Below are 72,089 nucleotides of genomic sequence, written 5' to 3'. Positions count from 1 at the left end.
CTCCGACCTGCTCCTCAAAGTGCGTGCACTTTGCTCACATATCCGACGTTCGCCTGTACACGCCAGCCGTATGCAGACCTATCAGCGGTCTTTGAACCTTCCCCAGCATCGCCTAATCATAGACGTTGCAACAAGGTGGAACTCAACACTGCACATGCTTCAGAGACTGTGCGAACAGAGGCGTGCTGTTATTTATTTGTGGGAGGATACACGGGCAGGCAGTAGGATGGCAGACATGGAGTTGTCAGGTGTGCAGTGGTCGAAGATACAAGACATGTGTCAAGTCCTTCAGTGTTTTGAGGAATGCACACGGCTGGTTAGTGCAGACAACGCCGTAATAAGCATGAGCATCCCCCTAATGCGTCTGCTGATGCAAAGTTTGACGCACATAAAGGAGCAGGCGTCTGCACCAGAGGAAGAGGGAAGCCTTGATGACAGTCAGCCATTGTCTGGTCAGGGCAGTGTACAGGACGAGGTAGCGGGCGAAGAGGAGGTGGAGGACGAGGAGGATGATGGGGATGAGTATATTTTTAATGCGGAAACTTTCACGGGGGCACAGGAAATTGGTTGCGTGTCACGGCCGGGTTCTGGTTTTTTGAGGGACACAAGTGACGTAGATTTGCCTGCAACTGCCCCTCAACCAATCACAACCGGAGATTTGACAACTGGAACTTTGGCCCACATGGCGGATTATGCCTTACGTATCCTAAAAAGGGACACACGCATTACGAAAATGATGAACGATGACGATTACTGGTTGGCCTGCCTCCTTGATCCACGCTATAAAGGCAAATTGCAAAATATTATGCCACATGAGAACTTGGAACTAATATTAGCAACCAAACAATCAACTCTTGTTGACCGTTTGCTTCAGGCATTCCCAGCACACAGCGCACGTGATCGTTCTCACACAAGCTCCAGGGGGCAGCAGACTAGGAGTGTTAGGGGTGCACACATCAGAAGTGGCGTTGGACAGAGGGGTTTTCTGACCAGGTTGTGGAGTGATTTTGCTATGACCGCAGACAGGACAGGTACTGCTGCATCAATTGAAAGTGACAGGAGACAACATTTGTCCAGTATGGTTACTAACTATTTTTCATCCCTTATCGATGTTCTCCCTCAACCGTCATTCCCATTTGATTACTGGGCCTCCAAATTAGACACCTGGCCAGAATTGGCAGAATATGCATTGCAGGAGCTTGCTTGCCCGGCAGCAAGTGTCCTATCAGAAAGAGTATTCAGTGCTGCAGGTTCAATATTAACCGAAAAAAGGACTCGTCTGGCTACCCAAAATGTTGACGATCTAACATTCATTAAAATGAACCACAACTGGATTTCGAAATCTTTTGCCCCACCTTGCCCGGCCGACACCTAGCTTTCCTATGAAAAGCTCTTGCCTGTGAATTACTTTTCTAATGTCTAATTTGCTGCAGCTGATTGTACAGCATACGACATGTTTACACCTCCCTAAATGGCAAAACTCCCCACACGGGGCCGTGGTATCGCGACTTGGCGCAAGCACCCGTGAGACTGCTGTTTGTCTGAAGAGGTGGGTGTGCTCGCTTTTGGTTGACGGCATTGCTACTGGGTCCCTCATAGTACAATGTAGTGTCTCTGGCGGTGGTGGTGCGCACCCAACGTCAGACACACCGTTGTAACATGAGGGGCCCTGGGGCGGTCCCGCCGGCCTCAAGAGAGTTCCCCCCTACCCCAGCTCAAAATGTGCTCTACCACGTGCAAAATTATGTCGCACAGCTCCACCAATCTTTAGTCTATTCGCTGACATCATTCAATGTCTGGCACTGACAATACAAATTTGTAGACATCTATGATGCAACTTAAAGTAGTCTGTGTCTGTGTCCTATATTGGCACCATTAAATAGTTACTGCCAAATTACAATGTCAGAAACTCAGTAGATGAGCCCACCCCTGTACCTAAGTATGCCACCTTTTTTTTTGTTTTGGTTGTTTTGCGAGACATTAACATCTATTTATATTTTGGGAGTACTGGGACAGACACTCCTTGCACTACTCCTCCACTCACCACCAAGCTGCCTGTGTATCCATGTAACCGCTGTAAAACTGCCATGAGCCTATTGTTTGTTATTTTAGGCCTTTGATAGCCTGTGTGCGGTCCCTACTTTAAATACTCCTCCACTCACCACCAAGCTGCCTGCCCGTGTATCCATGTAACCGCTGTGAAACTGCCATGAGCCTATTGTTTGTTATTTTAGGCCTTTGATAGCCTGTCTGCGGTCCCTACTTTAAATACTCCTCCACTCACCACCAAGCTGCCTGCCCGTGTATCCATGTAACCGCTGTGAAACTGCCATCATGAGCCTATTGTTTGTTATGTTAGGCCTTTGATAGCCTGTCTGCGGTCCCTACTTTAAATACTCCTCCACTGACCAGACCACTGCTGCCCGTGTACCCCTGGAACCAATTATAAAGTGCCTACAGCCAGCCCATTTTCTTATGTTAGGCCTTTGAAGCCTGTCTGCGGTCCCTACTTTAAATACTCCTCCACTGACCAGACCACTGCTGCCCGTGTACCCCTGGAACCAATTATAAAGTGCCTACAGCCAGCCCATTTTCTTATGTTAGGCCTTTGAAGCCTGTCTGCGGTCCCTACTTTAAATACTCCTCCACTCACCACCACCAAGCTGCCTGCCCGTCTATCCATGTAACCGCTGTAAAACTGCAATGAGCCTATTGTTTGTTATTTTAGGCCTTTGATAGCCTGTCTGCGGCCCCTACTTGCAATACTCCTCCACTGACCACAATGCTGCCTGGAGTGCCTGCCTGTGTATCCATGTAACCGATGTAAAACTGCCATGACTGCCTACTGTTTGTTATTTTAGGCCTTTGATAGCCTGTCTGCAGCCCCTACTTGCAATACTCCTCCACTGACCACACCAATGCTGCCCGTGTACCCCTGGAACCTATTTAAAAGTTCATAGAGCCTAGTTATATATTTTATTTACTATTAATAAGGCCATGATGGACTACGCTGTACCACGCTACAAGCTAACCAGTCGACACTTCTTTTGCGAGAAAAGCCATCCCAACCCTCCACCAGCATGTAGAAGACCGCATTGTCCATGCACTCTGGCAATCTGTGAGTACAAAGGTGCACCTGACAACAGACGCATGGACCTGTAGGCATGGCCACGGAAGATTACGTGTCCATTACGGCGCAATGGGTTAATGTGGTGGATGCATGGTCCACAGGGGACAGCCTACTAAGTCTGTCTGCAGTCCCTAATTCAAATTGTGCTCCACTGTCTAAATCGGAACTTCCACCTTCTGGCTTTCGGCCTATAGTATCAGAAATTAAACTGCATTTGGCCTTCAACTTTGGTTAGGGCCTACTAACGGCTTCTGCCCCTCCCTGGTGTTGCCCTCAACTAAATAAAGCTGAGCTTCAACCTTCTGCTCCAAATTACCATTTTGAAAAATGCAATAGGCTTTTCAGGCCTACTAAAGGAGTCTGTCTGTGTGCCCCTCCCTGGTGTTGTCCTCAACTAAATAAAGCTGAGCTTCAACCTTCCGGCTCTCATTATGTGGTTTTAAAAAAAAAAAAGGTGGTTAGGGCCTACTAACGGCTTCTGCCCCTCCCTGGTGTTGTCCTCAACTAAATAAAGCTGAGCTTCAACCTTCCGGCTCTCATTATGTGGTTTTAAAAAAAAAAAAGGTGGTTAGGGCCTACTAACGGCTTCTGCCCCTCCCTGGTGTTGTCCTCAACTAAATAAAGCTGAGCTTCAACCTTCCGGCTCTCATTATGTGGTTTTAAAAAAAAAAATGGTGGTTAGGGCCTACTAACGGCTTCTGCCCCTCCCTGGTGTTGTCCTCAACTAAATAAAGCTGAGCTTCAACCTTCCGGCTCTCATTATGTGGTTTTAAAAAAAAAAAAGGTGGTTAGGGCCTACTAACGGCTTCTGCCCCTCCCTGGTGTTGTCCTCAACTAAATAAAGCTGAGCTTCAACCTTCCGGCTCTCATTATGTGGTTTTAAAAAAAAAAAGGTGGTTAGGGCCTACTAACGGCTTCTGCCCCTCCCTGGTGTTGTCCTCAACTAAATAAAGCTGAGCTTCAACCTTCCAGCTCTCATTATGTGGTTTTAAAAAAAAAAAATGGTGGTTAGGGCCTACTAACGGCTTCTGCCCCTCCCTGGTGTTGTCCTCAACTAAATAAAGCTGAGCTTCAACCTTCCGGCTCTCATTATGTGGTTTTAAAAAAAAAAAAGGTGGTTAGGGCCTACTAACGGCTTCTGCCCCTCCCTGGTGTTGTCCTCAACTAAATAAAGCTGAGCTTCAACCTTCCGGCTCTCATTATGTGGTTTTAAAAAAAAAAAAGGTGGTTAGGGCCTACTAACGGCTTCTGCCCCTCCCTGGTGTTGTCCTCAACTAAATAAAGCTGAGCTTCAACCTTCCGGCTCTCATTATGTGGTTTTAAAAAAAAAAATGGTGGTTAGGGCCTACTAACGGCTTCTGCCCCTCCCTGGTGTTGTCCTCAACTAAATAAAGCTGAGCTTCAACCTTCCGGCTCTCATTATGTGGTTTTAAAAAAAAAAAAGGTGGTTAGGGCCTACTAACGGCTTCTGCCCCTCCCTGGTGTTGTCCTCAACTAAATAAAGCTGAGCTTCAACCTTCCGGCTCTCATTATGTGGTTTTAAAAAAAAAAAGGTGGTTAGGGCCTACTAACGGCTTCTGCCCCTCCCTGGTGTTGTCCTCAACTAAATAAAGCTGAGCTTCAACCTTCCGGCTCTCATTATGTGGTTTTAAAAAAAAAAAATGGTGGTTAGGGCCTACTAACGGCTTCTGCCCCTCCCTGGTGTTGTCCTCAACTAAATAAAGCTGAGCTTCAACCTTCCGGCTCTCATTAAGTGGTTTTAAAAAAAAAATGGTGGTTAGGGCCTACTAACGGCTTCTGCCCCTCCCTGGTGTTGCCCTCAACTAAATAAAGCTGAGCTTCAACCTTCTGCTCCAAATTACCATTTTAAAAAATGCAATAGGCTTTTCCGGCCTACTAAAGGTGTCTGCCCCTCCCTGGTGTTGTCCTCAACTGAACAAAGCTGAGCTTCCACATTCTGGCTTTCGCCCTATACTATCAGATATTAAACTGCATTTGGCCTACTAGTGTGGTTAGGCCCTTGAAACAGTGTCTGCTGCTCTTGGGTTTGCTACTCCACTGAACAAAGCAATGCCGCCTGTTTAGTCCTGTTACCAATTTTGAACTGCATGTAGCCTACTTTATTCTTTGGCCCTATATCTGTTTCCTCCTCATCCTGCCCATTGCCCAGCCACTGCTAAATGAGTCTGCTGGTACATTGACCGAGACCACTACATTCCCCTTGTACTCTACACAGCCAGAATCTGTCCCTGCTGAAAGTAAGGTTCCCCTTCCCGCATGTTATACCACCTTACACAGGGACAAAGAGGAAGGTGCAGATGAAAGTGCAGGTTCCTTCATCAGGTGGGGGGGCATACTCGTTGGCGACGTCACTGGCACAGGGCCCCTCAGAGTACGCAAAAGTGTCGCTGCTGGTGGGAGGCGCCCCCGCCATGCAAACACACCGCCGTACTTTGAGGGGCCCTGTGCCAGTGGCAATGCGAACGAGTGGGCCCCCCCCCTGCTTGCTCAGGATCACAGCACTTGCAACTTTTAAATAATTACCTTTCCCTGCAACACCGCCGTGACGTAGTCCGCATTTCCTGGGCCCACGAAAAACTTGAGCCGGCCCTACTCCCCCCACAACTTTTGCCAAATGACCCCCAATTCCCTATGCCCAACTATTATTATAAAGTTAATTAAGATTGACAAGCTTCAGAAACAAGAATGGATGTTTTTGGCATTAAAATGGGCACTGTAGGTGTTTTCCTGGCCTCCACTCACTGCCGACTATGCTTCCCCATTGACTTGCATTGGGTTTCGTGTTTCGGTCGATCCCCGACTTTTAGCGATAATCGGCCGACTGCACTCGACTCGACTCTGGACAAAATCGGGTTTCCCAAAACCCTACTCGATCTTAAAAAAATGAAAGTCGCTCAACCCTAATGGCAACCATGACAACACCAGACTCAGGAAAATTACAGGTAATAGTCATGTTTGTGTATCTGAGCAGGCTTTGTGACAGTCGTACAACTAGTAGATAAAGATACGCTATTTATTTAACCAACAGAAAATTCTAGGATTTTTTAGATCGCCTTTACGCCACCAACAAGAGCGGATTAAGGAAAATTATTGCCGCTTGTAAATTATGATGTTTGCGTATCTCTGCAGGATTTGCACCAGTCATACAACTGCTAGATAAAGATATGCTATTTATTTAACCAATAGAAAATTAGTACTTTTTATATCGCCTTAACGACAAACGCTTACAGCAGATTATGGAAAATTATTGCCACTGTTAAATCATGACATTTGCGTATCTCTGCATGGTTTGCGCCAGTCGGACAACTACACTATTTATTTAACCAATAGAAATGTTTTTATATTTTATGTTGTAATTTATGAGAGACACCAATAGCAGACTCAGGGAAATTACTGGTAAATAGTCATGTTTTTGTAGCTCAGCAGGCTTTGCCCCAGTCGCACAACTGCTAGAAAAATATCAGCTTTTTCAGCAATAGGCGAGGAATATTATTTAGCAATTAGCTTTTGAAAAGGATGTCACTATATGCTAGCACTGATGAATATTATTTAGCTGTAAAAAAATATTTTTTGGGTAGACACTTGTATGCTGGAATATTATGCAGTTCGAAAAAAATTGGTTTAGTATATACTGGTACTAACTAATATTATTTGGCTCTAAAAAGAGCTGCTTTGTATATTATGACAGTAAATGAATCCCAGCCTATCTCTCCCTAATCCCACAGTCTGTTCCTAAACTATACAACACAATGCAAACTAGCAGAGATCTCCAGCATGTATTTGCAATGATGATAACACCCAGGTACCTGCCTTTTACTCGCCCTCGTTTTAAATCTCTCCCTAACAAATAACTAATCTTCACCCTCAGCATCTCTTAAAAGAGCTTTTTGGAATCACAAACTCTCCCTGTCAGTTGCTTTCCCTCATCCTACACTCACACTAAGCTCTCACTATGCTTTTTCTGGCTGCAATGTGTGCAAGATGGCTCTGGCAGGGATTAAATATCCCCATGACGCTGTAAGGCCAGCCAATCACAGTAATGCCACACCACAGATGGCGCCGTCATTACTGTCCAAAAATGGAGAGCAATAGTACAGGGACAGTGTGGGTCTCACTCTTCTGGATGGCATCCTCCCCAATGGGCGTTTTGGCACACTGCCTTCATCAGGGAGTGAGACCCACACTGTCAATGTAAGTACTATTGCTCTTCCATTTTTGGACTGCTCTCATACAATTACACAGGGTCTCTCCTCTCCATTCAATAAATAGCTTATGTTGTTCTAGTGTGCCTTTACATCATCTAAATGATTATGTATATTCACACCATGGATTTATGTTGACACTCTCTGGAGCTGTTTTACACTAAGCACTTTATTACTTGACATACCGTATGTACCCGAGTATAAGCTGACCCGAGTATAAGCCGAGGCACCTAATTTTGCCATGGAAAACTGGGTAAGCTTATTGACTGCATTGTCCCCTCTTCCCCATCCTGGTAAACATGGCTCCCCCGTCCTGTCCTAGTATGCATGGCTCCCCTCTCCTTTCCTGGTATGCATGGCTTCCCCGTTTTGTTCTGGTATGCATTGCTCCCCCCATCATGTCCTGGTATGCATGACTCTCCCATCCTGTCCTGGTATGCATGACTCCCCCACCCTGTCCTGGTATGCATGGCTCCCCCATCGCTGTCCTGGTATGCATAGCTCCTTATCCCATATCTTTGTATGAATGGTTCCTATTTAAAAAAAATCACCTTCCACATGCCCTCGCAGCATCTTGTTGGTCCTCTTGCTGGGCCAAGCAATCACATGGTCCCGCTCATTAAGATAATGAATATTCCCTCCACACCTATGGGAGTGGAGAGGAATGCATATTCATTACCTTAATGAGCGGGGCCACATGATTACTCAGCACAGGAAGAGCTTCTGGCACCGGGATTAATGAGATGCTGCGATGGCACAGGGACCATCGAGTTGCTGCAAAGGCACACAAGAGGGTGAGTAGGATGTCTTCTGGAAGCCGGTGGCTGTGGGTGTCACTGTGCACATGTAAGAAGAGGGACCGGATCGGGGTACCATTCTTGTGCTTGGTCCAGAACTGTCGGGACTGCCACCTTTGTTGTCTGGGGGAAAGCTTAGAAACCCATACTGACCTTTGCACTATACAGCAGGGGGCGTAGCTAGGCTAAAAAGGGCAGAGCGTGCAAAAAGAAAGTCAGTAGGGGAAGTTTGGTGCTCCGTCCTCTGAGCACCGTGATGGCACAGGTCCACGCTATTGTATCCCTGTGGCAACTTACAGAGACTGTGATCAGAGAACTGCCTATTACCCATTGGCTCCCACCACTCAAGACACCCCATGCTGTGGGTCAGTAAATATCGCATGCGTGCCACCTAAGTAATACTGGGTGACTCACCGAGAACTATTGCATCTCTCACTCGCATTCTTCTGCGGAGCTTCATCAAGCTCCAACAGTATTAGAGACTGTTCTCCACTCTGCAACCAGAATCCTGGACCCAGGACCCGAGCAAGACATCGATAACTCATCAACACCTGCAGGATGACACCGGATTCATCACATATTAACCGCGTTGGCACCACCATTTGATCCTAAGACTGTGCAGTCAGGAAGCCGTTAAACTGATGTTGTTATGCTAATTGCCCTTGTTACCTCCCTCAGTATAACTATTGTGCTCATATCACCTGCCATACTCTTGCCTCTCCTTCACCTTCTCTGCATGGAGTATTCTCTGTTCAAGTAAAAATTAACGTTAACCCTTGCTCTGCCTCCTGTCTGTTACTGCATCCTGCAACCTGTTCACACGTGCTATAAGATAAATAAATATTAATTTCTCTTTAGCAGCAGCAAAGGTTTTAGCCACAGCCAACGGCTCCTGCCTCTGTCACCCACCACACACCCTCCCCCTCTGGCTTTTTGGGAAAATTGACTCTTGTATAAGCCAAGGACGATGTTTTTAGCACAAATAAATGTGCTGAAAAACTCGGCTTATACACGAGTATATACGGTATATTCTGTACCACTCCTTATATGCACTTTACTATTCTGTGGTTGTTCCTCATTTATTTATTCACTATTAGTGTTGAGCGATACCGTCCGATACTTGAAAGTATCGGTATCGGAAAGTATCGGCCGATACCGGCAAAGTATCGGATCTGATCCGATACCGATACCCGATACCAATACAAGTCAATGGGACTCAAGTATCGGAAGGTATCCCTGATGGTTCCCAGGGTCTGAAGGAGAGGAAACTCTCCTTCAGGCCCTGGGATCCATATTAATGTTTAAAATAAAGAATTAAAATAAAAAATATTGATATACTCACCTCTCCGACGCAGCCTGGACCTTACCGCTGTGAACCGGCAGCCTTCTTTGCTTAAAATGAGCGCGTTTAGCACCTTCCATGACGTCACGGCTTCTGATTGGTCGCGTGCCGCTCATGTGACCGCCACGCGACCAATCAGAAGCCGTGACGTCATCCCTCAGGTCCTAAATTCCTAGAAGGGAATTTAGGACCTGAGGGATGACGTCGCGGCTTGTGATTGGTCACGTGGCGGTCTCATGAGCGGCACGCGACCAATCAGAAGCCGTGACGTCATGGAAGGTGCTGAACGCGCTCATTTTAAACAAAGAAGGCTGCCGGTTACCAGCGGTGATGTCCAGGGGCCTCCGGACAGGTGAGTATATCAATATTTTTTATTTTAATTCTTTATTTTACACATTCATATGGATCCCAGGGCCTGAAGGAGAGTTTCCTCTCCTTCAGACCCTGGGAACCATACACTGGAAACTTCCGATTCCGATTACCGATACCACAAAAGTATCGGCTCTCGGTATCGGAATTCCGATACCGCAAGTATCGGCCGATACCCGATACTTGCGGTATCGGAATGCTCAACACTATTCACTATCATTAATTATAAATAATTTTGTACATATATCTATAGTCTCATAGAGATTGGCACTCTACATTTAGTCTCATTCCATCCCATTGTTCATGGTCATTTTCATATCTGGGTGTGCGCCCTTGCTTTTAAATTTTAAGTATACATTGATTTGCTGTTTCTGTCATTAATACCATTTCATTATGTAAATTAATAAACACTATCGATTATTCACTGTACTACGTTTGGACTTTATGGTCGTCTGTTCCTCCTCGTTTTCCTTCCTTTCAGAGACCATACTGAGGACCAGGGGGCACTCATTATGGGTGGAAGAAAGGTGATTCCGGCAGCTAAACAGGAGTGGGTTCTTTACAGTTAGAGCAGTCAGACTGTGGAATGCCCTACCACAAGAGGTATTAATTGCAGTCACTATAACAGCTTTTTAAAAAGGGTAGACATTTTCCTTGGTGCACATAACATAGTGGGTTTTCGTTAAATTAGTGATGAAATGTACAATAGGTAGAGAATGGTTGAACTTGATTGATCTAGGTCTTTTTTCAACCTACATAACTATGTAACATAGAGTGACTGCAGACCTGTACCTTAAGGCCGGACAATCTCTTCAACTATGTTGTTTAAATGTCATCTATATAGCATTATATCCCATACTATGTGCCATATTTTACTATGGTGTGCCTTGTGGTATATTGTATCATTGATCATTGTGTTATTAGATATGTACGGTGATTAGTGTTGAGCGATACCTTCCGATATCGGGAAATATTGGATCGGATTGGATCGGACCGATACCCAAAAAATATCGGATATCGCTGATTCCGATACCGGAAACCAATGCAAGTCAATGGGACACAAATATCGGAATGAAAATAAACCCTTTCTTTCCTTGTAGGTTAATTCTACATGAAGGAAAACAACTAAGAATAATGTAGAATGTATTGGGGGAGGTGGAGGAGACATTAAAGGCATAGAGGTTTAGCCCAATCAAATGGAATAGCAGGAATTAAATTTTTTTTAAGACGTTCGGAGTTACAAAGATATTGACTTTGTTAAGCTTTTTTATATTTTGTCAGAAATGTATGTTTCACTACTTCCATGCTCTTCACCTTCTTTTTTACTTCTCCCACACTTTCTCCTTCATCATCCTCAGCAGCATCTTTTTCATCAACTTCTTCTTCTCCTTATTCATCTTCTTCTTCTTCACCTTCCTATTATTCTTTTTTTTGCATTCTTCTTATTCAACTATTATTCTTCTTCATATTCTACTTCTTTATCTTCTTCATATTCTTCTTCATCATATTCTTATTTGTGACAGGCATTTCTGTAGTTGTTATCTATAAAAATTTGAAGATTACACCTTCCGTTCTGCCTGTCACAAAAGATTTACAACAGGATTTGTCCGCATTCAGTTTGGCCTGAAGCAGCAGGTATTTTCCAGGGGCATCACGAGGAGGAACGGACTCACCCCCATACACTGCTTAGTCTTCTTCTGCTTATAATTTAGATAATATCTTTTGCTCTGATTTTTAGTCTTATGCTTAATGTTCTTTGCTGTTTGTTCGGCAGCTTCTTGTTCTTCTGCTTCTTGGTCTTCTGTCTCTTGTTCTTCTGTATCTTGGTGGTTGTCTTTTTGTTCTTTGTCCTCTTGGTCATCATCTTCAGGGTTATCTTCTTGGTCTTCTTTGGGGTGGTCTTCAGGGTCATCGTCTTCAGGGTCATCGTCTTCGGGGTCGTCGTCTTCTTCAGGGTGGTCTTCAGGGTCGTTGTCTTTGGGGTCGTTGTCTTCTATGGTGTGGTCTTCAGGGTTGTCTTCAGGGTTGTCGTCTTTGGGGTTGTCGTCTTCTTCGGGGTGGTCTTCAGTGTCGTCGTCTTTAGGGTCGTCGTCAAAAAGCTTGAACTTGGAAATGTAGCAGAAGGTACAAGAAGACCGAGGAACTGCCGAGAACCAGCTGATGGTACTGGATCCCGAATGGGTAGCAGAAGGAAAAAGAGCCAATGGAACTACCGAGGACCAGCTGATGGTACTGGAACCTGGTTACTAAGCAGGAGGTACCTGTGCCAGAAAGCACTACCAAGGACTAGCAGACGTTGGTGGAACTCGGATACCGAGATGGAGGCACCTAATCCAAAGGCAATGCCTGGAACCAGCTGATGTTACAGAAACCCAGGGGGACATATCCAAGATTGACTTCCAAAGAACCAGCTAATGGTACTGGAACACATATAGGCAGCAGAAGGTACACATGAAAAGAAAAGTTGCCAGGACGCGAGTCAGCCGGAGTTACCGAAACCCACAGTCCTACAGGGGTGCTTGTCCTATTGGCACTACGGAACCAGCCTTCATTGCCAGATCCCACAGCCCACATAGGAAGCACCTAAACTGCAAGCACCATAGAGTTGGCTAACCCGACCGCAACATGACAGGACAACGTATTGGAGGCAAAGTGACGTTGACACTACCCGGAAACAGCTGGCGTGCTGTAACTAGTCTGGGCAGGAGGGAGTACCCGTGCCAAAGACACTGCCAGGAAACAGCTGACGGTGCTGGAGCCCAGGGTAAATACTAGAAAAGAGTGGAGGCAGAGGCCTAATTGGAGCAAGTTTAAAATCAGTAGTAGTGTGAATGTGGACAGAGCAGGAGAAATTGCCGGACACACAGCAGGGGATCAGCTGACGTTACTGAACCCCAATAACACTGGAGCATGTGTTGACTGTGCAGATGGCACTTCTGAGCAGCAACTGGTGGTGTTGGAGCCCAGGTTAAATACTAGAAACAGAGTAGAGGCAGAGACCTAATTGGAGCAAGTTTAAAATCAGTAGTAATGTGAATGTGGACAGAGCAGGAGAAATTGCCGGACACACAGCAGGGGATCAGCTGACACTACTGAACCCCAATAACACAGGAGCAAGTGTTGACAGTGCAGATGGCACTTCTGAACAGCAACTGGCGGTGTTGGAGCACAGGGAAAAATACTAGAAACAGAGTGGAGCCAGAGGCCTAATTGGAGCAAGTTTAAAATCAGTAGTAGTGTGAATGTGGATAGATCAGGAGAAATTGCTGGACACACAGCAGGGGATCAGCTTATGTTACTGAACCCCAATAACATTGGAGCATGTGTTGACTGTGCACTTCTGAACAGCATCTGGTGGTTTTGGAGCCCAGGGATTACAGTTCAGGTGGTAGAAACATGAACACAACAGGAGACTTGGATACTGTTGCCAACCAATTATTTAATCTGGAAGAGGACTGGCAAATTCCTGGAAGATCCAGGCCTTGTTCATTTTCAGAAAAGTAAGCCGGTCAACGTTATCGGAGGATAGTCGCATGCGACGGTCTGTTAGTACACCACCTGCGGCACTAAAGACGAGTTCCGATAATACACTAGCAGCAGGGCAAGCCTACACCTCCAATGCATACTGGCTAAGCTCTGGCCATGTATCCAGCTTAGAGAACCAAAATTTGAAGGGGGAAGAGTAGTCTGGGAGTACACTGAGAGGGCAAGACATGTAGTCTATCACCATATGATGGAAGCGTTGCCTCCTGCTGATTGTAGCCGTCTGTGATGGTGTAGAAATTTGTGGTGGGGACACAAAACTTTGACACATTTGGGCCATACTGGTCTTGCCTTGTGCTGAGGTGCTGCTTCTGCTCCCTCTTTGTGCAGAGATTCCTCCACTGCCTCGACGCTCTGAGCTGCTTTGTGAAGCACTAGCAGCACTGCTCTCGGGTGGAATGGAGAACATGATGGAATGCACCAGTGCATCTTGGTACTCCAGCATTTTACGCTCCCGGTTAAACGGTGTTATGAGGCTTTGTAAGTTATTTGTAAGCGAGGATCTAGGAGGGTGGACACCCAATAATCAACCGTATTGAGAATGTGGGAGATGCGGCAGTCGTTCCTCAGGCACTGCAGCATGAGCTCAACCATGTGTTGCAGACTGCCAACTGGCCAAGAAATACTGTCCCCTGCTTGAGGCATAATCTTTGCCTGCTCTGCATCACCCCACCCTCGTTCTACATACTGACTACTAGAGCATTGTGTGCCTCCCTCCTCTGGACACATGTCTTCCTCCTCCATTGACTCCTCCTCATCCTCCTCACAAAGTGTCCCCTGCCTAGGCCTTTGTGAGGAACCACGTTGCGCAGACTGTCCAGAAGCAGGTGGCGTTTGTGACTCCTCATCCTCCACCTCTTCCAAAACCTCCTCCCTTGCAGTGTTTTCTCAAGCAGGAAGATAAGGGGGATAGTCATGCTGACTAGTGCATCATCTGCACTCGCTATCCGTGTGGAATCATCGAAGGCACACAAAACATCGCGAATGTCATTCATAGAGGCCCACTCAGTGGTGGTGAAGTGTGAACGGCGCGCAGTGCGACTTGTTTGCGCTTGATGCAGCTGGTACTCCATTACTGCTGCCTGCTGCTCACACAACCTCTCCAACATATGTAACATAGAATTCCACCTGGTGGGTAGGTCACATATGATGCGATGCTCCGGAAGGCGGAATCGGTGCTTGCAGAGCTGCAATGCGTGATCTTGCATGCTGGAACGACGCAAGTGAGCACACTCTAGGTGGACCTTGTGGAGCAGTGTATCAAGATCCGGATAGTCCTTCAAAAAACTTTGCACGACCAAGTTGAGCACATGTGTCAGACATGGGATGTGAGTGAGTTTCCCTAGGCCCAGAGCTGCCACCAGACTTCGGCCATTGTCACACACTACCATGCCTGGCTGGAGATTCGCTGGCACAAACCACACATCGCTCTGCTGCTTGATGGCATTCCAGAGCTCCTGCGCTGTGTGGCTTAGATTCCCCAAAGAAATTAATTTTAATACAGCCTGTTGACGTTTGGCCACGACTGTGCTCATATCGGTCGTAACAGGTAAGCGTTCACGGGTCCATGTGGAAGTAGACCGTGACGGCTCCTGCAACACTGATTCAGAGGAGCTGGAGTATGAGGAGGAGTCAATGTGTACAGACTGGATTCCTTCAATCCTTGGAGCTGGCAGAACACGTACAGCGCCACTCTCAAGGTCTGTACTCAGCTCCACAACATTTACCCAATTGGCAGTGAGGGAAAGGTATCATCCCTGTCCATGCTTACTGGTCCACACATCAGTGGTCAGGTGGACCTTGCTACTGACGGCTTTAAGTAGCGCATGTTTAATTTTCCCTCCACATGCTTTTGCAGGGCAGGGATGGCTTGCCTGCTGAAATAAAAGCGGCTGGATATGTTGTATTGTGGGACTGCCAATGCCATGAAGTTATGGAAGGTGTCTGTCTCCTCCAGCCTGAATGATAGCATTTCAAGGAACAGTAGTTTTGCAATGCCAGCATTCAGAGCCTGTGCTTGGGGGTGGTTTGCCGAGTATGGGCACCTTTTCTCCTATGCCTGTGCTACCGATGGCTGTAGATTGGCCTGGGAGTGTGAGGATGACAGGGAACGTGGTGCTGTGGGTGGAATGACACTATGTATTTGTACAACAGTGCCAGAGGTTCTTCCGTGGCGATCCTGTGAGGAAGCCGAACCAGCTGTGCGTGAGCTGGAGGAGGAGGCTACAACACAAGCTGAAGAGGTGGTAGGTGGCGCTTGAGGTTGGCCTAGGTCTTCAGTGTGTCTTTGTAACTCCATCACGTGCTTGGTCCGCTCATGTTTCAATATATTAGTGGTATTGAGGTTGCTGACACGTTTCCCTCTTTTCACTTTCTGATAGCAAAGCAAATGTCATCTGCAACTGTGTCAAAAAGGACCAGGCACTGCAAGTCTTGGGAGCACCCGTTTTGGGTTTTGGAAGATGCATGCTCTTAATGGGTGCCGAAGTGGAGGCTACAGGCAACTGAGTCTGCCCCCTCTCTCTCCCTTCTTTTTTGGCCATTCGGGGAATCTCAAGAGATTCATAGAACAGAAGTAGAGCTGGCTCCTGTCCAGGGCTGACTGACTGCCTGGGTAATTTGGCAGGTGGTGAAGAGACAGATGGGTACTCTTCAGTGCTCAGGACCTGAGAGGATCTGGAACTAAGTCGATGCGTTAGCTGCCATCCATCCGACAACGGCTTCAATGTGGTCCTCCCGCAGCAGTGGGGTACGGCAAGCTCCTACAAAGCTGCACAAGGACTGTTCCCTAATAAAAATGGGGGATAGTGAGTCACTGGTGCCCGCAGCAGGCACAGAATCCCCACGTCCTCTCCCTGCAGAAACTCCACGCCCACGACCATGTGCCTTATTCTCTGCCTTCTTCATCTTGGTAGACTGATAAAGATAGGCAGAAAAGTACTAAGGGCTTAGTGTGCTTATTCCTGAACAGCTGCTAACAGGTATAAGAAACACTAATTTTATAAAGTGTGGACTAGACATTAATATGAGCTAATGTGGCCTACACAACTGTAAAGTGGAGTGTTTGGTGAACTTTATTTCCTTTTTTTTTTTACAAAAAGACACTGGATGTGCCCAAAGATGTAAAACCGATAGTATCACAAACGTTTTGTAGCTATTACAATGCAGGAAGGTAACCTACAATGCAGGAAGGTAACCTACAATGCAATAGATGAGGCTCCAAAAAATAGGCTAATATAAATCTGGCTGGGGCTGCAGGGCACAAGCAAGCAGAAAGGCTCCTTTACCTACTCCTATATAGTGTTTGCAAGCAATCTAGCTGAATACGGATGGAACCACACTAGTAGGAGAAATCAGGAAAAATTAGCAGCACTAATGCAAAAAAGAACAATGTATGAGGCAGTGACGCATGCTGAGCAAACTACAACCGGAGGTGGTTGCAGAACACACTACAGCGTGAGCTGCACTCACACACAGAGACCTCGCAGACAGCCGTGAACAGTGTAGAGAACTGTGCACTAGCGCTGCAAAGATGCAGAAAGGCTCCTCTATCTACTCCTATATAGAGTTTGCAAGCAATCTATCTGGATATGGATGGAACCACACTAATAGGAGAAATCAGGAAAAATGAGCAGCACTAATGCAAAAAAGGACAATGTATGAGGCACTGACGCATGCTGAGCGGACTACAACTGGAGGTCGCTGCAGAACACACTACTGCATGAGCTGCACTCACACACAGAGACCTCGCAGACAGCCGTGAACAGTGCAGAGAACTGTGCACTAGCGCTGCAAGGCTGCAGAAAGGCTCCTCTATCTACTCCTACATAGTGTTTGCAACCAATCTAGCTGGATACGGATGGAACCACACTAAGAGGAGAAATCAGGAAAAATGAGCAGCACTAATGCAAAAAAAGACAATGTATGAGGCACTGACGCATGCTGAGTAGTGTTGAGCATTCCGATACCGCAAGTATCGGGTATCAGCCGATATTTGCGGTATCGGAATTCCGATACTGAGTTCCGATACTTTCAGTATATCGGATACCGGAATCGGAAGTTCCCAAAATTCAAAGAGCCAGAATTCAGCCAATGAGGAATAATTAGAAGTGTGGGCACATCCTGTTCTGCATGGTAGGCATGTAACTACTGGCATGGCTGTGATTGGCTGCTGAAATGATGTCATGATGCAGTATAAAAGTCGCCGCCGCCATTTTGGTTCACTCTTCTGTGAATTCAGTTAGGGACAGGACGCTGTGTTCTGACTGAGGGCCAGTATAGAGACAGCGATTTGCTTCATTGTGCTTTACCCAGACTAATATAGCAACCGCTGTGTGAGAACCATTTTTTTGCCTTGCAGAGCTGTTCACGGCTGTCTGCAAGGTGTCTGTGCGAGTGCAGCTCACTCTGTAGTCTGGTCTGCAGCCACCGCTGGTTGTAGTGAGCACAGGGTGCGTCACTGCCTCATACCGTTCCATGGTCCGTTTTTCAAATAGTGCAGCCTGCTGCACATTTTTTCAAATTTATCCTATTAGTGGCTTTCCATCCGTATCCTGCTGGATTGTGGAAAAACACTGTATAGGATTACATAGAGGAGGTTTTTTTGGCCTTGCAGCGCTGTTCATGGCTGTCTGTACGGTCTCCATGTGAGTGCAGCTCACTCTGTAGTCTGGTCTGCAGCCACCGCTGGTTGTAGTCAGCTCAGGGTGCATCACTGCCTCATACCGTTCCATTGTCCGTTTTTCAAATAGTGCAGCCGGCTGCACATTTTTTCAAATTTATTCTATTAGTGGCTTTCCATCCATATCCTGCTAGATTGTGGAAAAACACTATATAGGATTACACAGAGGAGCTTTTTTTGGCCTTGCAGTGCCATTCACGGCTGTTTGCACGGTCTCTGTGTGAGTGCAGCTCACTCTGTAGTCTGTTCTGCGGAAAAAACAAAAAGTTTATAAAGTTCACCAAACACTCCACTTTACAGTTGTGTAGGCCACATTAGCTCATATTAAAGTCTAGTCTACACTTGATAAAATTAGTGTTTCTTATACCTGTTAGCATCTGTTCAGGAATAATCACACTAAGCCCTTAGTACTTTTCTGCCTATCTTTATCAGTCTACCAAGATGAAGAAGACAGGGAGTAAGGCACATGGGCGTGGTCGTGGGCGTGGAGTTTCTGCAGGGAGAGGACGTGGGGATTCTGTGCCTGCTGCGGGCACCGGTGACTCATCATCCCCCAGTTTTAGCAGGGAAAAGTCCTTCATGCGCAGCTTTGTTGGAGCTCGCCGTACCCCGCTGCTGTTGGACGAACAAATTGAAGCCATTGTCAGATGGATGGCAGCTAATGCATCTTTAATTAGTGCCACATCCTCTCAGGCACAGAGCACTGGAGAGCACCAATCTGTCTCTTCACCAACTGCCAAATTGCCCAGGCAGTCAGAGAGCCCAGGACAGGAGCCATCTCTACTTCTGTTCTCTTAATCTCTTGGCTTGGAAAGAGGGGGCCAGCCAAGCAGCATTGGAGAAATGGAAGAAGAGGTAGTATGCAGTGATGCCCAAAAGCTTTGTCTCTCTGACTGACTGAAGAGATGGGTGGGCCAGTGCCTCCAGTCAGCACACCTCAGTAAGCATCTGATGATGAGACTCAGGTGCCACTTTCAGGTGCGTACTGTGCTGCCGAGACTACCCAGGAGAAGCAGTTGGTGGAAGAGGGTAGTGTAGATGATGAGGTCCTTGACCCATCATGGCGTGTGGTGAAGGTGGTGGGAGCAGCTCTGAGGAAGAGATTCCCCGAATGGCCCAAAGAGGTAGAGGGAGGGGGAAGACTGCGTTGCCTGTAGCCTCCACTTTGGCACCCGTTAGGAGCATGCCTCTTCCAAAAGCCAAAATGGGCGCTCCCAAGACTTGCAGTGCCTGGTACTTTTTTGACACAGTTGCAGATGACATTTGCTTAGTCAAATGCAAGGTATGTCATCAGAAAGTCAAAAGAGGGAAAAGTGTCAGCAACCTCAATATCACAAATATGTGGAAACATATGCGGACCAAGCACGCGGTGGAGTTACAAAAACACACTGAAGATCTAGGCCAACCTCCAGTGGCATCTACCACCTCTTCAGCTCGTGTTATAGCCTCTTCCTCCAGCTCACGCACAGCTGGTTCGGCTTCCTCACAGGATCACCATGGAAGAACCTCTGGCACTGTTGTCGAGAGACCCAGTGTAATTCCGCCCACAGCACCACGTTCCCAGTCATCCTCACACTCCCAGCCCAGTCTACAGCCATTGGCAGCACAGGCATGGGAGAAAAGGCAGCTATTCTCGGCAAACCACCCCCGAGCACAGGCTCTGAATGCTGGCATTGCAAAACTACTGTCCCTTGAAATTCTCTCATTCAGGCTGGTGGAGACTGACACCTTCCTTAACTTAATGGCATTGGCAGTCCTACAATACAAAGTGCCCAGCCACTTTTATTTCAGCAGGCAAGCCATCCCTGCCCTGCAAAAGCATGTGGAGGGAAACATAAAACACGCGCTACTGAACACCATCAGTAGCAAGGTCCACCTCACCACCGATGCGTGAAACAGTCACCATGGACAGGGATGATAACTTTCCCTCACTGCCCAATGGGTAAATGTTGTGGAGCTGGGTACAGATCATGCGAGTGGCGCTGTATGTGTTCTGCCAACTCCAACGATTGCAGGAATCCAGTCTGTACACATTGACTCCTCCTCATACTCAAGTTCCTCAGAATCATCGCTGCAGGAGCAGACACAGTCCACCTCCACATAGACCTGTTACGACCGATATGAACACAGCTGTGGCCAAACATCAACAGGCCATATTGAAATTAATTTATTTGGGGAATCGAAGCCACACAGCGCAGGAGCTCTGGAATGCTATCAAGCAGGAGAGCGACGTGTGGTTTGTGCCAGCGAATCTCCAGCCAGGCACGGTAGTGTCTGACAATGGCCGAAATCTGGTGGCAGCTCTGGCCCTAGGCAAACTCACTCACATCCCATGTCTGGCACATGTGCTCAACTTGGTCGTTCAGAGTTTTTTGAGGGACTATCCGGATCTTGATGCACTGCTGCACAAGGTCCGCCTAGAGTGTGCTCAATTGCGTCGTTCCAGCATGGCAAAATCGCGCATTGCAGCTCTCCAGCGCTGATTCCGCCTTCCGGAACATCGCATCATATGTGACCTACCCACCAGGTGGATTTCCACGTTACATATGTTGGAGCGGTTGTGTGAGCAGCAGACAGCAGTAATGGAGTACCAGCTGCATCAGGCGCAAAGAAGTCGCACTCCGCGCCGTTCAGACTTCACAACCACTGAGTGGGCCACTATGAAGGACATCTGCCAGGTTTTGCATGCCTTTGATGATTCCACGCGGATTGCGAGTGCAGATGATGCACTAGTCAGCATGACTATCCCCCTTATCTGCCTGCTTGAAAGAACACTGCAAGCGCTAAAGGAGGAGGTTTTGGAAGAGGTGGATGATGAGGAGTCACAAATGCCATCTGCTTTTGAACAGTCTGCGCAACATGTTTCCTTACAAAGCCCTAGGCAGGGGACACTTTGTGAGGAGGATGAGGAGGAGTCAATGGAGGAGGAAGACATCTGTACAGAGAAGGGACTTACACAAATCTCCGTAGTCAGTATGTAGAGCGAGGGTGGGGTGATGTAGAGCAGGCAGAGATCACGCCTCAAGCAGGGAACAGCGTTTCTTGGCCAGCTGGCAGTCTGCAGCACATGGTTGATTTCATGCTGCAGTGCCTGAGAAACGACTGCTGCATCACCCACATTCTCAACACGGCTGATTATTGGGTGTACACCATCCTAGATCCTCGCTACCGGGACAACTGTCAAAGCCTCATAACACCATTGAACCGGGAGCGTAAAATGCGGGAGTACCAAGACCCACTGGTGCAGTCCATCATTTTCGCCAGTCCAACCGAGAGCAGTGCTGCTAGTGCTTTACAAAGCAGCTCAGTGCGTCGAGGCAGTGGAGGAAGCTCTGCACAAAGAGAGAGCAGAAGCTGTGCCTCAGCACAAGGCAAGATCAGTATGGCCCAACAGTGGCAAAGTTTTGCGTGCCCGCCACAAATGTCTACACCATCACAGATGGCTCCAGTCAGCAGGAGGCAACGTTTCCGCCAGATAGTGACAGACTACATGTCTTGCCCTCTCAGTGTACTCCCAGATGGCTCTTCCCCTTCAAGTTTTGGGTCTCTAAACTGGATACATGGCCAGAGCTTAGCCAGTATGCATTGGAGGTGCTGGCTTCCCTGCTGCTAGTGTATTATCGGAATGCGTCTTTAGTGCCGCAGGTGGTGCACTAAGAGATCGTCGCATGCGACTATCCTCCAATAACGTTGACCGACTTACTTTTCTGAAAATGAACAAGGCCTGGATCTCGCTGGAATTTGCCACTCCTCTTTCAGATTAAATAATTGGTTTGCAACAGTATCCAGGTCTCCTGTTGTGTTCATGTTTCTACCACCTGAACTGCAATCCCTTGGCTCCAACACCGCCAGTTGCTGCTCAGAAGTGCCGTCTGCATAGTCAACACATGACCCAGTGTTATAGGGTTTCAGTAACATCAGCTGATCCCCTGCTCTGGATCCGGCAATGTGTCCTGCTACCTCCACGCTGACACTACAACAGATATTAAAGGGAACCTGTCCCCCCAGGCATGTGTAACTGAAAGAGCCATCTTGTGCAGCAGTAATGCTTCACAAGGAAAAGGTGGCTTTTTTACTTATGCTCCTTGCACACGCTGAACTTAACATTTATAAAATGTGTCTTATACCGTTAAACCGTCCCGGAGGTGGGACTTTCCTTGGTAATGAGATGCAACACAGCCGTCATTGCTCCCCCCGTGGTGCCGGGCACCGCCTCCTCAGCGTTGTTGGAATCTGTCCCGGAGCCTGCTCTGGTATGTTAAACCTTGGGCATGCGCACTGAGCGCTGCCCATCTTCCAATATCATTTGGTGTAAGGCTTACTGCACCTGTGTAGCCGCACTGACCAAGATCCCACCTCGCAGTGTCTTCTGATTTATTGACACTGCGGGGCTGGGATTCCGGGTCATGCGCAGTGCATATCTGCACCTCAGGCTCTCACTCATCTCCCTCCACCTTCTGCAAACTGTATGCCATCAGCTGATCCTTAATCGCATGTCACGGCCGTGATGCCACACAGTCTGAAGAAGGTGGAAGGAGAAGAGTGAGAGGCGAAGAGATGCACTGCGTATGCCCAGGAAACCCAGCCCCGCAGTGTGAATAAATCAGAAGACACTGCGAGGCGGGATCTCGGTCAGTGCGGCCGCATAGGCACAGTCAGCCTGACACCAAATGATGTCAGCAGACGGGCAGCGCTCAGTGCGCATGCCCAAAGTTTAACATAACAGCGCAGGCTCCAGGACAGATTCCAACAACGCTTAGGAAATAGTTGCTGCCCGGAATTGCCGTTTGCACAGTCAACACTTGGTGCCGTGTAATTGGATTTCAGTAACGTCAGCTGATCCCCAGCTGTGTATCCAGCAATGTGGCCTGCTACCTCCACGCTGACACTACAGCAGATATGAAACTGCCTCGAGTGCAGGCCTCGGCCTATGCTATGCTCCTTCTGCATTCCCTGGGCTCCAACACCGCCAGTTGCTGCCCAGAAGTGCTGTCTGCACAGTCAACAGTTGCTCCTCTGTTATTGGGGTTCAGTAACACCAGCTGCTCCCCTGCTGTGTGCGCGGCAATTACTCTAGTCTGCTCCTCCTGCTGTCCCTGGGCTCCAACCCCCCAGTTGCTGCTCAGAAGTGCCTTCTGCACAGAGAAAAACACTCGCTCCTGTGTTAGTGGGGTTCAGTAATGTCAGCTGATCCCCTGCTGTGTGTGCGGCAATCACTCAAGTCTGCTCCTCCTGCTGTTCCTGGGCTCCAACACCGCCAGTTGCTGCTCGGAAGTGCTGTCTGCACAGTCAACAGTTGCTCCTCTGTTATTGGGGTTCAGTGACACAAGCCGCTCCCCTGCTATTTGTGCGGCAATAACTCAAGTCTGCTCCTCCTGCTGTCAATGGGCTCCAACACCGCCAGTTGCTGCTCAGAAGTGCTGTCTGAACAGTCAGCACTTGCTCCTCTGTTATTGGGGTTCAGTAACGCCAGCTGCTCCCCTGCTGTGTGTGCGGCAATATCTCTAGTCTGCTCCTCCTGCTGTCCCTGGGCTCCAACGTCGCCAGTTGCTGCTTGGAAGTGCTGTCTGCACAGTCAACAGTTGCTCCTCTGTTATTGGGGTTCTGTAACGTCAGCTGATCCCCTGCTATGTGTGCGGCAATAACTGTAGTCTGCCCCTCCTGCTGTCCCAGGGCTCCAACACTGCCAGTTGCTACTCGGAATAGCTGTCTACACAGTCAACATTTGCTCCTCTGTTATTGGGGTTCAGTAACGCCAGCTGCTCCCCTGCTGTGTGTGCGGCAATCACTCTAGTCTGCTCCTCCTGCTGTCAATGGGCTCCAACACCGCCAGACGCTGCTCGGAAGAGCTGTCTGCACAGTCAACAGTTGCTCCTCTGTTATTGGGGTTCAGTAACTTCAGCTGATCCCCTGCTATGTGCGCGGCAATAACTCTAGTCTGCTCCTCCTGCTGTCCCTGGGATCCAACACCGCCAGTTACTGCTCCGAAGTGCTGTCTGCACAGTCAACAGTTGCTCCTCTGTCATTGGGGTTCAGTAATGCCAGCTGCTCCCCTGCTGTGTGTGTGGCAATCACTCTAGTCTGCTCCTCTTGCTGTCCCTGGGCTCCAACCCTACCAGTTGATACTCAGAAGTGCCATCTGCACAGAAAAAAACACTCGCTCCTGTGTTATTGGGGTTCAGTAACGTCAGCTGATCCCCTGCTGTGTTTGTGGCAATCACTCAAGTCTGCTCCTCCTGCTGTCCCTGGGCTCCAACACCAACAGTTGCTGCTCGGAAGTGCTGTCTGCACAGTCAACAGTTGCTCCTCTCTTATTGGGGTTCAGTAACGTCAGCTGTTCCCCTTCTGTGTGTGGCAATAACTCTAGTCTGCTCCTCCTGCTGTCCCTGGGCTCCAACACCAACAGTTGCTGCTCGGAAGTGCTGTCTGCACAGTCAACAGTTGCTCCTCTGTTATTGGGGTTCAGTAGCACCAGCTGCTCACCTGCTGTGCATGCGGCAATCACTATAGTCTGCTCCTACTGCAGTCCCTGGGCTCCAACACCGCCAGTTGCTGCTCGGAAGTGCTGTCCGCACAGTGAACTGTTGCTCCTCTGTCATTGGGATTCAGTAACACCAGCTGCTCCCCTGCTGTGTGTGCGGCAATCACTCTAGTCTGCTCCTGCTGCTGTGTCTGGGCTCCAACACCGCCAGTTGCTGCTCAGAAGTGCTGTCTGCACAGTTAACAGATGCTCCTCTGGTATTGGGGTTCAATAACACCAGCTGCTCCATGGCTGTGTGTGCGGCAATCACTCTAGTCTGCTCCTCCTGCTGTCCCTGGGCTCCAACCCCACCAGTTGCTGCTTGGAAGTGCCATCTGCACAGAGAAAAACACTCGCTCCTGTGTTATTGGGGTTCAGTAACGTCAGCTGATCCCCTTCTGTGTGTGCTGCAATAACTCTAGTCTGCTCCCCCTGCTGTCCAGGGCTCCAACACAGCCAGTTGCTGCTCGGAAGTGCTGTCTGCACAGCAGACTGTTGCTCCTCTGTTATTGGGTTTCAGTAACGCCAGCTGCTCCCCTGCTGTGTGCGGCAATCACTCTAGTCTGCTCCTCCTGCTGTCCCTGGGCTCCAACACTGCCAGTTGCTGTTCGGAAGTGCTGTCTGCACAGTCAACAGTTGCTCCTCTGTTATTGAGGTTTAGTAACGCCAGCTGCTCCCCTGCTGTGTGTGCGGCAATCATTCTAGTCTGCTTCTCCTGCTGTCCCTGGGCTCCAGCACCACCAGTTGCTGCTCGGAAGTGCTGTCTGCGCAGTCAACAGTTGCTCCTCTTTTACTGGGGTTCAGTAACACCAGCTTCTCCCCTGCTGTGTGTGTGGCAATAACTCTAGTCTGCTCCTCCTGCTGTCCTTGGGCTCCAACTCTGCCAGTTGCTGCTCGGAAGTGCTGTCTGCACAGTCAACAGATGCTCCTCTGTTATTGGGGTTCAGTAACGCCAGCTGCTCCCCTGCTGTGTGTGAGGGAATAATTCTATTCTGCTCCACCTGCTGTCCCTGGGCTCCAACACCACCAGTTGCTGCTCGGAAGTGCTGTCTGCACAGTCAACAGTTGCTCTTCTGTTATTGGGGTTCAGTAATGCCAGCTGCTCCCCTGCTGTGTGTGTGGCAATCACTCAAGTCTGCTCCTCCTGCTGTCCCGGGGCTCCAACAAAGCCAGTTGCTGCTCGGATGTGCTGTCTGCACAGTCAACAGTTGCTCCTCTCTTATTGGGGTTCAGTAATGCCAGCTGCTCCCCTGCTGTGTGTGCGGCAATAACTCTACTCCGCTCCTCCTGCTGTCCCTGGGCTCCAACACCACCAGTTGCTGCAGGGAAGTATTGTTTGCACAGTCAACAGTTGCTCCTCTGTTATTGGGGTTCATTAACGCCAGCTGCTCCCCTGCTGTGTGTGCGGCAATAACTGAAGTCTTCTCCTCCTGTTGTTCCTGGGCTCCAACTCTGCCAGTTGCTGCCCAGAAGTGCCGTTTGCAAAGTCAACACTTGCTGCCATGTTATTGGATTTCAGTAACGTCAGCTGATCCCCAGCTGTGTATCCGGCAATGTGTCCTGTGACCTCCACACCGACACAACAGAAATTAAAGGGAACCTGTCCCCCCTGGGCATTTGTAACTAGAAGAGCCACCTTGTGCAGCACTAATGCTGCATTTGGACAAGGTGGCTCTTTTAGTTATTCTGTTTGCACACGCTAAAGTTAACACTTCAGAAATGCAAACGCAGAACTAAACACTTATAAAATTTGTCCCCTCGTACCTTCCAACCGTCCCAGAGGTGGGACTTTCCTTCTTAATGAGACACAGCACAGCCGTCATTCCTACCCCCTTGGTGCCGGGCGCTGCCTCCTCAGCGTTGTTTGAATCTGTCCCGGAGCCTGCGCTGTTATGTAGGGTTGAGCGACTTTCATTTTTTTAAGATCGAGTAGGGTTTTGGGAAACCCGATTTTGTCCAGAGTCGAGTCGAGTGCAGTCGGCCGATTATCGCTAAAAGTCGGGGATCGACCGAAACACGAAACCCAATGCAAGTCAATGGGGAAGCATAGTCGGCAGTGAGTGGAGGCCAGGAAAACACCTACAGTGCCCATTTTAATGCCAAAAACATCCATTCTTGTTTCTGAAGCTTGCCAATCTTAATTAACTGTATAATAATAGTTGGGCATAGGGAATTGGGGGAAAGTTGTGGGGGGAGTAGGGCTGGCTCAAGTTTTTCGTGGGCCCAGGAAATGCGGACTACGTCACGGCGGTGTTGCAGGGAAAGGTAAGTATTTAAACGTTGCAAGTGCTGTGATCCTGAGCAAGCAGGGGGGGGCCCACTCATTCGCATTGGCACTGGCACAGGGCCCCTCAAAGTACGGCGGTGTGTTTGCATGGCGGGGGCGCCTCCCACCAGCAGCGACACTTTTGCGTACTCTGAGGGGCCCTGTGCCAGTGACGTCGCCAACGAGTATGCCCCCCCACCTGATGAAGGAACCTGCACTTTCATCTGCACCTTCCTCTTTGTCCCTGTGTAAGGTGGTATAACATGCGGGAAGGGGAACCTTACTTTCAGCAGGGTCAGATTCTGGCTGTGTAGAGTACAAGGGGAATGTAGTGGTCTAGGTCAATGTACCAGCAGACTCATTTAGCAGTGGCTGGGCAATGGGCAGGATGAGGAGGAAACAGATATAGGGCCAAAGAATAAAGTAGGCTAAATGCAGTTCAAAATTGGTAACAGGACTAAACAGGCGGCATTGCTTTGTTCAGTGGAGTAGCAAACCCAAGAGCAGCAGACACTGTTTCAAGGGCCTAACCACACTAGTAGGCCAAATGCAGTTTAATATCTGATAGTATAGGGCGAAAGCCAGAATGTGGAAGCTCAGCTTTGTTCAGTTGAGGACAACACCAGGGAGGGGCAGACACCTTTAGTAGGCCGGAAAAGCCTATTGCATTTTTTAAAATGGTAATTTGGAGCAGAAGGTTGAAGCTCAGCTTTATTTAGTTGAGGACAACACCAGGCAGGGGCACACAGACAGACACCTTTAGTAGGCCGGAAAAGCCTATTGCATTTTTTAAAATGGTAATTTGGAGCAGAAGGTTGCAGCTCAGCTTTATTTAGTTGAGGGCAACACCAGGGAGGGGCAGAAGCCGTTAGTAGGCCCTAACCACCATTTTGTTTTTTAAAAACCACTTAATGAGAGCCGGAAGGTTGAAGCTCAGCTTTATTCAGTTGAGGACAACACCAGGCAGGGGCACACAGACAGACACCTTTAGTAGGCCGGAAAAGCCTATTGCATTTTTTAAAATGGTAATTTGGAGCAGAAGGTTGAAGCTCAGCTTTATTTAGTTGAGGGCAACACCAGGGAGGGGCAGAAGCCGTTAGTAGGCCCTAACCACCATTTTGTTTTTTAAAAACCACTTAATGAGAGCCGGAAGGTTGAAGCTCAGCTTTATTCAGTTGAGGACAACACCAGGCAGGGGCACACAGACAGACACCTTTAGTAGGCCGGAAAAGCCTATTGCATTTTTTAAAATGGTAATTTGGAGCAGAAGGTTGAAGCTCAGCTTTATTTAGTTGAGGGCAACACCAGGGAGGGGCAGAAGCCGTTAGTAGGCCCTAACCACCATTTTGTTTTTTAAAAACCACTTAATGAGAGCCGGAAGGTTGAAGCTCAGCTTTATTCAGTTGAGGACAACACCAGGCAGGGGCACACAGACAGACACCTTTAGTAGGCCGGAAAAGCCTATTGCATTTTTTAAAATGGTAATTTGGAGCAGAAGGTTGAAGCTCAGCTTTATTCAGTTGAGGACAACACCAGGGAGGGGCAGAAGCCGTTAGTAGGCCCTAACCACCATTTTGTTTTTTAAAAACCACTTAATGAGAGCCGGAAGGTTGAAGCTCAGCTTTATTCAGTTGAGGACAACACCAGGCAGGGGCACACAGACAGACACCTTTAGTAGGCCGGAAAAGCCTATTGCATTTTTTAAAATGGTAATTTGGAGCAGAAGGTTGAAGCTCAGCTTTATTTAGTTGAGGACAACACCAGGCAGGGGCACACAGACAGACACCTTTAGTAGGCCGGAAAAGCCTATTGCATTTTTTAAAATGGTACTTTGGAGCAGAAGGTTGAAGCTCAGCTTTATTTAGTTGAGGACAACACCAGGCAGGGGCACACAGACAGACACCTTTAGTAGGCCGGAAAAGCCTATTGCATTTTTTAAAATGGTAATTTGGAGCAGAAGGTTGAAGCTCAGCTTTATTTAGTTGAGGGCAACACCAGGGAGGGGCAGAAGCCGTTAGTAGGCCCTAACCAAAGTTGAAGGCCAAATGCAGTTTAATTTCTGATACTATAGGCCGAAAGCCAGAAGGTGGAAGCTCCGATTTAGACAGTGGAGGACAATTTGAATTAGGGACTGCAGACAGACTTAGTAGGCTGTCCCCTGTGGACCATACATCCAACACATTAACCCATTGCGCCGTAATGGACACGTAATCTTCCGTGGCCATGCCTACAGGTCCATGCGTCTGTTGTCAGGTGCACCTTTGTACTCACAGATTGCCAGAGTGCATGGACAATGCGGTCTTCTACATGCTGGTGGAGGGTTGGGATGGCTTTTCTCGCAAAAGAAGTGTCGACTGGTTAGCTTGTAGCGTGGTACAGCGTAGTCCATCATGGCCTTATTAATAGTAAATAAAATATATAACTAGGCTCTATGAACTTTTAAATAGGTTCCAGGGGTACACGGGCAGCATTGGTGTGGTCAGTGGAGGAGTATTGCAAGTAGGGGCTGCAGACAGGCTATCAAAGGCCTAAAATACCAAACAGTAGGCACTCATGGCAGTTTTACATCGGTTACATGGATACACAGGCAGGCACTCCAGGCAGCATTGTGGTCAGTGGAGGAGTATTGCAAGTAGGGGCCGCAGACAGGCTATCAAAGGCCTAAAATAACAAACAGTAGGCAGTCATGGCAGTTTTACATCGGTTACATGGATACACAGGCAGGCAATCCAGGCAGCATTGTGGTCAGTGGAGGAGTATTGCAAGTAGGGGCCGCAGACAGGCTATCAAAGGCCTAAAATAACAAACAGTAGGCAGTCATGGCAGTTTTACATCGGTTACATGGATACACAGGCAGGCACTCCAGGCAGCATTGTGGTCAGTGGAGGAGTATTGCAAGTAGGGGCCGCAGACAGGCTATCAAAGGCCTAAAATAACAAACAATAGGCTCATTGCAGTTTTACAGCGGTTACATGGATAGACGGGCAGGCAGCTTGGTGGTGAGTGGAGGAGTATTTAAAGTAGGGACCGCAGACAGGCTTCAAAGGCCTAACATAAGAAAATGGGCTGGCTGTAGGCACTTTATAATTGGTTCCAGGGGTACACGGGCAGCAGTGGTCTGGCCAGTGGAGGACTAGTGGAAGGAGGGACCGCAGACAGGCTTCAAAGGCCTAACATAAAAAAATGGGCTGGCTGTAGGCACTTTATAATTGGTTCCAGGGGTACACGGGCAGCAGTGGTCTGGCCAGTGGAGGACTAGTGGAAGGAGGGACCGCAGACAGGCTTCAAAGGCCTAACATAAAAAAATGGGCTGGCTGTAGGCACTTTATAATTGGTTCCAGGGGTACACGGGCAGCAGTGGTCTGGCCAGTGGAGGACTAGTGGAAGGAGGGACCGCAGACAGGCTTCAAAGGCCTAACATAAAAAAATGGGCTGGCTGTAGGCACTTTATAATTGGTTCCAGGGGTACACGGGCAGCAGTGGTCTGGCCAGTGGAGGACTAGTGGAAGGAGGGACAGCAGACAGGCTTCAAAGGCCTAACATAAAAAAATGGGCTGGCTGTAGGCACTTTATAATTGGTTCCAGGGGTACACGGGCAGCAGTGGTCTGGCCAGTGGAGGACTAGTGGAAGGAGGGACCGCAGACAGGCTTCAAAGGCCTAACATAAAAAAATGGGCTGGCTGTAGGCACTTTATAATTGGTTCCAGGGGTACACGGGCAGCAGTGGTCTGGCCAGTGGAGGACTAGTGGAAGGAGGGACCGCAGACAGGCTTCAAAGGCCTAACATAAAAAAATGGGCTGGCTGTAGGCACTTTATAATTGGTTCCAGGGGTACACGGGCAGCAGTGGTCTGGCCAGTGGAGGACTAGTGGAAGGAGGGACCGCAGACAGGCTTCAAAGGCCTAACATAAAAAAATGGGCTGGCTGTAGGCACTTTATAATTGGTTCCAGGGGTACACGGGCAGCAGTGGTCTGGCCAGTGGAGGACTAGTGGAAGGAGGGACCGCAGACAGGCTTCAAAGGCCTAACATAAAAAAATGGGCTGGCTGTAGGCACTCTATAATTGGTTCCAGGGGTACACGGGCAGCAGTGGTCTGGCCAGTGGAGGACTAGTGGAAGGAGGGACCGCAGACAGGCTTCAAAGGCCTAACATAAAAAAATGGGCTGGCTGTAGGCACATTATAATTGGTTCCAGGGGTACACGGGCAGCAGTGGTCTGGTCAGTGGAGGACTAGTGGAAGGAGGGACCGCAGACAGGCTTCAAAGGCCTAACATAAAAAAATGGGCTGGCTGTAGGCACTTTATAATTGGTTCCAGGGGTACACGGGCAGCAGTGGTCTGGCCAGTGGAGGACTAGTGGAAGGAGGGACCGCAGACAGGCTTCAAAGGCCTAACATAAAAAAATGGGCTGGCTGTAGGCACTTTATAATTGGTTCCAGGGGTACACGGGCAGCAGTGGTCTGGCCAGTGGAGGACTAGTGGAAGGAGGGACCGCAGACAGGCTTCAAAGGCCTAACATAAAAAAATGGGCTGGCTGTAGGCACTTTATAATTGGTTCCAGGGGTACACGGGCAGCAGTGGTCTGGCCAGTGGAGGACTAGTGGAAGGAGGGACCGCAGACAGGCTTCAAAGGCCTAACATAAAAAAATGGGCTGGCTGTAGGCACTTTATAATTGGTTCCAGGGGTACACGGGCAGCAGTGGTCTGGTCAGTGGAGGACTAGTGGAAGGAGGGACCGCAGACAGGCTTCAAAGGCCTAACATAAAAAAATGGGCTGGCTGTAGGCACTTTATAATTGGTTCCAGGGGTACACGGGCAGCAGTGGTCTGGTCAGTGGAGGACTAGTGGAAGGAGGGACCGCAGACAGGCTTCAAAGGCCTAAAATAACAAACAATAGGCTCATGGCAGTTTTACAGCGGTTACATGGATACACGGGCAGCTTGGTGGTGAGTGGAGGAGTAGTGCAAGGAGTGTCTGTCCCAGTACTCCCAAAATATAAATAGATGTTAATGTCTCGCAAAACAACCAAAACAAAAAAAAAGGTGGCATACTTAGGTACAGGGGTGGGCTCATCTGCTGAGTTTCTGACATAGTAATTTGGCAGTAACTATTTAATGGTGCCAATATAGGACACAGACACAGACTACTTTAAGTTGCATCATAGATGTCTACAAATTTGTATTGTCAGTGCCAGACATTGAATGATGTCAGCGAATAGACTAAAGATTGGTGGAGCTGTGCGACATAATTTTGCATGTGGTAGAGCACATTTTGAGCTGGGGTAGGGGGGAACTCTCTAGAGGCCGGCGGGACCGCCCCAGGGCCCCTCATGTTACAACGGTGTGTCTGACGTTGGGTGCGCACCACCACCGCCAGAGACACTACATTGTACTATGAGGGACCCAGTAGCAATGCCGTCAACCAAAAGCGAGCACACCCACCTCTTCAGACAAACAGCAGTCTCACGGGTGCTTGCGCCAAGTCGCGATACCACGGCCCCGTGTGGGGAGTTTGGCCATTTAGGGAGGTGTAAACATGTCGTATGCTGTAAAATCAGCTGCAGCAAATTAGACATTAGAAAAGTAATTCACAGGCAAGAGCCTTTCATAGGAAAGCTAGGTGTCGGCCGGGCAAGGTGGGGCAAAAGATTTCGAAATCCAGTTGTGGTTCATTTTAATGAATGTTAGATCGTCAACATTTTGGGTAGCCAGACGAGTCCTTTTTTCGGTTAATATTGAACCTGCAGCACTGAATACTCTTTCTGATAGGACACTTGCTGCCGGGCAAGCAAGCTCCTGCAATGCATATTCTGCCAATTCTGGCCAGGTGTCTAATTTGGAGGCCCAGTAATCAAATGGGAATGACGGTTGAGGGAGAACATCGATAAGGGATGAAAAATAGTTAGTAACCATACTGGACAAATGTTGTCTCCTGTCACTTTCAATTGATGCAGCAGTACCTGTCCTGTCTGCGGTCATAGCAAAATCACTCCACAACCTGGTCAGAAAACCCCTCTGTCCAACGCCACTTCTGATGTGTGCACCCCTAACACTCCTAGTCTGCTGCCCCCTGGAGCTCGTGTGAGAACGATCACGTGCGCTGTGTGCTGGGAATGCCTGAAGCAAACGGTCAACAAGAGTTGATTGTTTGGTTGCTAATATTAGTTCCAAGTTCTCATGTGGCATAATATTTTGCAATTTGCCTTTATAGTGTGGATCAAGGAGGCAGGCCAACCAGTAATCGTCATCGTTCATCATTTTCGTAATGCGTGTGTCCCTTTTTAGGATACGTAAGGCATAATCCGCCATGTGGGCCAAAGTTCCAGTAGTCAAATCTCCGGTTGTGATTGGTTGAGGGGCAGTTGCAGGCAAATCTACGTCACTTGTGTCCCTCAAAAAACCAGAACCCGGCCGTGACACGCAACCAATTTCCTGTGCCCCCGGGAAAGGTTCGGCATTAAAAATATACTCATCCCCATCATCCTCCTCGTCCTCCACCTCCTCTTCGCCCGCTACCTCGTCCTGTACACTGCCCTGACCAGACAATGGCTGACTGTCATCAAGGCTTTCCTCTTCCTCTGGTGCAGACGCCTGCTCCTTTATGTGCGTCAAACTTTGCATCAGCAGACGCATTAGGGGGATGCTCATGCTTATTACGGCGTTGTCTGCACTAACCAGCCGTGTGCATTCCTCAAAACACTGAAGGACTTGACACATGTCTTGTATCTTAGACCACTGCACACCTGACAACTCCATGTCTGCCATCCTACTGCCTGCCCGTGTATCCTCCCACAAATAAATAACAGCACGCCTCTGTTCGCACAGTCTCTGAAGCATGTGCAGTGTTGAGTTCCACCTTGTTGCAACGTCTATGATTAGGCGATGCTGGGGAAGGTTCAAAGACCGCTGATAGGTCTGCATACGGCTGGCGTGTACAGGCGAACGTCGGATATGTGAGCAAAGTGCACGCACTTTGAGGAGCAGGTCGGAGAACCCAGGATAAGTTTTCAATAAGCACTGCACCACCAGGTTTAAGGTGTGAGCCAGGCAAGGAATGTGTTTCAGTTGGGAAAGGGAGATGGCAGCCATGAAATTCCTTCCGTTATCACTCACTACCTTGCCTGCCTCAAGATCTACTGTGCCCAGCCACGACTGCGTTTCTTGTTGCAAGAACTCGGACAGAACTTCCGCGGTGTGTCTGTTGTCGCCCAAGCACTTCATAGCCAATACAGCCTGCTGACGCTTGGCAGTAGCTGGCCCATAATGGGACAACTGGTGTGCAACAGTGTCATCTGCCGATGGAGTGGTTGGCAGACTGCGTTCTGTGGAAGAGCTGTAGCTTCTGCAGGAGGACGAGGAGGAGGAGGAGGAGGGGGTGCGAACGCCTACAGCCAACTGTTTCCTAGACCGTGGGCTAGGCACAACTGTCCCTAAATTGATGTCGCCTGTGGACCCTGCATCCACCACATTCACCCAGTGTGCCGTGATGGACACATAACGTCCCTGGCCATGCCTACTGGTCCATGCATCTGTAGTCAGGTGCACCTTTGTACTCACAGATTGCCTGAGTGCATGGACGATGCGCTGTTTAACATGCTGGTGCAGGGCTGGGATGGCTTTTCTGGAAAAAAAGTGTCGACTGGGTAGCTCGTATCGTGGTTCAGCGTACTCCATCAGGGCTTTGAAAGCTTCGCTTTCAACTAACCGGTAGGGCATCATCTCTAACGAGATTAGTCTAGCTATGTGGGCGTTAAAACCCTGTGTACGCGGATGCGAGGATAAGTACTTCCTTTTTCTAACCAGAGTCTCATGTAGGGTGAGCTGGACTGGAGAGCTGGAGATCGTGGAACTTTCGGGTGTGCCGGTGTACATGGCAGACTGAGAGACGGTTGGAGACGGTATTGTTTCCGCCGGTGCCCTAGATGCAATATTTCCTCCTACAAAACTGGTGGTTCCCTGACCCTGACTGCTTTTGGCTGGCAAAGAAACCTGCACAGATACTGCCGGTGGTGCAGAAAATGGTGGCCTTACAGTGACGGAAGGGATGTTGCGTTGCTGACTAGCTTCATTGGCCGAGGGTGCTACAACCTTGAGGGACGTTTGGTAGTTAGTCCAGGCTTGAAAATGCATGGTGGTTAAGTGTCTATGCATGCAACTAGTATTTAGACTTTTCAGATTCTGACCTCTGCTTAAGCTAGTTGAACATTTTTGACAGATGACTTTGCGCTGATCAGTTGGATGTTGTTTAAAAAAATGCCAGACTGCACTCTTCCTAGACTCGGATCCCTTTTCAGGGATTGCAGACTGAGCTTTAACCGGATGGCAATGCTGTGCTCCAACAGGTTTTGGCTTTGACACGCGTTTTGGGCCAGATACGGGCCCGGCAGATGGAACCTGTTGCGATGTTGATGCCTGCTGCGGCCCCTCCTCCACCTCCGCTTCTGAACTACTGCCGCCTGCACCCTGTTCCCCCAATGGCTGCCAATCGGGGTCAATAACTGGGTCATCTATTACCTCCTCTTCGAGCTCGTGTGCAACTTCGTCTGTGTCACTGTGTCGGTCGGTGGTATAGCGTTCGTGGCGGGGCAACATAGTCTCATCAGGGTCTGATTGTGGATCTGTACCCTGAGAGGGCAATGTGGTGGTCTGAGTCAAAGGAGCAGCATAGTACTCTGGCTGTGGCTGTGCATCAGTGCACTCCATGTCAGAATATACTTGTAATGGGCATGGCCTGTTAAATGTTTCACTTTCTAAGCCAGGGACGGTATGTGTAAAGAGCTCCATGGAGTGACCCGTTGTGTCGCCTGCTGCATCCTTCTCTCTTGTTGTAGTTTTTGCTGAGGAGGACAAGGAAGCGACTTGTCCCTGACCGTGAACATCCACAAGCGACGCGCTGCTTTTACATTTACCAGTTTCGGAAGAGGAGGCAAAAGAGCTAGAGGCTGAGTCTGCAATGTAAGCCAAAACTTGCTGTTGCTGCTCCGCCTTTAAAAGCGGTTTTCCTACTCCCAGAAAAGAGAGCGTTCGAGGCCTTGTGTAGCCTGACGACGAAACTGGCTCCACAGCTCCAGACTTAGGTGGAATATTTTTATCCCCACGACCACCTGATGCTCCACTACCACTACCATCATTACCAGCTGACAATGAACGCCCACGACGACCTCTTGCACCAGACTTCCTCATTGTTTTAAAATCTTAACCAAAGTAACTTTATTTGTTGCTGTCAAACAACTTACACGGTGAGCTATAACTTCAGTATGATTTCAATATCCCTTAACAGGTTGGTGAGACCACAAGGAAAATCAGGCACAATGTTACACACTCTGTTTTCTGTGGCACAAAATCACAGAGATGACACACACGCAGGACTGTCACTCAAGCACTAATGTCAATATTAATCTCCCACCTAATTTATTTTTTTTTTTTTCTCAGGGAGACTTTAGAAACCAAATAATATAAAAAAAAAAAAAAAAGGCTTTCTATGGCCCACAATTAGAGAGAGAGAGGTGGCACACCCAGGAGTCAAGACTGGCGCACAAGCTGAAAGGGCAATATTACTCTCCCACTGTTTTTTTATGTTTTTTTTTTTTTTCAGGGAGACTTTAGAAACCAAATAATATTAAAAAAACCAAAAAAAAAAATAGCCTTTCTATGGCCCACTGAATGAGAGAGAGAGGTGGCACACCCAGGAGTCAAGACTGGCACACAAGCTGAAAGGGCAATATTACTCTCCCACTGTTTTTTTATGTTTTTTTTTTTTTTTTCAGGGAGACTTTAGAAACCAAATAATATTAAAAAAACCAAAAAAAAAATAGCCTTTCTATGGCCCACTGAATGAGAGAGAGAGGTGGCACACCCAGGAGTCAAGACTGGCACACAAGCTGAAAGGGCAATATTACTCTCCCACTGTTTTTTTATGTATTTTTTGTTTTTTAAGGGAGACTTTAGAAACCCAATAATATTTAAAAAAAAAAAAAAAAAAAAAAAGGCTTTCTATGGCCCACTGAATGAGAGAGAGAGGTGGCACACCCAGGAGTCAAGACTGGCACACAAGCTGAAAGGGCAATATTACTCTCCCACTGTTTTTTTATGTATTTTTTGTTTTTTAAGGGAGACTTTAGAAACCCAATAATATTTTTTAAAAAAAATTAATAGGCTTTCTATGGCCCACTGAATGAGAGGGAGAGAGGTGGCACACCCAGGAGTCAAGACTGGCACACAAGCTGAAAGGGCAATATTACTCTCCCACTGTTTTTTTATGTATTTTTTGTTTTTTAAGGGAGACTTTAGAAACCCAATAATATTTAAAAAAAAAAATAAATAGGCTTTCTATGGCCCACTGAATGAGAGGGAGAGAGGTGGCACACCCAGGAGTCAAGACTGGCACACAAGCTGAAAGGGCAATATTACTCTCCCACTGTTTTTTTATGTATTTTTTGTTTTTTAAGGGAGACTTTAGAAACCCAATAATATTTTTTTTAAAAAATAAATAGGCTTTCTATGGCCCACTGAATGAGAGGGAGAGAGGTGGCACACCCAGGAGTCAAGACTGGCACACAAGCTGAAAGGGCAATATTACTCTCCCACTGTTTTTTTATGTATTTTTTGTTTTTTAAGGGAGACTTTAGAAACCCAATAATATTTAAAAAAAAAATAAATAGGCTTTCTATGGCCCACTGAATGAGAGGGAGAGAGGTGGCACACCCAGGAGTCAAGACTGGCACACAAGCTGAAAGGGCAATATTACTCTCCCACTGTTTTTTTATGTATTTTTTGTTTTTTAAGGGAGACTTTAGAAACCCAATAATATTTAAAAAAAAAAAAATAGGCTTTCTATGGCCCACTGAATGAGAGGGAGAGAGGTGGCACACCCAGGAGTCAAGACTGGCACACAAGCTGAAAGGGCAATATTACTCTCCCACTGTTTTTTTATGTTTTTTTTTTTTTCAGGGAGACTTTAGAAACCAAATAATATTAAAAAAAACAAAAAAAAAATAGCCTTTCTATGGCCCACTGAATGAGAGAGAGAGGTGGCACACCCAGGAGTCAAGACTGGCACACAAGCTGAAAGGGCAATATTGCTCTCCCACTGTTTTTTTATGTTTTTGTTTTTTTTTTCAGGGAGACTTTAGAAACCAAATAATATTAAAAAAACCAAAAAAAAAATAGCCTTTCTATGGCCCACTGAATGAGAGAGAGAGGTGGCACACCCAGGAGTCAAGACTGGCACACAAGCTGAAAGGGCAATATTACTCTCCCACTGTTTTTTTAGGTATTTTTTTTTTTTCAGGGAGACTTTAGAAACCAAATAATATTAAAAAAAAATAAAATAAATAGGCTTGCTATAGCCCACTGAATGAGAGATAGCACACACAGCAGTGACACACAAGCCCTGACTGAGGCCAATATTTTTCTCCCACTGATTGATGTAGTGTTTTTGTGTTGAGGTAGAATTTAGAACACAAATCACGGAAAAAATAAATAGGCTTTCTATGGCCCACTCAGTGAGAGATGGCACACACAGGGATGGCACTGTAGCAGAAATGCCAATCTTAACCTCCCACAAAAAAAACAAAAAAAAAACAGGGACTGTCCTACAATTACTATCTCCCTGCAGTAATCTAAGCCAGGTATGGCAGGCAGCAATAGGAGTGGACTGATGCACAAATTAAATAAAAAGTGTGGACAAACAAAAAAGATAGCTGTGCAGAAAGGAAGGAACAAGAGGATATGTGCTTTGAAAAAAGCAGTTGGTTTGCACAGTGGCGTACACACAGCAATACAGCTATCACGGAGCCTTCTAGGGCAGCCCAATGAGCTACAGCGCTGAGGGGAAAAAAAAAAAAAAATAGCTTCCACAGTCCCTGCACACCGAAGGTGGTGTTGGACAGTGCAAATCGCTGCAGCACAAGCGGTTTGGTGGTTAGTGGACCCTGCCTAACGCTCTCCCTGCTTCTGACGAAGCGGCAGCAACCTGTCCCTAAGCTCAGATCAGCAGCAGTAAGATGGCGGTCGGCGGGAACGCCCCTTTATAGCCCCTGTGACGCCGCAGACAGCAAGCCAATCACTGCAATGCCCTTCTCTAAGATGGTGGGGACCAGGATCTATGTCATCACGCTGCCCACACTCTGCGTTCACCTTCATTGGCTGAGAAATGGCGCTTTTCGCGTCATTGAAACGCGACTTTGGCGCGAAAGTCGCGTACCGCATGGCCGACAAGCACAGGGGTCGGATCGGGTTTCATGAGACGCCGACTTAGCCAAAAGTCGGCGACTTTTGAAAATGATCGACCCGTTTCGCTCAACCCTACTGTTATGTTATCCCTTGGCCATGTGCAGTTAGCACTGCCTGTATTCTGGCATCATTTGTTATCAGGATGGCTGCACTTGTGCGACCGCCCTGCCCGAGATCACACCCCGCAGTGTCTTATTTATTCAAACTGCGGGGCTGGGATTCATGGGCATGCGCAGTGCATATCTTCGCCTCTCACTCATCTCCTTCCGCCTTCTTCAGACTGTGCGGCGTCACGGCCGTGGCATGTGATTAGGGATCAGCTGACGCTGCACAGTCTGAAGAAGGCAGAAGGAGATGAATGAGAGGCGAAGATATGCACTATGCAAGGCATTGAATACCAGCCTCGCAGTGTGAGTAAATCAGAAGACACTGCCGGACGTGATCTCGGGCAGCGCGACCGCACAGGCGCAGTCAGGCTGACATCAAATGATGTAAGAAGACGGGCAGTGCTAAATGCGAATGACCAAGGGATAACATAACAGCGTAGACTATGGTACACAAACAAACAACACTCAGGAGGCTGTGCCCGGCACCAAGGGGGTATGAATGACAGCTGTGCTGCATCTCATTAAGAAGGAAAGTCCCGCCTCGGGATGGTTTCACGGTATGAGGGGCCAAATTTTATAAGTGTTTCGTTCAGCGTGTGCAAGGAGCATAATTAAAAGAGCCACCTTTTCCTTGTGCAGCATTACTGCTGCACAAGGTGGCTCTTCTGCAGTAGCTTCTAATGCCTGGGGGGAATAAAGCTTCCCTTTCAAATTGCTCCAATTAGGCCTCAGCCTACACTCTGTTTCTCATGTAATCCCTGGGCTCCAACACTGCCAGCTGCTGCTCAGAAGTGTCTTTGTTACTGGTACTTCCTCCTGCCCAGCCTGGTTCCAGCACGCCAGCTGTTTCCGGGCAGTGTCCAAGTCACTTTGTCACCAATCTGTTGCCCTGTCGTGTTGTGGTTGCATTAGCCGACTCTATGGTGCATGCAGTTTAGGTGCTTCCTATGTGGGCTGCGGGAATTGGCCATCAAGGCTGGTTCCGTAGTGCCAATAGGACAAGCTCCCCCCTGTAGGACTGTGGATTTTCAGCAACTACGGCCAGCTCGCGGCCTAGCAACTTTTGTTTTTCCTGTGGACCTTCTGCTGCCTATCTGAGTTCCAGCACCATTAGCTGGTTCTTAGGAAGACAATCTTGAAAAGGTCCCCCTGGTTCCAGTACCATCAGCTGGTTCCGGGCAGAGCCTTTGGCTTAGGTGCCTCCTACTGGGTATTCGAGTTCCACCAACATCAGGTGGTCCTTGGTAGTGCTTTTTGGCACGAGTACCTCCTGCTTAGTAACCGGGTTCCAGTAATGTCAGCTGGTCCTCGGTAGTTCCATTGGCTCTTGTACCTTCGGCTAGTCATCCGGGTTGCAGTACCGTCAGCTGGTTCTCGGCAGTGTCTTTGGCTCTTATACCTTCTGCTCCCCATCCTGGTTCCAGTACCATCAGCCGGTTCCGGGCAGAGCCTTTGGCTTAGGTGCCTCCTTCTGGGTATCCGAGTTCCATCAATGTCAGGTGGTCCTTGGTAGTGCTTTCTGGCACGTGTACCTCCTGCTTAGTAGCCGGGTTCCAGTACCGTCAGCTGGTCCTCAGTAGTTCCATTGGCTCTTGGACCTTCGGGTAGCCATCCGGGTTCCAGTACCGTCAGCTGGTTCTCGGCATTACCTCAGCCTTCTTGTACCTTCTGCTACATTTCCAAGTTCAAGACCCTAAAGACGAAGACCCTGAAGACCACCCCTAAGACAACGACCCCAGAGACGACGAACCCGGAGACGACGACCCTGGAGACGATGACCCTGAAGACCACCCCGAAGACGACGACGACCCCGGAGACAACGACCCTGGAGACGACAACCCTGAAGACTGAGAAGCAGAAGAACAATAAGCTGCAGATCAAAGAGCAGAAGAACATTAAGCATAAGACTAAAAAACAGCAAAAGATATTATCTAAATTATAAGCAGAAGAAGACTAAGCAGTGTATGGGGGTGAGTCCGTTCCTCCTCGTGGTGCCCCTGGAAAAAGCCTGCTGCTGCAGGCCAAACTGAACGCAGACAAATCCTGTTGTAACTCTTTTGTGACAGGCAGAACGGAAGATGTAATCTTCAAACTTTTATAGATAACAACTACAGGAATGCCTGTCACAAATAAGAATATGATGAAGAAGTAGAATATGAAGAAGAATAATAGTTTAATAAAAAGAGTATGAAGACTGTAACAAAAAAGAATAATAGGAAGAAGGTGAAGAAGAAGATGAATAAGGTGAAGAAGAAGTTGATGTAAAAGATGCTGCTGCTGAGGATGATGAAGAAGAAAGTGTTGGAGAAGTAAAAAAGAAGGTGAAGAGCATGGAATTAGTGAAACATCAATATCTGACAAAATATAAAAAATCTTAACATAGTCAATATCTTTGTAACTCCGAGCGTCTTAAAAAAAATAATAATTCCTGCTATTCCATTTGATTGGGCTAAACTTCTATGCCTTTAATGTCTCCTCCACCTCCCCCAATACATCCTACATTATTCTTAGTTGTTTTCCTTCATGTAGGATGAACCTACAAGGAAAGAAAGGGTTTATTTTAATTCCGATATTTTGGTCCCATTGACTTGCATTGGTATAGGGTATTGGTATCGGCGATAGCCGATATTTTTTAAATATCGGCCGATCCAATCCAATACCGATACTTTTGAATATCGGAAGGAATCGCTCAAAACTAATGCTGAGTGGACTACAACCGGAGGTGGCTGCAGAACACACTTCAGCGTGAGCTGCACTCACACACAGAGACCTGGCAGACAGCCGTGAACAGTGCAGAGAGCTGTGAACTAGCGCTGCAAGGCTGCAGAAAGGCTCCTCTATCTACTCCTATATAGTGTTTGCAAGCAATCTAGCTGGATGTGGATGGAACCACACTAATAGGAGAAATCAAAAAAAATGAGCAGCACTAATGCAAAAAAGGCAATGTATGAGGCAGTGACGCACGCTGAGCAGACTACAACCGGAGGTAGCTGCAGAACACACTAAAGCATGAGAATGCACTCACACACAGAGACCTTGCAGACAGCCATGAACAGCGCTCCAAGACAAAAGAAAGCTTCTCACACAGCGGTTGCTAAAGTAGCCTGGGTAATGCACAATAAAGCAAATTGCTAGTTCAAACTGTCCCTCAGAGTCAGAACAGCAGCGTCCTGTCCCTAAGTAAATTCACAGCAGAGTGAACCTAAAATGGTGGTGGCGGCTTTTATAGTGCATCATGACATCATTTCAGCAGCCAATCACAGCCATGCCATTAGTTAACATGCCTAACATGCTTAACAGGATGTGCCCACACTTCTTAGGATCCTCATTGGCTGAATAAAATCAAATTGGCTCATTGCATTATGGGAACTTCCGATTCCAGTATTCGATATTCTAAAAGTATCGGATCTCAGTATTGGAACTCCGATACAGCGAATATCGGTCGATACCCGATATTTCAGTATCGAAATGTTCAACACTAACTGTGATGCTATATTTATGTTTATAATTACAGTGAATGCTGAAATAAATGTGGACATACATTATATACATGCCTGCATGTGTTCATATTTGCAAATGTATGTGACTGTATTATACATATTACATGTCTTTGTGTCAACATATTTGCCTATCTCTCTCTCAAGATGCATAATATATACTGCATGTTTTTGTCTGTTTTGGTGTATGTGTATGATTTAGAGAGTCATATGATGTCTGTAAAATGATTAATTTTCATAAATATAATTTGCAGGCTTATGTATTTGTACCTGTTTGGAATCACAGATGAGAATACTGATAAAGAACACAAATTTCGCTTTACAGTTTTTATGGCCCCTAGCTCTGATTCATCGTCTAATTAGAGAAAATTGCAGTGACAGTTAAGTACCTATTGTTAAAGCAAGTATTTAGGTAACAGATGACGAAAATATACATTCAACTATCAAGGCATAGAAAAATTTAAAACCTATACAGTGGGGGAAATAAGTATTTGATCCCTTGCTGATTTTGTAAGTTTGCCCACTGGCAAATACATAAACAGTCTATAATTTTAAGGGTAGGTTAAATTTAACATTGAGAGGCAGAATATCAAAAATAAAATCCAGAAAATCACATTGTGCAAATTATATAAATTTATTTGCATTTTGCAGTTAGAAATAAGTATTTGATCCGCTACCAACCATTCAGAGTTCTGACTCATACAGACCAGGTAGACACTCCTAATCAACTTGTTGCCTGCATTAAAGACAGCTGTCTTACATAGTCACTTTTATAAAAGACTCCTGTCCACAGATTCAATTAATCAGTCAGACTCTAACCTCTACAACATGGTCAAGACCAAAGAGCGTTATAAGGATGTCAGGGACAAGATCATAGACTTGCACAAAGCTGGAATGGGCTACAAAACCATAAGTAAGACGCTGGATGAGAAGAAGAAAACTGTTGGTGCAATAGTAAGAAAATGGAAGAATTACAAAATAAATGTCAATCGACATCGATCCAGGGCACCACGCATAATCTCAGCTCTTGGGTATCCTTGATCATGAGGAAGGTGAGAGATCAGTCTAAAACTACATGGGGAAAACTTGTTAAAGATCTTAAGAAAGCTGGGACCACAGTGACCAAGAAAACCATTGGTAACACATTACGCATAAAGGTTTAAAATGCCTCACTGCCCGCAAGGTCCCTCTGCTCAAGAAGGCACATGTGCAGGCCAGTCTGAAATTTGCCAATGAACACCTGGATGATTCTGTGAGTGATTAGGGGAAGGTGCTGTGGTCAGATGAGGTCTTTGGCATTAACTCAACTCTACGTGTTTGGAGGAAGAGAAATGCTGTCTATAACCCAAGGAACACCATCCCCACTGTTAAGCATGGAGGTGGAAACATTATGTTTTGGGGGTGTTTCTCTGCTAAGTACCAAGAAAAAATGCTGTCCAAACAGCGTAGGGTACTACTAATCACAAATCACAAATTGCCGAATGCAAAAGAATCCCCAACTAAATACTCTAAAACATAACTTTTAATATTACAATTAAAAGGGATTTAATTTTAAAAGTCGCACATGTCAGTGTGTATCAAGGACTGTCATATACTATTTTATTTCCTAACATCTTTATAGACAATTCCTAGTCCCATTATCATCAGATCCCAGTATTCAGGGGTATGGAATATGGTGCGGCCACTACATATATCCCTTTAATTCCCCCATATACACTCTTGCAAGTGCAATTAAAACTTGCTCCTAAGCCTAAAAAATAAATATTAACATTATGTCATTGCGCAATAATGAGGAATAATGAGAAATAAAACAGGCAAAAAGAATTGAACACATGAAGAAATAAAAGTGCAAAAAGACATAAAGAGTCATGCCAAAAGCTCAAATCTATCAGTAAATAGAAAGCAATCTTGCCAATAATTGAAAAATAGCTTCAACTGGTTAAAAATGGCCTATAAAAACTGTTCTCATTACTAAAGTGCCACACAAGAATCATCTCATGGGTAAAACCAGTGAGCAACCTTTTTACTGCAAAACATACTGATGGAGTTGGTTCAGAAGGATTTCTAAACTACTGAAGGTTCCAGTAAACTGTATTGGAAGCCATAATCCGGAAGTGGAAAGAGCATCATTGCACTATAAACCAGCCACAATTAGAATTCAGACAGCGGAGTTAAAAAAATTATCAGAAGAGTTGCCCAAGACCCATAGACCACCTATTGAAAGGTACTGAAATACCTGGAATCATCAGGTACAATTGTTTCAAAGAAAACTGTAAGTTTTGTGCATTTCTGAATCCAACCTTCATGGCATGTAAGCTTGCTCATCATGTACGACTTCATTGATGAACAAAAAGCATGTTTAACAGCGTATAAAGTTTGCTTAACAACATTTAGGCAAGCCTCCTGAAATACTGGGAGAATATAGTCTGGTAAGATGAGGCCAAAATTGAACTCTTTGAATACTATAATACACACTATGTTTGGATGCAAAAAGGCACTTCACATCACCCCAGAAAAAACATCCCAACAGTGAAGTTTGGAGGTAGGAACATCATGGTGTGTGGGTGTTTTTCAGCATGTGACACTTGCAAACTTCATGTAATTGAAGGTAGAATGAATGGACAAACACGAGTGGCGCTCATTAAAGATTTCCCCAACCCACTTCCTGTTGACTGAGAGCAATGAAACATGGCAGACTTATTAGCCCTTCTCTACATAGGCACTACCTATGGACACACACTTCTCCCATCTCTTTAACCCCTTTACCCCCAAGGGTGGTTTGCACGTTAATGACTGGGCCAATTTTTACAATTCTGACCACTGTCCCTTTATGAGGTTATAACTCTGGAATGCTTCAACGGATCCTGATGATTCTGACTTTGTTTTCTAGTGTCATAGTGTACTTCACAATAGTGGTAAAATTTATTTGATATTACCCGCGTTTATTTGTGAAAAAGATGAAAATTTTGCAAACATTTTGAAAATTTAGCAAATTTCCAAATTTGAATTTGTATACCCTTAAATTACAGAGATACATCACACAAAATACTTAATAAGTAACATTTCCAATATGTCCCATTTCCCATGCACAATTTTGGAGCCAAATTTTTTCTGTTAGGGAGTCATAAGGGTAAAAAGTTGACCAGCAATTTCTCATTTTTACAACACCATTTTTTTTAGGGACCACATCACATTTGAAGTCACTTTGAGGGGTCTATATGATAGAAAATACCCAAGTGTGACACCAGGTATAAACTGTACCCCTTTAAGGTGCTCAAAACCACATTCAAAAAGTTTATTAACCCTTCAGGTGTTTCACAGGAATTTTTGGAGTGTTTAACAAAAAATAAACATTTTTCACAAAAAAATTTATTCAGCTCCAATTTGTTTTATTTTACCAAGGGTAACTGGAGAAATTGGACGCCAAAAGTTTTCGTGCAATTTGTCCTTAGTACGCTGATACCCCATAGGTGGGGATTAACCACTGTTTGGGGGCATGGCAGAGCTCGGAAGGGAAGGAGCGCCATTTGACTTTTCAATGCAAAATTGGTTGGAATTGAGATCAGATGCCATGTCGCGTTTGGAGAGCCCCTGATGTGCCTAAACAGTGGAAACCCCCCAATTCTAGCTGAAACCCTAACCCAACCACACCTCTATCCCTAATCCCAACCCTAACTATAACCCTAATCACACCCCTAACCCTAATCCTAAAAATACCCCTAACCCCAACACACTGTTAACCCTAATCCCAACCCTAACCACACCCCTAACTCCAACACACCCCTAACCCTAATCCCAACCATAACCCTAACCACACCCCTAACCCTGACATACCCCTAACCCTAATTCCAACCATAAATGTATTCCAAACCCTATCCCTAACTTTAGCCCTATCCCTAACATTAGCCCCAACCCTAACCCTAACTTTAGCCCCAACCCTATCCCTAACCACAACCCTAACTTTTGCCCCAATCCTAACCCTAACCCTAACTTTAGCCCCAACCCTAACCCTAATGAGAAAATGGAATTTTTTTTTTTTTATTTTATTATTTTTCCCTAACTATTTATAGCTTTTTTTAGCGGATTTTTATGATTGGCAGCTGTCACACACTAAAAGATGCTTTTTATTGCAAAAAATATTTTTTTGTGTTTCCACATTTTGAGAGCTATAATTTTTCCATATTTTGGTCCCCAGAGTCATGTGAGGTCTTGTTTTTTGGGGGACGAGTTGACCTTCTTATTGGTACTATTTTTGGGCACGTGAAGGTTTTTGATCGCTTTTTATTCTGATCTTTGTGAGGCAGAATGACCAAAAAACAGCAATTCTTGAATTTCTTTGGGGGGGGGGGGGCGTTTATACCGTTCCACATTTGGTAAAATTGATAAAGCAGTTTTATTTTTCGGGTCAGCAATTACTATTGCAGCAATACCTCATTTATTTTGTTATGTTTTGGCTCTTTTATACGATAAAAACTAGTTTATATAAAAAAAGAATTATTTTTGCATCGCTTTATTCTGAGGACTATAACTTTTTTACTTTTTCACTGATGTCGCCGTATGGTGCCTTGTTTTTTGCGGGACAAGATGGCGTTTTCAGCGGTACCATTTATTTATATCCCTCTTTTTAATCTCGTGTTATTCGACATTTTGTTCGGCGGTTTGATAATAAATCGCTGTTTTTTGCCTGTTTTTTTTTTACGGTGTTCACTGAAGGGGTTAACTAGTGGGACAGTTTTATAGGTCGGGTCGTTACGGACGCTGCAATACTAAATATGTGTACTTTTATATTTTTTTTATTTACATTAAAAAAGTATTTATTGGAACAATATTTTTTATTTCTTTATTTAGGATTTTTTTTTACACATATAAATATTTTTTTTACTTGTTTACTTTGTCCCAGGGGGTGACATGGCTGTATAGTGTCAGATTGCTGATCTGACACTTTGCAGTGCATTGTGTCAGATCAATGATCTGACAGGCACTGCAGGAGGCTTGCCGGCGCCTGCTATGAGCAAGTGCTTGCAAGACACCTCCCTGCAGGACCCAGAAGGCCCCCTGCAGCCATTTTGGATCAAGGGCCTACAGGGAGGAGGAGGTAGAAGACCCTCGGAGCAAAGCGATCACATCGTGTTGCTCTGTGGGTCTCAGGGAAGCATGCAGGGAGCCCCCTCCCTGCTTGATGCTTCCCTATGCCGCCGGAATGCTGCAATCATTATTGATCACAGTATTCCGGGGGTTAATGTGCCAGGACATACTATCCTGTCGGTGGTCATACGGGCCCATGCCACCTCTACAGGATAGTATGTCATATGTCAGAAAGGGGTTAAGCAACTGTAAACACCTCGCTTGTAGAAGTAGACAGGTTGCTTCAAATGCCACATTGTGATTTCGGAAATCAGAGTCTCATCATCTGGAAAATGCTTGCCCTTCAAAAATAACTTCATTGTTGGAAAGAGTTGGAAGTCTTGAAGAATGCAGAAACCTTTGGTGAGCATGCTAATGCTCTTGGTTTTGATGGCCTCCTGCAATTTCCGCAGCAGTGAAGCATAGTATGCCTCAGTGATCATGGTACCCTTTGCTAAGAAATCCATTAATACTACTCCGTGCTGGTCTCAAAAATGCTGTGAGCATGACCTTGCCTGCCGAGGGTTGGGCACGTGCCTTATTTGGAGGCGGTGAGTCATGATGCTTCCATTGCATTGACTGCATTTTAGTCTCAGAATCATAGTGAAGGACCTAGCTTTCATCCTGTGTGATCAGTCTGTTGAAAAAGTCATCCTGATTTCCATGGCACAATGTCAGTAGAGCTTGAGAGCATTCCTGCATCTGGAAAGGTGTGAGCAGCCAAGGAACCCAGCGAGCGGATACCTTTTGCATGTGAAAGTGGTCTTGGATGATTTTTTCCATGGATCTCACACTGATCTTGACATTTTGGGCTAGGTGGTGAATGGCTACTTGGTGATTTTCCAAAACGGTGACCTCCACTTGATGTATGCTGTGTTCATCAATAGCAGAGTAGGGTTGCCCTGGAATTGGAGCTGATTGCATCGAAGTCCAACCACATTTGAATTGACGATGCCAGGTCTTGACTACATCATATGATGAGGAATCACCACCATAAATCTCTTTCATCTCATCGAATGTGTCCTATGGTGTGTGGCTTTTCATGTAAATGAACTTGATGACTTCTCTGTATTCCATTGGGCCCATTATCAAACCTCACACCACTTCAGCACCTGAAAAATCATGACTGTTATCAGCTCTGAGTTGTAAATTGGCATGTAACCAATAAATATTATATCATTACACTTGCAGTTTCAGCATCATGTGATAAATAGAAATGGGTCAGGGGAAATCTTCATTGAATGCCCCTCATATGCCGAGACATTCTTGGTTGTCACGACAGTAATTTGAATGCCTCCTCAGTGCTCCTTTACTCACAGAGTGGTTTCTCCTTGCGTGGGGTCACTCCACTGTTTCTTGCAGCACTGCTGCATCTGCTTATGGCATTCATTTAAGCTTAGGAGCATGGCCACTCACTGCAGGAATTAACACTGTTGTATACTGCAAAGATTGGGTTCCTCGGCCTATCCCAGGCTAGCAGGGTCTTTATTAGACCGCTACTCCTAATACATCCAGACTGAACAATAGTTCCTATCCTGATAGCATCATTTATGCATTCCTCCATATTTTATATCCCATTAACGACCCAGCTTGTTTTCTCATTCTGTCTGACCTCTCCGCTCCTGACCTTGGCTATGTTTACTGATCCTTTGCTGCCTGCCCCAAACTCAGCTGCTTGAAGATCCAAGGACTGCCCTGGAGTGGTACCTGCTGACTACAGGCGGCATAACCTAGCTTGTCATCAACAACAAAGATATTCATACAAAGTATTAAATACATTTCAGTAAGCATTTTTCCATGTGTCATTTCCCAAGAGCACACATAACTTAATTTATGGACATCTATGATTAAATGTATTTGTCTGTAAGCATTGGATGGGTTGTTACAGACATCTTGAGAGAATTTCAGAGAAGTCCCAGGGTCTGCCTTGGAGAGGTTCTAGTAAATACCCGGTAGTCACTTAATTACAACCCTCCAGGGTAAGCCCGGCCTGTGTTCCACACACAACAACGTTACATTGATAATTATCTGCTGCCATCTACCAAGATGATGAATATGATGAAGATGAAACGAGAGTGGACATTTCAGCAAGACAATGATCCCAAACACACAACCAAGGAAATTCTCAAATGCTTTCAGAGAAAGAAAATACAACTGCTAGAATGACCCAGCCAATCACTTGATCTGATTCCAATTGAAAATTTATGGAAGGAACTAAAACTCAAAGTTCATGGAACCTTCAGTATTTGAAGAGTGTTTTGAAGAGGGTGGTTTCTCAACACAGGAGGCATCTTGAAGTTGTCATCACCAACAAAGACTTTTATACAAAGTATTAAATACGGTAAATTTCAGTAAGCATTTTTCCCTGTGTCATTTCTCATTAGTGCACATAAATTAATTTATGTACATCTATGGTTACATTTCATTGCCTGTGTGCATTGAATGGGTTGTTACAGACATCTTGAAAAAATGCCATGTCAATAGCACATTCAGAAATATATTTACTATATTTACTTGAAAATTATTGACGTTTTCAATACTTATTTCACCTGCTGTACAGACAGTGTATGTATATATATATATATATATATATATATATATATATATATATATATATATATATTAATGACCCGAGGTATTTTCATTTTTGCGTTTTTGCATTTTACTCCCCTTCTTCCCAGAGCCAAAACTTTTTTAATTTTTGGTCAATATGGCTGTGAGGGCATGTCTTTTGCAGTTGGAGTTGTAGTTTTCAACAACATCATTGGTTTTAACATATCATGTACTGCAAAATGGAAAAATTCCAAGTACGTTGAAATAGCAAAAAAAGTTCAATCCCACAGTAACTTTTTGTTTTGCTTTTTTACTATGTTCACTTAATGATAAAACTGGCCTGCCAATATGATTCTGCAGGTCATCATGAGTTAATAGATACTAAACAGGTCTAGGTTTTTTTTTATCTAAGTTGTGAAAATAATTTACAGTTTGTTTAAAAAAAATGCTCCATTTTCCGATACCCATGGCGTCTCCATTTTTTGTGATCTCTGGTTGGGTGAGGGATTATTTTTTGTGCACCGAGCTGACTTTTAATTGATACCATTATGGTACAGATAAGATCTTTTGATCGCCTTTATTGCATTTTAATTCAATGTCGCGACGACCAAAAAAACGTAATTCTGGCGTTTTGACTTTTTTCCTTGTTACGCCGTTTAGCAATCAGGGTAATCCTTTTTTTTATTCATTGATAAATCGGGTGATTCTGAATGCGGAGACACCAAATATGTGCATGCTTGATTTTTGTTATTGTTTTTTTTTTTGAATGGGGGAAGCAGTTGTGATTTGAACTTTTATATTTATTTTTTTTTATATTTTTAAAACTTTTTTTTACTTTTAGCATGCTTCAATAGTCTCCATGGGAGACTTGTTGCTGCCGTAGCCTGATCGGCTCTGCTTCATACAGGCTATGATCAGATCGCCTGTATGTAGCAGAATTACTCACTTGCTATGGGCACCGCCCACTGAGCTGCGCTCATAGCAATCAGGTAGTGACAACTATAGAGGTCTCCTGCAACAACAATTGGATCCGCGGATGGGCGGATTTCCAGTGCGCTGGTAGGAAGCCCATGTTAGATGCTGCTGTCAGAGTTTGCCAGCAGCATTTAACTACTTAATAGCCACGGGTGGATCGCAATTCCTACAAGAGAAGTTATTCCTGGTGAAACCGAAAATATAAAAATTCCACCACAATCATCACAATTAGTACCTTATTTTTATCAGAAGAAGACAATAAAGAAAAGATAAAACCAAAAGGATAATTTCATTGCTATATTTTATAAATTTTTATTTTTTATCTTTATTAATTTTACATTTTAAAATAGTATTTAATAAACAAATACAAATATACATGAATCATGCACAGAAGGGTGGTGGCCGATTTCATTCACCAGGAATAACTTCTCTTGTAGCGACATGGATAGTGGAGGGAGCAGAATGGGGATTGTTTATACCCTCAAACAAGTTCTTGTCCAATCAGTTCGGACACATTCCCATTTTTTTTCTATCTTTTCCATTTTGGACTCTGAAAAATGAATGAAATTTTATTATATTGTTCATCAGTTGTAATCATGATATCAACGATTTACGTACACGTTGAAAATAACTTATTTTTATGTAATACGGCTTTTTTGAACTTTGACACTGTTTGTCACATGTCAGAAGACGGTTTGGTGCCGTTATTTGAATTCTGAATGTATATAAGCAAGGCAACAGTACCATGTGTTATATCTTTTTGTGGAAACTTCCTGAAGAAGAAGCCATGAGCTTCAAAACGCGTTGAATAAACCACCCGAACATCTTATAACTATATCTGGATCCATCATTTGTCGCAGAAGCGCGGATTTAATCCACATTCATCTATTATAACGATTGTAGTGAATGAGAGATATGGAAATAGTGTAGCCCAGCCAGGGGTGGATTAAGGGTAGCCAGGGCCCCAGGCTGTTCAGACACTGTGACGGGGGTCATGTGACAGGGGTCATGTGATACCTGAACCAGATTATTCCAGAAAAATGGCCGGGCCCTACTCTACTGTAACCTATTAAATATTTGTTAAAATATGCAATACAATTTAGGTATTTTTTTATTTATTTTTCAATTTTTAAAATGCCCCAGTGTGTCCAGCAATCTGCCCCAGTGTTTCCAGCATATTACCCCCAGTGTGTCCAGCAATCTGCCCCAGTGTGTCCAGCATTGCCCCAGTGTGTCCAGCAATCATCTGCCCCAGTGTGTCCTCCAGCATTGCCCCCAGTGTGTCCAGCAATCTGCCCCAGTGTCTCCAGCATTGCCCCAGTGCCTCCAGCATTGCCCCAGTGTCTCCAGCATTGCCCCAGTGTCTCCAGCATTGCCCCAGTGTGTCCAGCATTGCCCCAGTGTCTCCAGCATTGCCCCAGTGTCTCCAGCAATCATCTGCCCCAGTTTGTCCTCCAGCATTGCCCCCAGTGTGTCCAGCAATTTGCCCCAGTGTCTCCAGCATTGCCCCAGTGTCTCCAGCATTGCCCCAGTGTCTCCAGCTATCATCTGCCCCAGTGTATCCTCCGTCTCCAGCATATTGCCCCCAGTCAGACAGTGTCACTGACTGTCCAGCATTCTGGCCCGCCCGGATTGCCGTTAGGTTATCAAAAAAAAAAAAAAGAAAAAAACAAACCGAGTTCTCCTCACCTGACCAGCACTCCAGGCGGCGAGCTCCCTCCAGCAGAGCGCACTCGCAGGCGACTGACAATGATGTCAGACGCCGGCGACGTGTGCACTGCTGCGCCTGCGGCCGACTTCAGCTGCCAGCCTCCAATTGGCTGGCGGCTGTTGTTAACTATTGATGTGCGGGCGCGCGCCCGCATGTCAATAGGAAACCGCCGCAGCGCCGGTAGGGGCCCGGTGAGCAGATGAGACGGGGCCTGATGTGGGCCCCCTCTCTCTGCCCACCGGGCCCATAAATTATACGCCAGTCTGACAGGGGCACAGGCAGTAATGCCCTGATGGCGACGGCCGGCGGGCAATCTGTGCAGTAGCCCAGGGCCCCCCACACCACTGGGCCCTGGGCTACCGCCCAGATTGACCCTCTTATAATCTGCCCCTGAGCCCAGCCACTCTGTAGTCAACCACTCTGTGGCTGGTGCTTGGCACATGGAAGGTGTTAATTAAATGGCCATGAATCTGTAAAGTTTTACTGATTGGTAGTCATTTAATAACCCATCTACACAGATAGACCATAGTAGGCGATATGTACTAAACAATCTAAAATAGACCAATCATTGACATTGGTTGCCATTGTTTTTGGGAATGTGATTCCTGTTTACACAGGGGCAATACCCAGCTGACAATGGCAAACTTTTGCACTGCACAAAAGCATTTGCTTGTTCATCATGTGATTGGTAGCTCGTTTACACTGAAGGATTATCCTGAATGAGCATCTTCAAGACCTTTCAATGGAAATGCAGCTGGCTTAGCTCCATCTAAAGGTACCGTTACACTAAACGACTTACCAGCGATCACGACCAGCGATACGATCATTGGTAAGTTGTTGTGTGGTCGCTGGGGAGCTGTCACACAGACAGCTTTCTCCAGCGACCAACGATCAGGGGAATGACTTCGGCATCATTGAAACTGTCTTCAACGATGCCGAAGTCCCCCTGCAGCACCCGGGTAACCAGGGTAAACATCGGGTTACTAAGTGCAGGGCCGCGCTTGGTAACCCGATATTTACCCTGGTTACCATTGTAAAAGTAAAAAAAAACACTACATACTCACCTTCTGATGTCTGTCACGTCCCCCAGCGTCCACAGGGTTACGTGCTGCTGCCGAGAACTTCCTGCACTGACTGAATGTGTCAGCGCCTGCAGCAGCGGTGACGTCACCGCTGTGCTCTGCTTTACGGCCGGCCGGCGCTGACACATTCAGTGCAGGGAAGCCGCCGGAAGGGGGACGTGACAGACATCAGAAGGTGAGTATGTAGTGTTTTTTTTTTACTTTTACAATGGTAACCAGGGTAAATATCGGGTTACTAAGCGTGGCCCTGTGCTTAGTAACCCGATATTTACCCTGGTTACAAGTGAACACATCGCTGGATCGGTGTCACACACCCCGATCCATCGATGACAGCGGGTGATCAGCGACGAAATAAAGTTCTGGACTTCTAGCTCCGACCAGCGATATCACAGCGGGATCCAGATCGCTGCTGCATGTCAAACACAACGAGATCGCTATCCAGGACACTGCAACGTCACGGATCGCTGTCATTCTCGCTGCAAAGTCGCTTAGTGTGACGATACCTTTAGCCAAAATATGCAGATATGTGAGTAATCCTTGAACATTGACCAACGATCTGTAAACAGTATGGTAAATGTAAAGTAGCTTATTTACAATGTTCTATCTTAAGTACAAAAATATTTGTTTGCAATTACATAAGAGAAAATATTTTTCTTACACACTGACTGATATCTTAAAAATACTAAAAAAACAATTATATCTACTCTCCCTTAGCAATTCTTACAATAGGTGTTCATGACTGATTTAGAAAATAGAATATAAACAGAAAGCTTTTTCATTTTCAGTAACACTTGACAATGTTGAAAAAAATCCTTCAAAAATGAAACCTTTTCCTAAATTATCCATTTTGCACTTACAAAGGGTCCATACACACAGACTGTCTTACGGTTTTTTTGCTAATTTTGCTTAAAAATGTGCTTAAATGTTTTCACATCCATCCTTAACTTTGAAAGCTAAAAGGGCATAGCACAGCATTTTGGGTCGGTGCGGAGTTATTTTTGACTCAGCTGTTTTCTTATAAATGGAGCCTTTAGGATTTCGGCACTCGCCATCTGCTCTTACAACTCTGGGATTTCCAAACACACTTATTTATTTTCATTAGCATAAATAAAGTGTCTTCGTTCAGCAACATTCTGCAAAGAACAAAGAAGTCCAACTGCCTTGGAACAGAACACATTAGAGAGTCTTCTAATTCAATTAGACCTTTTATTTGTGTTATCAAAAGTGCACAAAAGATTCTGGTAGTCAATGTAAAATGAAAGAATGAAATGTTTATACATTTACCTGCAAATTTTTTATCTTCTCATTCTTATTATTCCTTCATTTATGACCTTTTTTGACAGTTATTTTTTTTTACCTTTTTAATGCAGGCACAAAAAATGTTGAGCACGGTAATTATTCTTACATTTAATTAAAATGTTATCATTAAATATTAATCCTTTTTTATTGTTGCTTGAATTAGAAATTACTTATAGACCCAATCCTCGCAACATCTACAGAATCCTCTACCATATTAGTTTTTTTTTTTTATAATTTCATTTTTGTTTCATTTTTCTATTAACTTTTGTGCTTGCAGTTAATTAAATTGAAAACTACAATGACTACTTTTGTCTCAAATTTCCTTAAATTGTACTGTGTAAGCCACTGATAAAAGCATAGCAAATAGAATTAAAACCTTTACATGTATTTTATTAGGTAAGTTAACTAATGATATTTTATTTGCAAACTTTAATCATTTTTTAGCTTTTAGGAAGCATTTGATTGCCATAGACATGCCATACTCCATCATGTGGTTCTCTATAATGTATACATATTTACCATAGAAGTAATAATTCTAGACAAAAAATATTGTTGGCATAGAACATCTAGTGGGGTATACCATTATTTATTTCTGGAGATTGAATGTTATTGTAGAGACCAATGGGAGCTAAAAAAAATGAAGACATTAGTAATCGAATTCAAGCTTAAAGCTAAAAAAAATAATTGAATAAAATTGTGCCACTAATCCTTTTGTTTTTAAAACTATTCTAATTTCCATAAAGCATCTGTTATCAAATGTTGAAACTAATATTACCTTTCAGCTGTTTTTTACTATTTTTTATTCTCTGGTTCTGAAAACTAATAATTAGTGCTTAAGAATCTCCTTTATATACGTGTTTCACAGTCTACTCAACAAAAGAGTTAATATGAACTGACAAAGCCTCCTCAGTATATTATTTCACGGATTTAATCTCTTTACCAAGCAGTAATTTGGTGGTCGAGCTATATACTCAATTTCTATGTAAATCAGGTTTAATTCTTATGTAATTTTAAATAAAGCTAATCAGACAGCAATTAAACCTCAATAACACTTTGAACAGCCAATTTCTGTATAATTACCACACAATAATAGCTTTATTAAACCCAAATTAAAAACTTATTTGATCCAGTTAGCATAGGGTTGATAAAACAATAAATACAGTTCTGTTTTGTGTCTGATTTGCTAGGAACCAGAAGGATTTAATAGCTTCATTAGGGCCATAGAATTATGGCTAGTTTAGTCATTGTATTGCCTTTGTTGAACAAGCATTTATAGAGAAGTGGATAAAATGGATTATGAAGCATTTGCAGCAACCGGAGGAGTTGTTAAACACCTGTCTTTTATACAATCCTATCAGTTCCACACATTGGGACTGAAGCTCTAAGCATTTTCTACACTCTACCACGCTAATTGTTTTTTCATTAGTTTGTATTTCCTTATGGCTAAAGTTATAGCCATGTGTGCTTTCTTATGGCTACAGTATATGCCATATTTAATAAAGAAATCACTCTTTACGTGAATGCAATCTAATAGAACACCAGAACAACACTGACTCCTGCCAGAATGGCTGGTTACTATCTTACTACAATGTTGGTAGTATACATTAGGCAAAATTAATAGGTCCAAACTAGAAGTGATTCAAATTCGCCATATCACATGAGTTTTACATGAAAATTTGATTTGCTGCAAATTTATTCTCTGCAATTTGAATGCCTCGCATTAAGCTTTGGGATCTGGAGAGACTCTAGAGCATAATAAAGATATAGTTAAAAAAAGCAATACTCACCTCACCATATAGTCCTTAGCAACTTTTCTTAACTCCACCTTCAACTGAAAATACAGGCATCTTAACTCTATGCTGGGATTTCCAGAGTGAAAAAGCATGGGGTATCAGCAAGTGACAACAGTCAGATGAGAAGCCAAGGACCATATGGTGGACAGCAAGCGAGGAAGGTTGCTGGAGACGTGAGTGGTGAGTTGAGTATTAATTTTCAGTTTTTCAACCTTTGCCGGCTTTATATGACCATCTGCTATTTTGCTGATTTCACGTGGAGGGAATTACAAACAATATCTGAATTCTAGTGAATTCAGGTATTTGTGAAATTTTAGTAAAAGTAAAACCTTTCATATAAATTCGCCCAACTCTACTATCTAGTATCTAAAATAAATGGGGACTTGCTGTACATTTTTTGACTGCAATTAAAGAACAAATTGGCTAAAGAACAGTCCAATTTTATACTACATAAAGTGCAAAGTTATTCCCATAGTCTTGGTTAAAGAGGCTAAGGACACTTCAACATAATATAATTAACAAGATTTATTATGGTATGATGCCATATAGATAAGAAGTGATAAGAGACAAAGTGAAAAATAAAAGATTATCTTTATTGAATAACAATAGTATAAAAGCACATTTAAAAAGACAGGGCAAGAATAGTGCTTCCAAATGGTGGGGAAATAAAGCAGCAACAGTTATTGATAAAGTGAACAGTTTAAATTGGAGGATAACGAAATCACCATATATGAGAAATCTGAGAAAATATTAATCCTTATGTTCAAAAAATGGGAGGCATGGAGGCATGGAGATGGACTTAGCAGGCACTAAAAAGTTGCTTTAAATGCTAAGTGTTGCAAGTGCAACACTAAATAGCTGCCCACAGAAGAAAAAGGAAATGTAAAGAGACCCAAAAGGTATGAAAAAGCTAATCACTTATTTGTTGTGCTATGAATGCTAGCTGTTTCCACACATAAACCCACTGAATCTACACAGAGACAGATATATAGAGTATCCAGAATGTTTGTAAGGTTAAATACCTGCTTGGAGAATGGTACTGTGGAACAGTGCTGTGGAAAGCCAGCTGCAGCTTTGGAACCCCTCATCAGCTGCTGCTTTGGGCGTTGGGCATGCCCATTCACTTGTCATATTGGTCAAGCAAACTTTTGATATTTGTTGGGTGGATTAAAAAAACAGCTGTTGGCCAAATAAGTATTCAGGCAACAGTTATCTTAGGTGATTTCACACACAATATTTTTGAAAAATGCTGCACTTTTATGGTATTTTTCCTGATGTTTTATCTTTTTTTCCCAGTCAAAAGTCAAACAACAAAATGCACACAGCGTCTGGTGCACTAACCCCTTAACGAACGCAGATACACCTTTTAACGGCGGCAGTTAAGGGTACTTTTGTCTCAGCAGTTTAAAATGGCGCTGAGAAATAAGTGTATAGCGCCCCCAGGGTCAGAATTTCTCTGCTTTCTCAGCTACAAGGGGTAGCTGAGTCCCCTGAGAACATGATTTGGGTTGGCTTTTACCAACCCCAGTGTTGTGATCGCCGTTAATAACGGAAAAGCGGAAACCGCAAAAAAAAAGTCAGATTTCCCATTTCATTTCTATCTCCTCTGATGTGATCGCATATCAGAAGAGAAAGAAATGGGGTTCTCTGATCTCCCGGTACATCCAGAGTCTCTGCATCCCCCCCCATGATGTCCCCCGGCGTCGTCTTCTGAAAAGAAAATGGTGGGCGCATGCGCAGCGCGTCCGCCGAGATCTTCCGGCTAGCACCCGGAAATAGTAGGACATTTTTCCTATGGGTTCATATTGATTACTGTGATAGACCCTATCACAGTGATCAAAATAAAAAAAGCTAAAAAAAAAACCCTTTATCACCCCCTCAGTTGGGGAAAATAAAAAAATAAAAAATATATTTATTTCCATTTTTCCATTAGAGTTAGAGTTGGGCTAAAGTTAGAGTTGGGCAGCATGGTGGCTCAGTGGTTAACCTTGCAGCACTGGAATTCTGGGTTCAAACCCCACCAAGGGCAACATCTGCTAGGAGTTTGTATGTTCTCCCCGTGTTTGCGTGGGTTTTCTCTGGGTACTCCGGTTTCCTCCCACATTCCAAAGTCATATTGGTAGGGAATTGAGATTGTGAGCCCCATTGGGGACAGCGATGATAATGTGTGCAAACTGTAAAGAGCTGCGGAATATGTTAGCACTATATAAAAATAAAGATTATTATTATCATTATTATTATTATTAAAGCTAGGGTTAGGGATGGGGTAAAGTTAGGGTTGGTGTTGGGCTAAAGTTAGCATTAGAGTAGGGTAAGGGTTGGGCTAGAGTTAGGGTTGGGGCTAGGGTTAGGGTTGGGCTAAAGTTAGTGTTGGGCTAAAGTTAGGGTTGGGCAAGGGTTAGGGTTGTGGTTATGTTTGGGATTATGGTTAGGGTTGGGTTAGAGTTAGGGGTATGTAAGGGTTAGGCTTGTGGTTAGGGTTAGGGTTGGGATTAGAGTTAGGGGTGTGTTGGTGTTAGGGTAGGAGTTTGAATTAGGGGGTTCCACTGTTTAGGTATATCAGGTGTCTCCAAACGCGACATGGCACCACCATTGATTCCTGCCAATTTTACTTTCAAAAAGTCAAACAGTGCTCCCTCCCTTCTGAGCCCTGCCATGTACCCAAACAGTGGCTTTCCCCCACAAATGGGGTATCAGCATACTTAGGAGAAATTGCACAACCAATTTTGTGGTCCATTTTCTCCTGATACCCTTGTGAAAATAAAAAAATTTGGTTCAAAAGTAAAAATTTTTGTGAAAAAAATAAAATATTCATTATTTTCCTTCCACATTGCTTTAGTTCTTGCGAAGCACCTGAAGGGTGAATAAACTTCTTGAATGTGGTTTTGCTCACCTTGAGGGGTGCAGCTTTTAGAATGGTGTCACTTTGGGGTATTTTCTGTTACATTGACCCCCAAACTTGCTTCAAATATGAAGTGGTCTCTTAAAAAAAATTGTTTTGTAAATTTTGTTGGAAAAATGAGAAATCGCTGGTCAACTTTTAACCCTTATAACGTCCTAACAAAAAAAAATTGTTTCCAAAATTGTGCTGATGTAAAGTAGACATGTGGAAAATGTTATTTATTAACTATTTTGTGTGACAACACTCTCTGATTTAAGGTACAAAAATGAAAGTTTGAAAATTGCAAAATTTTCAAAATTTTTGCCAAATTTCCGTTTTTTTTAATAAATAAATGCAAGTTATATAGAAGAAATTTTACCACTAACATGAAGTACAATATGTCATAAAAAACAGTCACAGAATAAGTAGGATACGTTGAAGCATTCCAGAGCTGTAACCTCATAAATTGACAGTGGTCAGAATTGTAAAAATTGGCTTGATCATTAAGTACCAAATTGGCTCTGTCACTAAAGGCCCCGTCTCACATAGCGATTTACCAACGATCACGACCAGCGATATGACCTGGCCGTGATCGTTGGTAAGTCGTTGTGTGGTCGCTGGGGAGCTGTCACACAGACAGCTCTCTCCAGCGACCAACGATCAGGGGAACGACTTCGGCATCGTTGAAACTGTCTTCAACGATGCCGAAGTCCCCCTGCAGCACCCGGGTAACCAGGGTAAACATCGGGTTACTAAGCGCAGGGCCGCGCTTAGTAACCCGATGTTTTCCCTGGTTACCAGCGTAAATGTAAAAAATAACAAACAGTACATACTCACCTTCTGATGTCCGTCAGGTCCCTTGCCGTCTGCTTCCTGCTCTGAGTGCCGTACAGTGAGAGCAGAGCGCAGCGGTGAGTTTCCTCTCCTTCAGACCCTGGGAACCATAGTATCCCATTGCACTGCATTGGGTTTCGTGTTTCGGCCGACCCCGACCCCGAATTTGTTATAGGATCGGCCAATTTCACTCGACCCGACTTTTGAGAAAGACCCGATCCTATAAAAATAAAAGTCGCTCAACCCTAAATGTGGGCAATTCACTATAGGTCATTCCAGAACTTTAGTGTGTTTAACTGTTTGTTGTATAGGCCAATATGAATGATTTTCTTCTCCCAAAGTTTCAACTGTTTTATACACTTTAGGAATGATACATGTCAAAATGATTTCTCTTTAGGTACCTCTCAGTTGATTGCTTCACTGAATGCTTTTATTGAAATGTAAATTAACAATGTTCTCTTCTTTACAGCATTATATTAACCAGACTAATCATGATGGATGGTGAAATGTTTTATGTAAAAAATTACTATAAAATGCTTCATTGTTTCCAGTAGTTCAATTTAAAAGGGACTGCAGCGAGTGATACATTTATGGGAATAAAAGATTGATGCAGTGTATGGTAGTTATTTCACATTGTTCTGTCTTGAAACTGATGGGTATATTTTCTTTAAGGGCATAATAAAACCTACGCCATATTATTGAATGTATAAATGGATTCAATGATGTGAGCTAACTGCTAAATAATAATATATTACTTTTTACATTCTGCAATAGCAACAAGGTTTACAACTGCTGTACATATCCCAACAATGGCCACACGGCCATTCAGCATTAGCGATGATACAGATCATCCTGTCGCATTTTCACATCATTTAGACTTATCACAGTGAGGTAAGGGTCGGCTTATGCAGCCAGATAGCCTGCTTATAAATGAGGTCTTATCCATTATATAGGAACATTTGTAACATGATCACAAAGTAGAAAGGCATGACAAATAATATGCAATCATATTGAATCATTGAACTGCATATAGGATTAGACAAATCCCATAAAATAAAAAAATGTTTGCCAGCATCCTCCAAAAAAGCAAATGATTTATTGGAGATTCACCATCACATAGCCTATGCAGAGGTCTTTTTCAAGTACAATTTTTTCTCTTGAAAAAGGCCTGTATGCTCTGATCCATGACAGATTCATTTTGACAAATATTAAACTCCGTCTGCTTGAGTATGACAAAGCTACCGGCAATTCTGAATTCTATCTCTGACAGTACATTGGAGGCTGGACATGAAAGTAAGCCCATGGCAAACAGGGCCAATTCTTGCCACTGGTCTAATATGATGACACAGAAGTCCATGGGATAAAGGCTCATAGTATCTGCCAGAGACAGGACACAGTGCACCTGAAACTGGATGTCATATCCAAAACGCATTGAATTTTTTATGGTTCCCCTTGGTTACTGTACTTTGCAGTGAGTGATGCCACATGCCAACCTCAGGAACTTTCATGTGTGATTTCCAGGGATGCTACCAACCAGAGAGTCTTGGCTCAAAGAGCTCCCTATATCAACTTTACACACATGCATTTGGACTTTCCTTCTCTGGTACATCCAACCCAGAGGAGAAGCTGTTATTTATATACAAGTGAGATTATCTCAGATACTTTTTATCCAAATCATTCTACATATTTGGTGATTTGTTCATTTCTATTCATGTTGTATATCACACATGTCTATTCACCACTGCTTTGCATGGATTGTATCACATTTTTTTCTAATTTTATAGCAAGAGAGGTGGTACCTATTTTTAATTTACAGATCATTTAAAAGGAATCTGTCACCCCATTTTTGGCCTATAAGCTGAGGTCACCATCATCAGGGGCTTATCTACAGCATTCTGTAATGTTGCAAATAAGCCCCAGATGTAACCTGAAAGATAAGAAAAACAAGTTATATTATACTCACCCAGGGGCGTCCCGGTACGATGGGCATCACGGTTCAGGTCCAGCGCCTCCTATCTTCATGTGATGACGTCCTCTTCTTTGCTTCATGTCAGGGCTTCGGCGCAGGCGTATTATGTCTGCACTGTTGAGTGCAGAGCAAAATACTGCAGTGCGCAGGCGCCGGGCCTCTCTGACCTCTCCGGCACCTGCGCACTGCAGTACTTTGCTCTGCCCTCAACAGGGCAGATAAAGTACGCCTGCACAGGAGCCGCAACAGAAAGCAAAGAAGTGGACATCATCGCATGAAGATAGAAGGCGCCGGACCCGGACCGAGATGCCCATCGGACCGGACCGCGCCGGGACCACCCCTGGGTGAGTATAATCTAACTTGTTTTCCTTATCTTTCAGGTTACATCAGGGGCTTATCTACAGCATTACAGAATGCTGTAGATAAGCCCCTGATGGCGGTGGCCGCAGCTTATAGGTTAAAAATTAGGTGACAGATTCCCTTTAAGTATACATACTTTTTGTTTATATTCATCTACCTAAAAAGAATTACTTAAGTCTAAAAAATGATGTTAGGTAGGTACCTGCGCACAAAGTTATTTGTATCAGCAGTCAGTATTATTGGTGTGGCGTCTATGATTACTAAATTCAACTGGTAAAATAGTTGGAAAACATAAAAAAAAACTTGGTATTTTACATTATTCTCATTTTTTTCAACAAAAATGTAACGCAAGTTATATAATTCCAAGATGCTACATTGTGAAGTAAAAAATGAACAAACATGCTCACACAGCATGCCGTATGGCTGTGGGGTGTAGAGTTTCTAAAATGGACAATTAAATAAGATATTCAAATATGAAAATGTGCATTTTCTTTAAAAAATTGAAAACAACCCCCATGTCTTTACCAAAATGGACCAGACAAGAACAGATAAGGCTGATTTCACACTTGCGTTTTGATCTGCAGCGTTTTTACCGAAAAAAACGCATGTGTTTTTTTCCCTATGTTTAACATTAAAAACGCATGCGGTTTTTTGTACGCGTTTTGACGCGTTTAACGACGCATACTTTTTTTGCTGCATGCGTTCTTTGGCAGAAATGCAACATGTAGTAATTTTCAGAGGCTTTTTTTGCCGCAAAAAAACGCATGCGTTCATTTGCGTTTGATTTGCGGCAAAAAATACATTGATGTCTATGGAAACGCATGTGTTTTTGCGTACATGCGTTTGCTTGCATTTTAAACGCATGTGTTTTTATAGAAAAAAACAAGAATGCACCCTGATAAGCCACCCCCCACCATCAGGGTGATAAAGGGATCCTAACCCTAACCCTAACCCTAACCCTACCCCTAACCCTAACCCTAACCCTACCCCTAACCCTAACCCTAACAATATGACAGTGAATACTCTCCGAGTTTATATTTTTAGTACTCTATAGCAATACCGTATATCTTGGGGTGTCCACATTGAACAAAGCTTTTTATTAGAAGAATGTCCTGGTCTCCAGGTCAACATAATAGCCAATCCCTATGGATCCCTAGGGTTAGGGTTAGGGTTAGGGGTAGGGTTAGGTTTAGGGTTTGGATCCCTAGGGTTAGGGTTAGGGTTAGGGGTAGAGTTAGGGTTAGGGTTAGGGTTTGGATCCCTTTATCACCTTGATGGTGGGGGGTGGCTTATCAGTGACCTGGTGACCAGGACATTCTTCTAATAAAAAGCTACCCCTAACCCTAACCCTAGTGATCGAAACCCTAACCCTACCCCTAACACTAACCCTAACCCTAACCCTACCCCTAACCCTAAACCTAACCCTAGGGATCCTAACCCTAACCCTATCCCTAACCCTAACCCTAGCTAATTCTATTAATAGTGGGTTTTCTAGTTGATTTTGATGATTGGCAGCTGTCACACACTTCTCAGCATGCGTTTCAAAAACGCAAACGCAGGAAAAAACGCATGTAAATGCGTCAAAACGCCGCATTTTTTTACTGCATGCAAAAACGCATGCGTCTAAAAAACGCAGCGTTTGCACGCGTTTACATGCATTTTTTCACCACCTGCGTTTTTTTACAAACGCTGCAGATCCAAACGCAAGTGTGAAACCAGCCTAAGTAGGTTCATATCTTAAAAGCTAAAAAAGATGAGACTAGAAAAACGAAGTAGATGCAAATCCTAAAAGCAAGAAGAAGGACTGGACAAGAAAAGTTAGGTAGATTCACATCCCAAAAGCGAGCACATGCAATAGGCATCTGTATTCGGCTGGCGTATATGGGTCTAATACTGGGCTATCACAACTTTGAAGTGGGCAAAATTTTTTTACAACACAACAATTGAGTTTATATTACTGAATTATGGATTTTTTTCTTTTGGCTTGCCCATGTTACGATTGAGGAAGCTTCTGCAGCACATAAGCCTTGATTTCAAGATTCTGGTTTAGTATTAAAATTAGAATGGAAGGGTAATAATCATGTCCTCCTTGTTTGCAAAGTGTGAAGATGAATAAACAAAATTGTTATTCAGGTGCTGTTATTGTACTATATCACAAATTGATCACTTCACAGACACACTGAGTGGCTATGCAGTTACAGTATATCCCTTTATCACTTGAATTTTTGGATTATCAATCACAGACTGAAACTACCACTACCAATTTCAATGCATGCTTTAGCATCGCAGCAGAACACCACAATCTGATTAGGCCTTTTTTTCTAACTATGTGAAATGATCTGTGTGCTCTGACCACCTATGCTGTAAAATTCTACACTGCTTGGTGAGCATATTTACATTTTCTGAGATAATGGCCGCCTATTGCCTTTCCTACCATGTCTGTGTGATATTATGGCTTTATGGGTAAGCCCACGCAGATCAATCAGATCATATTTGCTGGCAAAAATTATGTTTCTAAATGAAGATGTGGATTGTCTAAGCCATTGGTCTCCAATCTTCCTTTCCTTGAGAACCATGTTCAACTCTGAGAGATGTCTGTGAGCAACATCCAGCACCCATCCAATAGTGACACCCAGAGCACCTATTAGAGATATAATGACAACCAAAGCCTCCCCACAGAAAGCACATATCCACATCCAGATCTGCTCTTCTTCACAGGGTTAGGCTGCCGTCACACTAGCAGTATTTGGTCAGTATTTTATATCAGTATTTGTAAGCCAAAACCAGGAGTGGAACAATTAGAGGAAAAGTATAATAGAAACATTTGCACCACTTCTGTATTTATCACCCACTCCTGGTTTTGGCTTACAAATACTGATGTAAAATACTGACCAAATACTGCTAGTGTGACGGCGGCCTTACTCACAAAAGTCACCATCTGGAGACATGATTTTATAGCTGTTTGCCAGACCTGGTACTAATACACCTTGCTGGCAGACAGCTGTGAGACACACATCATGGGCTCGCGAGCCACTGGTTGGAGACCTAGACCATAAGTCATAAAAGTTTTGGCATAAGCTAGACTGGAGTGCAGAATCTGTGGAATATCTTTTGGTCAAAATTCATCATTGCTTTTGCATCTGTGTTGTCTAGTTTTGTGTGTTTTGCGCCTTTTTTGTTTGTACTTAATGCATTATTCAATTTGTGCCTTTTTTAAGTTTATCTTGTATGTGCTTATCAGTTTCCTTCCCCTTTGTGGGGTGGGCAGATTCTAGCAATTCCAAGTATTGCAGTCTGACCTATCAATTGCGACTTTTAAAATAATCACAAAATTTTACGCAACTTCACTAAAGTCCAACTTGGTGTAGGTTTGAGTACACCAGCATTTTCACACAATTTATGAAACTTGTGGCACCATTTTGCAACTTTTGGCATGAAGAGTCGCAAAATCAGTTCAAGACAGTACAAAAGCCTTGACTGTGTCAAATTCATGAATATCGTGAGTCATTTTGATGAATTTGGCGCCAAAAACTGCATCTAATACCATAAGACAAAGAGAGGAAAGCAGCATAAAAAAATGCATATGATGAATCGAGGGCCAAATTTTTAATTTTCAACTGCACACTGTGGATTTAGATTAAAATTCTCATATTCTGCGCTATATTTATCGCATGTTGACTTTGAAGAATAGCATTTGCATTATAATGTTGTAGTGACCTTTCATCTCCATTTATTGATAATTAGTATCAATTCCAAATACTTTTGAAAGAAAGCAGAAGGATTTCGAGAGGAAATGAAAGAATTCTTGGGATCATCAGCTCCTCCTCACTATGCTCCGCTCCATCGGCCTCAAGGACACCGTTCTCTCTTGGTTCTCCTATCTCTCTGACTGATCCTTCACTGTATGTTTTGCTGGTTCCTCCTCCGCTCACCTTCCCCTTACTGTTGGGGTTCCTCAAGGATCAGTCCTAGGCCCCCTTCTCTTCTCTTTGTATACCGCCCCTATTGGTCAAACAATCAGTAGATTTGGTTTCCAGTACCATCTCTGTGCTGATGACACCCAATTATACACTTCTGCTCCTGTTATCACGCCGACCTTTTTAGAAGACACCAGTGATTGTCTTACCGCTGTCTCTAACATCATGTCCTCCCTCTATCTGAAACTGAACCTGTCAAAAACTGAATTCCTCGTGTTCTCTCCCTCTACTAACCTACCTTTGCCTGACATTGCCATCTCCATGTGCGGTTCCACCATTACTCCAGAGCAACATGCCCGCTGTCTTGGGGTCATCCTTGATTCCGAGCTTTCATTCACCCCCCACATCCGATCACTGGCTCGCTCTTATCTGCATCTCAAAAACATTTCTAGAATTCGCCCTTTTCTTACTTTCGAGTCTGCAAAAACTCTTACTGTCTCACTTATTCATTCTCGTCTGGACTATTGTAACTCTACTAATCGGCCTCCCTCTTACCAAACTCTCCCCGCTCCAATCTGTCCTGAATGCTGCTGCCAGAATCATATTCCTCACCAACCGTTACACCGATGCCTCTACCTTGTGCCAGTCATTACACTGGCTACCCATCCACTCCAGAATCCAGTACAAAACTACTACCCTCATCCACAAAGCACTCCATGTCTCAGCACCACCCTACATCTCCTCTCTGGTCTCAGTCTACCACCCTACCCGTGCCCTCCGCTCCGCTAATGACCTCAGGTTAGCATCCTCAATAATCAGAACCTCCCACTCCCGTCTACAAGACTTTACACATATGCATAGGAACATCAGCCATAGGTTACTGAATCGAAAAGATAGGCGACTCTATCATGACTATAACATTACTAGGAGAACTTAGAGTCAAAAAACGTTGCCAATCGTATAAAAATAATACCAATTTTTATTAAAGATACAATCAATGAGCATAAAATATTACCATTTACAATAAAGTGACAGTGACTGATCCATGAATACAGTAGTGACCTAGGAAAGTCGATACAAGACCCAAAAAATGCATGTAATATGTATATACAAAAAACCTGAGGAAGCGGCGGCGTTCAGGCGCGAAACGCGCGTTGGGGTTTGTGACTGGGTGTCGGACAGGACCTCTACATCATCCCACATGGGTAAATAACACTTTTTACTTAATTTATGTGTATTGCAGCCTTCAGGTTTTTACGGCACGTATAGCACCTTATATGGACTGCCGGTTTTTGGCAGTAAGCTGCTTCACACACTCGTTAGTGTGTACATATGATTTTTTGTATATACATATTACATGCATTTTTTGGGTCTTGTATCGACTTTCCTAGGTCACTACTGTATTCATGGATCAGTGACTGTCACTTTATTGTAAATGGTAATATTTTATGCTCATTGATTGTATCTTTAATAAAAATTGGTATTATTTTTATACGATTGGCAACGTTTTTTGACTCTAAGTTCTCCTAGTAATGTTAAAGACTTTACACATGCTGCGCCGATTCTTTGGAATGCACTACCTAGGTTAATACGATTAATCCCCAATCCCCACAGTTTTAAGCGTGCCCTAAAAACTCATTTGATCAGACTGGCCTACCGCCTCAACGCATTAAACTAACTATCCCTGTGTGGCCTATTAAAAAAAAAAAACATAATCAGGTTCCTCGCATCATGTTCTCATACACTTTATGCAGTTAATAGCCTCTGTGTCTGTACTGCTACATATTTAGGCTGTTAACTGGTTCATGCAGCTTTACACGAACACCCGAGCCTTACACTATGGCTGGTCCAAATAACTAAAGCAATTGTTACCATCCACCTCTCGTGTCTCCCCTTTTCCTCATAGATTGTAAGCTTGCGAGCAGGGCCCTCATCCCTCCTGGTATCTGTTTTGAACTGTGATTTCTGTTATGCTGTAATGTCTATTGTCTGTACAAGTCCCCTCTATAAGTTGTAAAGCGCTGCGGAATATGTTGGCGCTATATAAATAAAAATTATTATTATTATTATTATTATTGGGGAAAATACCAACATTATAGAGCATGAAGGTTTTCAGTTTGAAAAATGTATTTTTAAGTGCAGTTGAATTTATTTAATCGTATGAACATATATTTTAACATCATATCATATAAAAATGAATAACAAACAATAAACAGTGATTTAAAAGGGACAAAGGAACAGAAATCAGAGTCAAAGTGATGTAAAATATATTGAACAAGATATCTAGATGTAATTTGATTGTTTGGTCATCAAGATTGTTAGTCCTTTAGCGTTACCCCGGGTGCACCACGTGCAGTAGAAGGAAAATGTGCATATATAGTATAGCAAAATTAAAAAAAGTACAAAATCTGTATTAATATTATTTACAATAACAAAAATGACAGCAATCAGAAAAACATATTGAATAAAATGTCATTTTAATCACATCCAGACAGTTTCAATAGCTACAGCGAACTCGTGTACAACACAGGTAACATTTAAACTTTTTTTTTTATTTATTAAATATAGATTTGAAAAATCCATTTAAGTGCTACACAAGAAATGCATTTATTAAATGTAGCAAAAATCAATTTTTCTGGCGTATTGGAATTCTTCTAACATACTTGAGGTGAATAAGTGGGAAACACAAGTCAACTCTATCCCTGCTATATTAATAATTACAAATAATTCAGTCTCTGCGGATTTCTGGTATTTCTTATTTAGAACTTGCATAGATCTCTCAACCACTGCTGCCAAAGGGAAAATATTGTATCACTTATGAGAACCTTTTATCTCTATTGTGACATGATTTCATGAATTTTTTACTGACAGTCTTAAACCAGTTCTTTTTCTGTGTGGGCTACTCAGTTATACAGTCATTTATTTTTAAGATATATTATTATTAAAAATATGTGGTACTATATCAGTTAGCAGAGGAAAAGAATATTCACAGTAAAAATCATGATGATCTATGACAGTTAAATAAATGTACTTTCTTTTTTGTAACCAGAAATGTAACTAAATAGGGTGATGTGCCAACAACTACCACAATTTCTTGACCAGGATACAAACTAAGGTTTCCTTGTTTGTGTTTCAGCCTAATGATGACCTTCTTCAGTTAATCGGCTCCTCTTTGAATCATTGCAAATTATCAGTTCACCTGAACATCTAGTAAATACAAATGCAACACTTAGGCTAAGTGCACACGTAGCAGAATTGCCGCGGAAATTTCCGCGGCAATTCTGCGCCTCCTGCCACGGGTATATCGCATGCAGAATTTGCATGCATATACCCGCAGAAAACTAGCGTTTTGCAAGCGAAATTAGCTTGCAGAATGCTAGAGTTTTCCAAGCGATCTGTAGCATCGCTTGGAAAACTGACTGACAGGTTGGTCACACTTGTCAAACATAGTGTTTGACAAGTGTGACCAACTTTTTACTATAGATGCAGCCTATGCAGCATCTATAGTAAAAGATAGAATGTTTAAAAATAATAAAAAAAAAGGTTATACTCACCTCAGCGGCGTCCGTTCCTAATGCTGTGTGTTCAGGACCTTCCATTGACGTAGCGGTCACGTGACCCGCGGTCATGTGACCGCGACGTCATCGCAGGTCCTTCACACACACCACGGAAGCCGCTGAGAAGGTCAGGCCGCCAGAAGGTGAGTATATCGCTATTTTTTTATTTTAATTCTTTTTTTTTTACCACTTATATGGTGCCCAGTCCGTGGAGGAGAGTCTCCTCTCCTCCACCCTGGGTACCAACCGATCTGCTTACTTCCCGCATGGTGTGCACAGCCCCGTGCGGGAAGTAAGCAGATCAATGCACTCCTATGTGTGCAGAATCGCCGCGATTCCGCAATTTTAATGAACATGCTGCGTTTTTTTCTGGATTGCGAGTCCGCTCAGGAAAAAATGCAGCATGTGCACAAAAAATGCGGATTGCATTCTGTTACATAGGATGCTTAATGTTAGCATTTTTTTTCGCGGTTTTATAGCGTTTTTATAGCGAAAAACTGCGAAAAAAACGCAAAAAATCTGCTACGTGTGCACACAGCCTTACAGTGGAAATAAAAAGTTTACACAAGCCTGCTAAAATGCCAGGATCTTGCCATGTAAAAAAATCATGCCAAAAAGAATCATATCAGAACTTTTCCACTTTTAATGTTACCCAAAAACTGTACAAATCAATTGAGAAACAAACTAAAATCATAATGAGAAGAAAAATAAAAATTAAATAATTTGGTTGTTTAAGTGTGGACACGCTCTTATTATTGGGAATGTGGCTGTGTTCAGAACAAAATAATGGCTTTGCCCTAAGAAGATCAAAGTTTTGGAATTGCCCAATCAGAGCCCAAACCTTAATTCTATGGAAAATCTGTGGATTGACCTTAAAGAAGCACTTCCATTAAAGTTTTTATCAGCTGAATTGCAATTATCATAATATATAGCACTGTGTAAGTCCAATTTCTATTTTTGCCCTTCTAACAATTAATTCTTCTCTTTCCTATTGAGTGTATAACATCACGTGATTAAAGCAAATATTGACCTTGAAGGGAAAAGGTTAAAACCCTAATATAGGAGACAGTAAAAAAAAATAGGTTTGCTCACCTTGGGAGGTTGTGTGAAAGTGTAAGAAGAAGGACCGGGCCGTGGGGACCTGTTCTGTGATGGGTCTGGAACTGTTGGGGCTGTTTCCTCTGTTGTCTGGGGGAAAACTTAAGAGACCGGACAAACCTTAGCATCCAGAAGCAGGGTGTGTGTCTAAGTGGCTGCAGCCACAGCGCATGTGGAAGCAGTTAACAGACAGCATGCAGCAGAGAGAAGTGAGTGCTCTGCCCCTCA

Source organism: Ranitomeya variabilis, chromosome 3, assembly GCF_051348905.1.
Source record: "Ranitomeya variabilis isolate aRanVar5 chromosome 3, aRanVar5.hap1, whole genome shotgun sequence".
Taxonomy (NCBI): Eukaryota; Metazoa; Chordata; class Amphibia; order Anura; family Dendrobatidae; genus Ranitomeya; species Ranitomeya variabilis.
Note: the sequence above shows the minus strand (reverse complement) of the source record.